The sequence below is a fragment of the Osmerus mordax genome, chromosome 2 (assembly GCF_038355195.1).
Source record: "Osmerus mordax isolate fOsmMor3 chromosome 2, fOsmMor3.pri, whole genome shotgun sequence".
In the NCBI taxonomy this organism is placed as follows: domain Eukaryota; kingdom Metazoa; phylum Chordata; class Actinopteri; order Osmeriformes; family Osmeridae; genus Osmerus; species Osmerus mordax.
Genome location: NC_090051.1, coordinates 12,900,243 through 12,961,190, shown reverse-complemented (window position 1 = coordinate 12,961,190; position 60,948 = coordinate 12,900,243). Strand labels below are relative to the sequence as shown.

General features: G+C 42.9%; 2 protein-coding genes across 4 annotated transcripts; one reads left to right on the top strand and one right to left on the bottom strand.

Moving 5' to 3' along the window:
* Positions 1–1,247: 1,247 nt before the first annotated feature.
* arhgap15 (Rho GTPase activating protein 15) lies at positions 1,248–40,725 on the bottom strand. Its single transcript, XM_067256198.1, has 13 exons — positions 40,632–40,725; positions 39,301–39,475; positions 37,061–37,126; positions 36,642–36,791; positions 34,769–34,858; positions 25,391–25,489; positions 24,948–25,101; positions 23,090–23,212; positions 21,000–21,098; positions 19,043–19,120; positions 16,891–17,025; positions 8,359–8,464; positions 1,248–1,909 (listed from the first exon to the last, which is right to left on the bottom strand). Exons 1-13 carry the CDS (start codon positions 40,643–40,645, stop codon positions 1,726–1,728), a joined length of 1,473 nt encoding a protein of 490 aa, XP_067112299.1. The 5' UTR covers positions 40,646–40,725; the 3' UTR covers positions 1,248–1,725.
* Positions 40,726–45,987: 5,262 nt separating this feature from the next.
* Positions 45,988–52,820, top strand: LOC136962386 (ADP-ribosylhydrolase ARH1-like). Of its 3 annotated transcripts, none has more exons than XM_067256160.1 (4): positions 49,752–50,006; positions 50,505–50,862; positions 51,462–51,822; positions 52,004–52,820. In XM_067256160.1, exons 1-4 carry the CDS (start codon positions 49,926–49,928, stop codon positions 52,410–52,412), a joined length of 1,209 nt encoding a protein of 402 aa, XP_067112261.1. In that variant the 5' UTR covers positions 49,752–49,925; the 3' UTR covers positions 52,413–52,820. The 3 variants fall into 3 exon arrangements, with proteins under 3 accessions (XP_067112277.1, XP_067112261.1, XP_067112268.1); XM_067256167.1 differs by having other exon boundaries at positions 49,753–50,006; positions 50,520–50,862; XM_067256176.1 differs by lacking the exons at positions 49,752–50,006; positions 50,505–50,862 and adding an exon at positions 45,988–46,125.
* Positions 52,821–60,948: the final 8,128 nt, after the last annotated feature.

Sequence of the window (60,948 nt, the reverse complement as noted above, 5' to 3'; positions counted from 1 at the left end):
CCAAACAGTATATGCCCGTGTCCAGGGAGAGGTAACCAGTCTGGTCCCTGGAGACAGAAATAGCTCAAAGAGCACGGAGCCCTAACTTCAGTAGGAAGAGGGGGAGCTCAGAGAACACACGGCTCTTTACTGTGGTCTGGGAGGACAGGGTGGGAGAGAAGCAGCTGTGCTGATACTACTGATGGACAACACCTGTGTGAACGAGTGTGTGTGTGTGTCTGAGCGTAAGAGTAGTTTTAGGTGGGTTTGCATACTTCCGTTCATGTGTTCCGTGTTTTTGTATCTGTCTACTCTACATGTTTATGTGTGCGTGTAAGACATTTCCCTAACCTCTGATTAACAGGAGCGGGTGATAATTAGGCTCCACCCATCTCTTCAGCAGTGTGACTAACCGTCCAATTACATTGATTATCAGCTTTAACTCAAGCAGTGTGGCGATTCGGCAGCTCTTGTCCAATGCCTGCACTCCTCCTCTGTGATCTGAGCAGACAAGACTGGTGAAACACATTTGGCGGAGCCTGTCAGGAGGCTTGACCCACACGTTGGGCTGAGGGCAGACATTTAGGAGAACGAGTCTCATCATGGTGACCCACGGCCAGGATTAAACAACTCAAAGTGCCGAAATGTGACTTAGTGATCATCAGAAATGATCTGAACTTGATCATTACTTTGGGCCAAAATGGACCTTTAGATGAAACAATGAATCCAAAACAAAACTGAAATGACTGAATTGAACAGTGGCACATTAAACCATTACACACATGTAGATGAGGGTTAATATGGTTTAATTGCAGGCAGGCTTTGAGAAGCAACTAATGAAAACTGACAGAGACATCACACAGCTCTCCTGATCACCATTAGATTACTGAGACCCATTCCTCTCTCTCTTCTTCTTCCCTCTCCTGCTCTCTCTCTTTTTCCCAATGTATTTTTTCACTCTGAGATTGACTGTTTTATTTCAGGAGTAGATCCATTAGTTATGTTTCAATAATGGCTCGTCTGTCCTAGAAAATAATTGAAAGTAATCTGCTTTGCAGATTCGGCTGTGTGTGTGTATGTGTGTGTGGGTGTGTGTGTTTGTGTTTGAGTGTGGCCTCCAGAAACACTGCAGACAATGTTATAAGATGTTATAGAGTACACAATGGCAGTAGTTCTATCACAAACTTCAGTCCATTCAGAAATTAGATTCAGACCTCTTGACATAACTGAACCATTGTGAAAACCAAGAAAAAATCTTCAAACATGAACATTTTAGAGACTTATTTTTTATTATCAAAACAAAAACAAAATCATGAAACTGAAGTTTGTACACAGTTTGGTGCTCTTCTTAACAGTTGAATAATGACAAATGCTAATGGAATCATACACTCTCACACACATCTGCACGCGCGCACACACAGGCAGGAAAGGAATCATATCACTCTCAGAAAAGCACATAGTACTATAGCCTTCACTCTCTCTGAAAGTCAGGAATCCCAACCTGAGCACTGGGATGAAAGTATACCATGGATAAAAATGAAATATGGCGTGAATACATGCATTAAACACAATGTGCCATAAAAGAAAAACATATCAGTCATGAATAAATGACATATCATCTCTGAACACTGATAAAATACAACTATTGGCTTTACAGCCTATAAACTAGCTGTAAACTTGTATCTCAATACCACCTCCAGTCTGTGGAGGAAATCATCGGTGTGCGATAAACAAAAGGAGTCCATTTCATTTCCTGTCCAGACTGAAGATCTCCACACTCTCCATGAGGATAAACTCCACGATCTGGTTCTGGTACACCATGTTGAACGCCATGTTGCCACAGTCCAGTTCAGGCCACATCAGCGTAGGTCCGAACACGATGCTAATACCCTGGGTCGACATAAGATTTTTCACCGAGTATTCCAGGATTCTACCAGAAACAGGAAGTGGATGGTTGCGTTTGAGTTTGTTTACAGTCACATGAACTGGTTACATGCAATGAAGAGAACAATTGAATTTTTAGTAGGAGTAGTTAGTAGTTTTGCGATGATACTAGATGGAAAATTACATAAATAGCAAGACTGAAAATAGGAAGATAATATCACAATATTGTACACTAATTTGAGAAGTGAATAAGAAAGAACAGAAAAAAAAGTTTGGAAAATTAACAGATCCAAATGTGTTTGATGCTGTCTGTAGGCTTTTCAGCTGTTATGGCCTAGAGGTAGAAACTGTTTTTGTGTCAACTGGTACTGGTGGTCCTAGGAGACAGGAAACCTTGGCGAGCAGGAATTGTAATTCGGGGTCATGGTATGAATCTGAACAAAGACAACGAAACTAATTTCATTTTTAACTTCTGTTGGGCATCAATACTGACACGTTCTATTTGTTTGTCTTCAGATAAACTTCTCAACTAAACAAAGTCTCTGGATGTGGGCAAATCCTTTCCATGAAGATGATAAAAAATGTCTGAGGTGCATTGGAATATTTGACCAGACTATCAGCGAGGCAGGTTTTACATCTAAAAGGTAGAAAGATAGAAAGTACATCTTGTTTCAGTATTGGCAACATTGGGTATGGTTATCTTGATCTCAGCTTTAGGTACTCAAGCATCCAGGTTCAGTCACATCTGAAGGAGCTCTCTCCAAACCACATATTCAGTAACAGCAGTTTTCGCTGCGGAACACCCATTTACTTGGACTTATTTGAGAAGAAGTTATGAAGAACGGGGGTTCAGTGTGGGTATCCTGGAGACGACTAGGAAACCATACAAGTTTGGAAGGAAAAATACACACGCAACTGCTCTTAAAGACAGCCGCCCCCCCCCCCCTCTCCTACTACTGACTGAATATCTTCCTTCACAATGACCCACTGGAAATGTAATCCATTAGAATGTGAGGCCAAGGCTAGGGGGTGAGGCCAGGACGAATCAGAGGACAATGTCTTAGACTGAGGCTAGGGCCGAGGCTATGGATGAGACTGGGGCTAAGGCTAGGGCTAAGGCCAAGCTGAGGAACGCTGTGTGTCCCATGTGCAGCGTAGATGGTGATGGTGGTGGTGGTGGTGGGGGGAAGCGGAGTTGGATGCAGCTTTCTGACTGAGATGAGATGAGGTTTGGCTGGGGGACAGAGAAATGTGTGTGTGTGTGTGTGTGTGGGGGGGGGGGTGATACATTTACGGAAAAGAAAGAGAGAAAAAAGGGGAAGAAAGAATAAGTGAGGTGGAAAGCAGAAAGAGGAGGAGGAGCTGAACAGCATGGGAGGGCGAGAGAATAAGGAGAGGAGGAGGAAGAGAAGGAGGGAGGAGCAGGGGAAGAGAGGAGGAGGAGAAGGAGGAGGCTGCCCACAGGCTCCTGGGCCCGTTGTGGAGTGAGGCCTGGAACGGGATGGAAGGACTGTGGCGTGGGGCGTCTCTCCAAGCTGTCAGCGGGCTCTTGACGGAGCATTCTGAGGTGGGACTCAGTCCCTCCTCTGCCCAGAACCCTGGGCCTCTCAGAGCACAACAGTATCCAAAAGGTATTGTCAGGATGCCAGGCTGTTATGCAGCTCTGTGGCATCCCTAGCTGGTATTTTGGAAAGCAGAGTTGATGTTATCTATGGCTTACATGCCATAAAACAAAAAGCACAAAATACAATGAGAAAAATTGCTTTATGTCCCACACAGCAGCAGAGGAGACTGGTGCTTGACCGTAGCCCTGCTGGGAACTATCCCATGCTCCTCCGATACTTCTCCCTCTACGCTTGGTCCCATATGCAGGTACTCTTGACCATGACTTTTAGTCAGAAATGAATATCAAAAATATCTGAAGAGATATTTGAAGTATTATGGTCCTTCAGTTTAGAGCTTGAAAAGCATTTACCAGGTGTTTTTTTCAGGTGACACGTTAGTATTTGGAGTTGGAAGATTCAACGGGTTTTCAGAAATGGCATGTTAATGATACGCAGGCGTGAAAAGTTCAGAAATCAAGCTGTGTCTATCCCCAATACGAGTTATCTGCAGCATCGTTAATCATGTGTGATTGTCAACATCTTCCCCTGCCATATGTCATTATAATATCTTCTAAGCGTTTTACGTGCTGTGCATATTCCTTCACCTCATTAAAGACGGAGGGCACTGATGATGATGATACTCTCTGACAATCATTATGAATAATCGTCCTCACTTTGAGCGAGTCTTGGGAATGTCCCTGAAGATTGTGCTGTGGTGCTTTGCTGTCAGAGTTGAAAAGGAGGCATATAAACTGTAGAGTCCAGGGTAATAGCATTATTCTGACCTAAGATTAGGAAACATTACATCGTTTAACTGGAGGGAGTTTCCAGTTTCTTTCAGTCATATGCTTGCTCAGTAATCCATGTTCAGGGCTCATGGTTAGGCTCTGCAGGGCTACCTGAGAGGTCAGAGGTTGCGGTTAGGCTCAGCAGATCAAGGTTTAGCTGTCGCTGGGTGTCCCTGCTCCACTGTGTTCCTATCATGGGCACTGTCTCATCATTGCCCTTGCTTGAGAAGAGAGGCTGTCACACGTCCAGCTCATTTATGGTACACTGTGGTATGCTAACTGCAGGGTTGGTAGAGCAAAGGGGCTGGAGAAGTGCTGTAATGGATTCCAGACAAGGACTGGGATCCCAGGTGGGAGGGTACAGTAACTACAGGATGGGGATTCACTGGCAGACATTCATCAGCGTTACCAAGAAACAATTAAGATGCTTTAACTGTCACCACAGAAGCCCTGCCCTACCATAATCTGGCTATGGGATAAATGAACAATATAGACAAGATAATTATATTGTTTATGATTAATGCATATCAAGTACTAAGGTAATGTTTTAATAGGTGTTGACGTATTTTATCTTGCATAAGCAAGGCTGAACCTTAGGTGCTGTGTGTGTGTGTGTGTCTTTGCACATGTACATCTATTCATGTTTGCATTAGCGCCCACGTGTGTGTTGCATGTCTGCGTGACTGAGTATCTCAGGGTGTGTCTTTGAGAGCACTATGAGTGAAACCTTATTACAACGTGTACACACTATAATTTTCCATTTATGTCTGCAATTAACCTCAGTCACGCCCCTGGCCCCTGTGCATCACAGTAGCATGGCCGGCCCACTGCCAGGCTGCTAACCTCGTTAGCGAAGCACCATGATCTAAAGGTCTGGATTGCCATGCCTAATGGCCCACTAACGATCTCCAATAAGGAGAGTCAATTATTAAAGTCCTTCTACTGCACGTTCACAGGATAAATACATCACCTCGATTCTCAGGCTGATTCGGTAGCACTGTGACAACTAGCTAAGGGAGAAGTGTTGATCCGCCTACTGCTAGACTCTAACCATTCTCCCACTACTACTCCTACAGCTCCTACTCAACCTCCACAACCCTAACCTCCTTCCTGTTCCTTTCTCCTCCACCTACCTTCCCCATCAGTAACAACAGTAACCCTGGGCCACTTTCTAAATACCTTATGCACAAACAACATTTTGACTGTAATTGACTCTCATCAACACTCAAAATCCTAAATCTCCCAGGATGCCGTGCGTGAGGATGAGAGGCCTGCCTTCCCCCAGAGGAGGCCTCAGGGGAGTGGCTGATGATGTGATCCGACCAACCATTGATATCTCCCTCAGAAGGGAATGTGGTAATTAATTAGCATCTCATTTCTTCAGGGCGGGGGTATGACAGGAAATGGGAGCTGGACCATGATGGCGATGGCGTCTCCCCTCGCCTGGAAGGCTTCTGCTAATTGGGTCAGCATCATTGACTCCTTCAGGATCATGGGACTGATAACAAATTGAGGTGGGGAAGGAAGAGAGGAGGAGGAGAGGGAGGGATGTGGAGCCGGAGGAGGGAGGGGTAAGGGGAGGGAGAAAGGGGGGGAGGAGGGGGCGAGAGAGGGAGGGATATGGAGCCAGAGGAGGAGATGGGTTGGGGGGTGAGGATAAGGAGGGAGGGAGGGGTCGGTGATTGCTCGGGGGTTGAGGCAGTAAGTGTCACTCTCACAAAGTGAACGGACAGCGCCCACATCTGATCTGAACTAAGAATACCCCCAGACTACAAAACATACATACTGTACAATGAAGGGCCCGAAGTTTCCGGAGTGACTCATATTCTTACAGTTGACTGTGACGTATGGCATTGGGGGAGGCATGGGAGCCTGTTCCTCCTTGATATCCAGTGTGATTTATTAGCTGTAGATCTCAGGCCTGTGTGACGGCATCACGTCTACAAGGAGACTCTTCTCTCTGCGTTTCCTCGGCAGGAAGAGAGAGAAGACAGAAAACAGACAGCGAGCGCTGGAGGTTTCAGGGTTTGTGTGGTGGATGGCGGCCATGAGCTACACTGACAGCAACACTCGCAGAACGAGAAGGAAAAACGTTGAACATTGCTGAGTGGAGGTGCACGGCAGAGATCCTGGTCTCCCGGACCACATCATCACAATGCCAGTACACAGCTCCATATTGAAGCCAGATCCTGTGGATTTGGGAGAGAGGAAAAATGGAATTCCAGTTCTGAACAGGCAGAGAGGAAAGCCACAACAAAGGAGGGAAAACCTTCATAGAAACTCCCAGAGAACAGGCCATGCCAAGCACTGCCAAGCCCAGAGAGCAGAAATAAAACTTCGGGGTTACAATTAACATGGCAAAAACACTTTCCTTTTCTGATGTTGTTGAAATATTGCTTCATGCACTGTTGTAGAAGGCACACAAACACACATACACACAGAGCTAGACCCATACTAAGACTCACAAAGGCTCTCCAAATTGCCATTCAGTACTTATGTGGACATCCTTGATGGCCTACAGATTTTCCAGATCTCCAAATGATTTTTCTAGTCTCCGTCTTTCCATTACTCGGATCTAGCAAAAAAAAAACATTCTACAAGTTTGTCGTCCAATGGTACTTAACCCCACCCTACTGGTAGAGAAATGCAGAATAATACGTAAATAAATAAAAAAATCACACATGATCCCAATTTAGTGTGGTCTGGTGTGCAATTTAGATTAGGCATTATGCTATGCACCCAGCCCCTGAGAAACAGGAGACAGAGAAAAGGAGAGAGAAAAAGAGAGAGAGAGAGAGAGAGAGGGAGGGAGGGAGAGGGAGAGGGAGAGAGAGAGAGGACTGTGGGAGGATGGTACGAGAGCAGTGAACAAGAGCTAAACCACATCAGTGGGTCTGGGTGTGTCAGCCTGGGTCCTGGGTCTGCTCCCCAAGGGCCCCTTCCCCCGCTCCCTCACATGAGCAGCTCTGGCCTGGTTCAGTGGGGGGGGGGGGGGGGGGGGCTTACCCTGCGGTACAGGACAGACTTTGAGGCACTGCCGGGGATTTAGTCTGTACCCACAATGCCTTTCTGGGAGCGTGCGAGCAGAACAATGCGACAATGACTTCAGTAGGTTATTGACAGATTTTTATGGTGATATTATTCAGCAGGGTCTGCTGTCCTGGCTGGTTATATGGAGCTGGACTGCAGTGCTGAGGAGACTTGGAAGAAGAGGAGGTGGAGGAAGAAGGCGGTGGAGGAGGAGAAGAGAGAAGAAGTGGAGGAGGAAGAAGCGAAGGATGGAGAAGCATTAGACGCAGGGGATCATTCTCAGATACATTAAGTATTGACATTGTGCTGATGTGCTTAACTGTATAGAAGGTGTGTTTGCATAAGATACTCCGCAGAAAGACAGGAGGAGAAGAAGAGAGGACACAACAGAGAAGAGAGGAGGGGAGGGATTATATCTCAAGACAATTCTGGGAGATAGAGGGGCTTGGACTAATTGAGAGACCTGGCATTGGTAACAACACACACACACACACAGAACAGCCAAAGGGGGTATGTTGTTCCAGTTAGGGAGGAGCCTCATAAATCCAAAATGAGTCATTTGGCGTCCGGCGCAGGGTGGTAAATATGGCGACGGGCTGGGTGTGGGAGAGAACACCTCTCCTGGGAGTAGGGTTTAGCCATATGGCCTCTTTAGCCTGGCCAGCCCTCTCATGGTGGACAGGGGACAGACAACTTGCACACGCAGCACAGAGGCCCCCTGGGATCACGTACAGTAGTGTGGCCGCGAGGAAGAAGAGGGCGACCTCTCTGTACCCTTAACTCTTAGTTTGACCCCTCCGTCAGTCTCCCTGGCTCAGTGGTGGTCACCGCAACACAGAGATGCTCCAGGAGATGTGCAGCACAAGCTGATTTAGTATTCCATGTTGTGCTCGTCAATGTGACAGACTCAGCTTACTGGTTGGCTATTTTCATATTCAGGAGTCTGGAGGGAAGGGTACTATCTCACTAACAGCCTTTTTCCCCAAAACTTCCTCTGAGGTTGTAGGTCAATTGCAGTTGTGTTGTTGAGTACACATCTCATCCTGGGTGTGGAGTCGGTGTCTTTGACGTACCTATGCAGGTGTCTGAAGAGCAGTCTCATGGTCTCCTGGTTGGGCTTGGGGAGCTGCAGGACCAACTTCTTCAGGGCCTGCACCTTGGGCTTAAGCTCCTTGGTCTCTGTTTGGAGAGAAAGGTCAACATTTCAGTCGCACAGACACAACTAAACTTTGTAATTGAGTCACCAGCTAGCTGGAGCCCTCAGCACCACACTTTGTGCCCATGCAACCAGGAAGTGGCGTGCGAGAGAGCCATCCCTTAGAGTGTCAACATTAGGGTTCAGAGATGGATCACGTCCAAATGCAAATGCTTTTACCGCTCTCCTCTTCCAAGTGGAATTAGTGCAACTTTCTCTATTAATGGACGTTTATTACAGGAAGCAATTAGATGCTGTTGGTTGGATCTGTAACATGAGCTGTGATGACTGATCGAATAGATGCCTTAAGGGAGAATCCCACCCCCGTCCACCCCGCCCTGCCCTGTCCCCCCGCTCCAACTCTGGAGGCGCCAAATGGGCTCTAATGCAGAGGGAAGCCTGAGATATCATCCAGCTCTCTCATTGGGAGTTGAGGACCCTGCTTGACCCATGGCCTCTGGCTAACAGGAAGCATCCATCATAGTGTGACTGGTAAACACCTCTAAGGAATGGATTTCTTGGTCAAGATTGTGGATCGGGGCAGTAGAATACTGTTGGATAACAGGTACTGTAGGTTTTCTCCTCCAGATGAACCCTTTCAATTTAAGCTTTGATGAGACTTTGATTGTGGTCAACAACAGAAACACATTGCTTAGATAAGTCTGATAATCCTGGGCAGAAAATCCTCGATTTAGCCCTGATAGGGCCAGGGATGTGGGGTCAAATTTCTGTCTCTATCTGTCTTTCTTTTCCTCTTACAGCCCAAACTTCCAAACAACTTTGTTAATCTGACCAGATGTTTCATCCCTGTGAATCAACACCATTTAGGAACAGTTAGGTCAACACGTATGTATGTGAGTGTATTTGACAGAGTTTGTGTGTGTGGGTGTGTATTAGACAAAGTTTGTGTGAATGTGTGTGTGTGTGTGTAAGATTCTAGTGTTTGTCTGTTTGTGTGTGACTTTACAGTCAGTGTGTGTTTATTCTTGAAATCTAGGATGAAAGTAATAGCCCTTGATGAAAAACCAAAAACACGACGCTCAACCCCTGACAAGCAGACAGAAACTGTGACGCTTCGTAAAACAATCCACAACACACCAACACACTCCGTAACACACTCCAAAACACACCAACACACTCCCACCACACTCCATGACATCAAAGAGCTATGCGAGAGCCACGCCATCTGTTCAGACCTGCGACCTGTTCTCTCATCCTACATCCCACTGAAAGGCGCTAAACTTTTACTCATCCACATCCTGTCCTCAGTTTCCTGTCCCCCCCCCCCCCCCCCTCCGCACGGCGAGGCGCAGGTTAGGCAGCGTCAGCGTGAAGACAGTGTTCTCCTGATGGCAGGTTGTTAGCAGACACAGCCAGGACAATGTCTGTTGTGCCACTGAGGCTCCCCTTGAGCACGGCTCGAGCAGATGTCTGCGTGTACACCGAGCTGGCATGGGCACAGGTGGCAGATGCCTGCGTCGGGTGCCAACCCCCGCCAGTTGGGCACAGATGGACAAACACGTTCTGGGAGAGAGAGTAGGGCCCCTGACCTTCTGCTCTAGGTGAGCCTCTCTGGAATGTGTGGGAGCGCTTTCCTGCGTGTTAGGTGGCCTGTCACTCTCAGTCTGCTCCTCTCCTATTATCTCTCCTCTGCTCTCCTCTCCTATTTTGCCCTCTCCTCTTCTCCCCAGATAAATGTCCAGTACAGTGCAAAGTTTGAAGATCGTATTGTAAAGCTCTTCTTTTGGAAAGTGAGTGGAAATATGTAAGCAAGTGCTTGCTGATGCAAAACCAATCGATAGCCGTCAAGCTTTAAAATATTAAATGTAGTCTCCATTCCTGGCACAAAGGACATGATTCATTAATTACTTTGCCGTTGGTGTCTGACATATTGGAGATGCCCTCAGCTCACCATTGTGGACAGATGGCGGGGGCAGTGTCATTAATTTAGAGCAGGCAGAAAGGCTGTTAGTATTGTGGAAGCCGAATCTGCTGATTCACTCTGCTGAGCCTAAAACCTGGTGCTGGGGAGGGTGCACAGGGGCCTGTCATGTGTGGTTCATGGTTCACAAGTTGAACACAAAAAATGTAAAGAAAGCATACCTTCATTGCTTTAATTTCCAACATATGAACATGATTATCCTCAGACGAAAGAGTCAAATATTTATTTTTATATTTCATTGTTTTTTTCCCTTACAAATGAGATAGAGCAGCCTACATGTTATATATGTATGCATACATTAATGGATCAAGGAAAACATGCATGTAGATTCATCCAAAACCTCTAACATTCTCATGGCTTCAACATTGTTGATGATGGAGTACCTTTTTAAAGTGTTGCTGGCAACCCACTGAGGAGAGGTGAAGCATGAGTCATGTCAGTGAGTCCCAGACTGCAGCATTAGGGCCAGCTTTGGGGCACCTACCGGGGATTGAGTGATTTATGGCCTGTTATGACAAGAGGCCATTATAGCTCCCCATCGAGGTCGTACACAACAACACAACACCCATGGAATGGAGATGGAATCATGTTTGGCCAGTGTTGGTAAGATGAGGAGTGGTAGCCTGATCCTGGACAAACACCCAGACATGATTGACTTGAATGTGTTAGATTGACATGGCCACAGTCATGCCACTACGAAACATTACACACATCCAACATTCAATCCAAACATGTTGGGCTGACTAGGCCAGTTATTCACCTACTGTGTGCCTAAGCACTGTTTAAAAAGTCACATTTTAACCATTGAGTCTTTAAAGAATGAACCAGACAATAACTTGAATCTCCAGAGAGAAACGTGAAAACGTGTGTTCCCTCTCATATTCTAGTCGAACGTCTCTCTCTAAACCTGGAACACAAAATCTGTAATAAAAGTAATTAAAAGCTTTTTATTTTTTGGCATTCCGTTAAGTGTTTCCATCGGTGACACAGTGACTACATACACATCCCTGCACCCGCTATGGTGTGATTCTAATCCCATTACAAACAGTGGAACCTATTTTGTTTCAGGAGAGCTTGCTGTACAGCCCATCTCCAGGCTTAGTGTACTGGCTTCCCAAAGCCCCGTCAAGACAAATATTAGCAGAAAGCAAATAATCCTGCAGGTTGTGATTAAGATTTTAAATGGATCCCAATTGTGTGCTTTTGGTTAATGAATAACAAAGTCTTAGAGGAAGGCGCCTGTAATTTATTAAACATGAAAAGCTGCTTGATGAAATATAGAAAGTAGATATATTTTTGCATTTCAAACGATTTGCATGGCCAGCTTACTTGCATGCAAATGAGGAGAGTTTCAAAGAGTTATAAAAAAAGAAATGAACTAATAAGAATGATTAAATCCCTTGGTTTCACAGGAAAAAGGTGTCATCTCCATCAGACATAACAGAACTATTAGGGATTCAGCAAAGAAAATTATGAGTTTAATACCAACTGAGAACAACCCAACTGTACTCAAGTCAAGAATTGATTTAGTTTTTCATTCATATTTATGTAAGAGGTTTGCCCCACACCACCCGCTGCCAAGACAAACATAATTAATACTCATTATGGGATGGATCGTAAGTTAATAATCAATCTGGGAAAATAATGAGAGCATTACACTTGATAAGTTGACTAACATCAACAGAACAGCCAAAACAAGGCACCAAATATACACCCACAAAACTTAAAATCACAAACTTCTCTCTGTGACATGAGTGGAGGTGAGGACAGAGATATGTCCTACATTTTCCTCTTAGTTCTTTTTCTACCGGAATGATGATTATTAGCTAAAGTAGACCAGATCATAAATATGTGCAATTATTCATATGTAAATGACGGTTCTTTGAAGCTGTAGAAGTGGAGTGCTACCCAACATGACCTGGAGCTAGAGCTGGACTTTACCGTTTTCCAAGAAAATCTCAATAAAATATGCATCGGATGAGCTGACCCAATTGTGGACGAGCCCCACAGTGTGCTGGATATTGTCTTAATAACCAATTAGAAAAACTGTTCTGAAACACAGACGCAACGCTTTGAGTATTTGGAATTCAAGGTGTGTCCCATGTTTTTATCCTTCCCAAAGCCCAGATATGGAAGCTTACATTTAAAACCCTCCAAGGTAAAGAGGACATGCAACACCAACACAAAAAAGATTCCTTTGATTGCCTTGAAAAATAGTTTCCTGCTTTGATTCGGATTCTTTGCATCGTTACAGTGAATAAATAGGGAAGTGAAAATGGGCTAGCTAATGATGGGAGGGCCCTGGTGTAGAGGAGGTTGTGTTGCAGCTTCAGTTTGTGTTCTCGCCTGGGTGGCCCAGTTACAAACTCACATGACTCAATTTCCATGGTTACTGAGGGCAAAGACAAGGACCAAACAACTTGGGAAAATATGCCATTTTTTTCCTAATTAGCATTTTTGAATTAGCAAAGTAAAATATATTTTGCTCGGATGCTCGCCAGTTTGAATTTCTGGAAGCAAGACTGCAAACCACAATAGTAAGAGAGGTCAAATCTGTGTGTGTGTAAACAAAGAAACACATGCACTCCCAACACACACACACATACACAAACACACAGCCAAGTAACATATCTATCCATGTAAACACTTAACACATTCCCAAATCCAGCACTGTCCCAGCCCTCTACACCCCCCACCCCAATACCGATTTACACATTTGTTGGCAACACTTTCAACACTGCCCCAGTCAATGACCAAGCATCCTGTCTGCTGCCCGTGTTCAAACGCCATCTATGTCAACGCTCAAAACAGATAAAACTCAATTCATCAGTGTTTGCATTGATTCGCTGGGAACAAAAAGGCGTGCTTGTCTGTGAGACAGGTGGCTTGAGATTCCAGATCCCCCCGCTCTGATACTGGGGCCACATGAATAATAGATTGTGCTCTGTCGCTGCCAGGATCACGGCCTGCAAACACAGCTGCTGCTCTCTGCCTTCCAAGAATGAACAGCTTACAGGGAAGAGAAACAGGGCATGGGCCCCACCTGAGGATCTCTACCGGACTACCCAGAAGAGCCGGAGGGAGAGATGAAGGAGGGCTGGGGGGTGAGGGGGGGGGGGGGGGGGGGGAGTTGAGAGAGAAAGAGGGAGATAGGGCCGAGTGAAAAAAACAGCGGGAGAGATAGAAAGAGTGACAGAGAGATGGGAGAGAGAGTGAGAGAGTGTGTGTGTGTGGGGGGGCATCTGTTCACACAAAGTATAGAGGAAAGACAAGAGGGACTGGAAGAGGATAAGGGAGACTACACTTTATTGACTATGAAATTGTCTTCTAATAAGAAGACAAAGCCTTCACGAACAACATACAAGTAGATCAAAAACATTGTCCCAAGGAAAATGTGGCAATATTGTGGTAATACTAACAGACTACCCTGAGGATTAACTACCCTGCATCCTTTTATTCCCCAGCTCCGCGGAAGTTCCACTGAACACACACATATTGTTTATTTCAACCAGTCCCACGCTTCACACACTGCTGCCCCTTCATAATGACACACACTGCCAGTGGTGCTGCACTCCCACAGTAGGGTTTCTGGACCAGGGATTTCAATTAGGAACCCAGCGATGTGGAGCTTGTCTCATCATCAGGCCTCCTCCTGTTCAGAAGAAACACGGGCCCTCAGGATCCCTCACTAATGCAAGTCCCATTACAGGGGTCAGCCAAGATGGCCGCCACCAGGATGCTAATGACTCCTCTCCTCGTTAGCTTCTGTACCACCACCCGGAGAGACGCTATCAGGGTCCCAAGTAGGGGGGGGTGTTAGACATGCATGGGGTGAGGTATCAGACTGGTCTGTTCACCAACCACAGACCAGTTGAAACACGGTCACAGCCGTGGGCACAGACACTATTTTTCTATCGTGTTTCATCGATCTAAGCTACTGAGCTCAGAGAGCTTATCTTTGTGAAATATTCAACTTTGTTTTCTCAGGTGGCATGGGCAGGTGTTTGACGCATATGTTTGTTTTACATTTTTACTAATGGTGTTATATTTCACAAGATTTGGACCAATCCGAAACGATCAGCGTTGCATCTTACCCGATTATTAAACTTATCGCCTAGTAGCTGTAAGGCTGGGCGTCACCCTGCCCCAACCTCTCATATGCTCAAATCTGGAGTTGCTCGGGTCTCTGCTTGATCGCTCTCACACCTCATTGTGTAACTTACTGTCGCATTGCTAGCCATGTGTTGATAAGTAAGGGTCAAGATGTGGTCTGATTGGTTGTACTTGTGTATGAAGGGAATTGTGAAGCATTGTTCTGTGGATTCTTGATCTCCTGAGGGCTTCTCCTCAGCTCTGGCTTCTCGTACTCCTTCTCCTTGCTCGCCTCTTACTCTTTCTCTCTCTGATTAACAATAATCAAGGTACAGTAGGTAAGAGTTAAAACCTTCCTTTTGTAACATGTTTGCCTTGTAATTGATTTCATTCATTTGCAATGTTATTAAATATGTATTTCATTTAACCTTACTTTGACCATTCTTGATCTGATTTAACCCATAGAGTCAAATAACTGGAAGGTTTCTTTCATTTTTTCTCCTCGAGTGAGTTTTCTGGGAGTTTTTCCTTGTCTTCCTTTAGGTTGGTTGAGGGGCAGTTTTATGGGCGTATGTGAAGCCCTCTGTGACATGCTTGCGTGTAAAAAGGGCTATACAAATACATTTTGATTTGAAATAACTGCAATTTCCTATTGTCATAATTAGGTTAATGTTAATACACTGTTCAGTTTCTGCTCTTCCTTTAAACCGTAGGGTAATAGTTTTGGTTGTTTGTCCAATATTTAACCCCCTTACCCAGGTTTGCCGGCACATTTGTAGCTTATTTTATGTTTTTTTTTTTTTTTTTTGGGGGGGGGGAGAGTAAACAAGCATACTCAACTGTAATGCCTGTTAACATCTCTTTACCTCTACTCTAATCTTTCCAACCACTTTGTTTAGTCAAAATCAGTCCAGTCTCCTCCCTGCCTCGTCTGATCTTGGTACCAGGGCAACGGTGTGGCAGGTTAGGCTAATTACGACTCCTACTGCGAGCGGCTTCCTCCACGACTAATTAGTCGTCTAAACGCTGTCTGTGAATCTGCAGCTCATCTGATTAACTGGATGTAACCACCTTGAGCGCCTCTGGGTATTCTGGCCTACATTCCGAACGTGTAAATATTTATTGCCAAATTATGCCATCACCTTGGGATTGTTTGCAATCGTTTTTTTCCGGGGGGGTTTCTGAGAGAATATTTGGGCATCAGGGTGGTGCTAAATTGATAATAGATGACACTTTTTGTGATGTGACACAAATACTTTATATAAAAGGAGATGTAGGTCTGCTGTAAAATCTCCATGTATTGTAGCACTTGGGCAATGTACTGTAACCGTGTTCTTTTGTGACCTATGACCTCACTACTGGGAGAACTTAGTCCACCGTGATACACCCAAACTCATATTATTACACGGGCCAAGGAGGCCCAATTCATTGTTGGCCTCTCTTTCTCAATCTTCAGCTGAGGAGGGGGACCCAGGTAGCGTTTCAGCACTGAATGGCATTGTTTACACAAGGTTAGCACTGTGGCGTCAGTTGGTCTGCAGATATGACGAATCTGATAGGTGGCGTGATGGTGACTAGTTGAGAGACGGCTCGGTGGACACATGACTCACAGACAGGTCTGGTGACAACTTCTGTCTGGGCCTGCCAGGCCCTGCTCTAGACCTCTGCTCCGGGGAATTTCCCTGCAAGGACCAGGGGATTTCAGAGGTGAGAGAGGTGAGCTACCCCTCGCTGCTCAACAGCGCCCCCTCTTGACTGCACACAGAGAGAAGTGCCATGATCTGACAGACTGTACCTTTAGAGGCCCCATAGTTAAAGAGGTAAATGTTTCTTCTCAAAGATAACTCAACAGAGAAGCTTCCTTAAACACAGTGTTTCAGTCCCTTTCTGTTCTTTTTATACCAAGGGTGGTTTTTGACCATATCGATCTCTGCTCTGTTGTTCTGCAGACGATGGGAGCACATCACCGCCAGCATGTCGTGACTGAATTCTTAGTGGTCTCTCTCAGACTGTCTGAATGAAAAACATTTTTAGTCTTTAACCAAGCTGCCTCCAGGAAGCAAACAGAAGCACACATAGTAAACAGGATTACTTCTTATACACCACGAGGCAAAATGGACGTGTTACTTTGAGAAAACGAAGAATCGCCTGAATATTCTAGTGCTAAATCAGTGTTATTCTGACACATGGTATTTACATGAGGTTGTCATTGGGTTTGGTGGAGTTACAAAGATGGGGGAAACAGCCGGGATGGGGCCAGAACTCTGGAACAATGAGGGTTACTGCAAGGTGACTGGAAGCTGCGCCAGCATGGAGAGAAAAGAGTGTGACAGGAATGAAGGTGGTGATGGAGGAGGGCAGCTGGTGTCTACTCACTGATGGCCTCCACGAACTGGTCGAAAAATCGGAAGGGGAACAGAGGCTCTGGCAGCTCCCGGAAAAACATCTTGAGCGCCCCGGTGACGACGTGGATGTCCTCCCATTGGCTGTCGTCCAAGTCAAGCTCTTCCTCTGGGTTGACAGCAGGGGACAGGAGGGGAAGCAGAGGGAAACGCACAGCTTTTAATAGGGAGAATTAGCGCCGGGCTAATTACTATGCTAATGTTTACCTGCTAACAGTGGCACTCGCTTATTCGCTAACGAGGCTCGCGGCTACTCAAGAGGTCTGCCGCCACATGTTCTCAGTCGCGGTTTGAGGCATAAACACCCTCTGCTGAGATGATTCCATTTTAATAGAGCTGAGGATAGGAAGCACCCCTGGTAGTGACTCAGGCCGTCAGGTAGAGCAACGCAGCAGAGGCGCTGGGCACAGTGGGCCGGGGGAGGGGAGGCATGTGATCCACAGCCAGGCTGACTGGAGGCCTGGAGGTCCGCAGAGCGAGATGAGAGCGGGAAGCTATGCCACTCACATTACGCTGTGTTATGCTGGAAGTCAGCCATATTTCACCTACTGAGACAATTAGCCTTTATGTGATAATAACCATACAGTACCTAGGGGATCCTTCAAATAACTCATATGGAGACAATTTACTCGGAGGCCTGTTCTGAGGATCGGTAATGAGGTCTTTGTACTGGATGAGTTAAGTGAATGCTTTTATATCCTGTGTCCATTTATAAACTACAGGCAGTACCTTAAACAGTCATGTTTATACTTGGAAATGACTAACCCTAACCCTAAAGTAGAAGTATAATTTATCTACATAACTTTTCAGGGGTTTTCTCCACACACAAAAGCCCAGAGCTTGTCTAAATGAAATCTCAGCTTGTCTCTTCAGTGTTTCCACTCCACCCCTCTGTAGCCTGTGGTCTGTGTGGAGCACTCACATGCAACCCCACTTGGGGGGAATGTAAGCCTTGTCTGTTGGGAATGCACAACAAGTTCAACCCCGAACCTGCAACCTAAATCAAACCTAAACCCAACCAAGCAGTGGAGTTCGTGTTCTGCATAGCACATGTAATAGGCTATGTTAATAGGGTTATGCCCAGTATTTGTGGAAATGTGTCACCATTTTACGTAGTTGACCCTGAACCCCTCCTATACATACTTGGTACAGTCCAGTGTCTCTGTGATCGGCCATGTTGGGGGCTGACGGAACGGTACACATTCAGGACAAATGGGTGGGACAGAATGTAGGCACATGGTGGCAGAATGTCAGAATGCACGGAATGCGTACTATGTCGCTGGTGTCATTCCCCTCCGAAGCGGGTAATCATAGACCAAGCTATGAGCACAAGAGGACCACAAGGTACAAAATGATAGCGCAAAATGGATCAAAGGGGGTTCTGTCCTCCTGACAGGAAAATCCATTTTACTGTGCTAAGACAGGGTAGAGGTTGGGATTGTTCGCCATTACTCCTCCCTTACCAAGAGGAGACAAACACTCTCTTGTTGGCTAAAGAACTGCTCTGGGCACACCAGGAGACATGGGTTAATTCATACAAAGCAGAGGGTAGCAGTGGTTCAATGGAAGCATAAATTGCCCTTGCTGTCTCAAAGGGGGATTCTTCGTCATGGTGACGAAGAATCTATTCTAAAGGTACGGGAGCTTTGGTACAATGTGCTTCCTCTTGTACAGAAAGTCCTCGTTTGATGAGAGGAATGTCTCCTAAATTACTTTCAAGTCCAGATATCTTAGTTGGAGTAGACTGCAGACTTATGAATAATGGTAAGGAGAATTATGTGTTAATTTTGTGAATTATGCATCATTTCAACAGAACACTCAGAACAGACCAGCTGTGTCTATTAAGTACTCAGCTCCATATAATCACAAACATTGATTGTCAATAACATTTAAAAAAATCAGAGCTAATTCTGCCTTAATTCAAGTCTGTCTAGTGCCGTACTCGATAACAACATAATTTATCACATGGGGTCAGAAATGGCCAAAAGGATGAATATCCTGTAGCCAAAACTCCAGATTGGTGGGTGGATGGGGACTTGTTTACAGGGCATTTGTGTGTGTGTTGCATTTACATGTATGTAATTGCAGGAGATAACAGTTTAATGAAACAGTTGGAGGGAACTTACCTTGGTCAACCAAGAACCGGAGCTTCTGGATAGTTGCCAGATTACCACTAACTCTGTAAATACCATCGGCTTCCAAGCCTAGCAGAAACACACAACAAATGAAATAGATTGAATCACCCTTTAAAGCAAACCTAATAACACAAACATTTCCCCGTACTGCCTGCTAAATACACATACAGTATACTTTCACAAGACAGCACATGTAGTCAACCTAGTCTTCTTGTTTATTTTAAACTAAATATGAACATGTTTTGCAGTAGAATGGAGAACTGATATCAAGCCTGGTTTGAGGGTTTGAGTTGCGTGCCATATGGCATCGTTTCACAGTGAGATTTTGAGGACTACTTTGATTATAGAGTCGGTCTGCCACTCGGTGTTCCATCCAAGGACATGAGACAAGCCTGCCAAAGCAACTCAATAGCAGTTGACAGATTGTCATGTGCTTCATTGTCCTCATTTTTTTAAAGTGTACATTGTTATTTGGATTTTTTAATGAGAAGGTTTTGTATAGAAACTTTTATATTGCCATGCAATTTCTTGTGAAGAATCTATATATTCTTCACATGAAACTGCATATACTATCTATAACATAGAAGTTGACAGTTCTTAGAAGGAGAGATTTTTTAAATTACATTTAAAGTGTAAGATACCGTAAGTCTTTCTCTCTTCTCCGAATTACAAAACAGAGCATTTTGTAGGTACAGTAAATTTACCTCACCCCCATATCAACAGATCATCAGCCTAAATCTAAAGTGGAGAAGAAACCAGTGCGTTCCTTGCACGGGTATCATGGTTTCCTCTGCCATCTTTTGTTGTGTGAGCCACCCTCACTAGGACTCTGGTGTCATTGCCGCCCTGGGCAGAGGTAAGGGAGATGGGGCGACACTCTCTCTGCCCTTTATATTGATTGTTCTAATGAATGTCCAGATTTGCCGGCAGTTGACAGTGTCTCGCAGTGTTCTGCTGTCACTGGTGGGGTGACTAGAGGACATGGCCAGCTTGAAAGAGTGAAGAAGACAGAGATGTTTGACTTAAAAGGGATTCTTGTAGCATCGTATTTCCGGGCTGAGTTCAGATGTCCAGATGGATTTGGGCCCACACTTTGGCCCTTTGTTTGCTTCTAAAGCAGTCAAAAGCTATTAATCTCTCCTCTCTGTGCATCAAAAGCACAACCGACGGCCCCCAAACATTTTTTGTTTGTTTGTGCTGAAAGCTTTATTTACTTGCACACTCAAGAACGTGATGTATCGAGAAACATAACAGATCTGTAAATAATCACAGCAGTTAAAAGAAGTTCTTAATCAGTATTATTTTCTCAGCCAGTTTATCGGTTCACCGCAATTTTACCCTGAGATAACTAATAGTCCAGAATAAATGTTCAGCCAAAACCACAAACGGAACCCATTACACAAACACATAATTCAGTCTCAATTTCGGTGCGTTGTAAACAGTCTGAAGTGGACTTGGATTTGGATAGGAACCAGGAGCGAGTGATTTGGGATGCCGGAGAGCTTTCTCCTGAGGGCTCTGCCCCTTCGACTCTGCAGCTATGCGAGGGAGCCTGGGAAACTGCTGAGCAGACACGCTGGGAGGCGACGCTAAAAGTCAATGACCGAGACGCAAGTATTATAAAACAGATACGTTTGACTACGGATCTCGTCAAATGAGCCCAAAAAACGTCAACAGCGGAGAAGGAGAGTATAAACACAGAGAGGATGCAGAAGGCCTGACCGGGACATCGGGAGACAGAGGCACAGCAGAGGTGGTGAGCCCTGGGACAGGATGCTGAAGGGAGGAGCCCTCAAACTCCCAACACTCCCCCCCCCCCCAAAAAGCGAGAGACAAGGAAATGTATACCTCAGCTCACCATGCACTCTTCAGCTCTCAGCCATTGCAGGACTAACACACAAAGAATCTCATTTTTGGTGATAGAAATGCAATACAGTGTAGTTCATACCTCTTTTCTCGACGGCCTCCACACACAGCTTGACGAACCTTGGCACCAGCGTTTCTTCCCTCTCACAAAGCGTCAACAAGTGGCACCCAAACACTCGATCTGGAGGAGAGGGACATGTTTTTTGTCATTTTAAAAACCTCCTTTCACAGGACCAGAATCACTGAAGTAGGCAGCCAGAGAGGCAACAGTGGGAGTAATCACAGCAAACATCATCATTACAGGTACTAAGTCCCATTAACAGTAGTTTTCAGTGATTCATTACATCTGACTCACACCCTTACTTAAGTCTCAAGGTGATTTCTCCAAACTGCGTACACGTCATCACAACACAGAATAAACAAACGAACAGTTAACCACACACTTTTTTATCGCAGCATTTTTTCCCATGAACCTTGAGTCCATGGAGCGTCTCTAGTGTAATCAGATGGTGGGCGGGATCACATTCTCTGCCCTTATATGGGCCTTCCCACCGCTCCATCACCCTGCTTTTGTTCATTTAACTCAAGTGTGAAATAACCTCAATCAGTCCCAACAGGCCATACATTCAGGTTCTATGCAGAGACTAACTTTAACCAGTCATACTGCAGTGGTTGCCCTCCATAATAATGTCTAAAAAAAATCTACTATTAGTAAAGCACACATTGAACTGAGACCCATTTCTCACTATGCACAGAGGCTGTCATTCTCTCTCTCTCTCTCTCTCTCTCTCTCTCTCTCTCTCTCTCTCTCTCTCTCTCTCTCTCTCTCTCTCTCTCTCACACACTCTTTCTGGATCAGTCTTTCTCTTTCTTTTTCCTCTCTCTCTCACCCCTACTCTCTCTCTTCCCCTCACTCTTTCTGTCTATCTCTCTCTGTCTCTCTCATCCACGTGCTTGTGTCCTGATATCGGGCCCCTCCGCCAGAGCCGTCTGCGTGAGCCTGTGCAACATCAAAGACCTCCCTCTCTTGTTTACCCACTAGAGGGGAGGGTGCACCAAATACATACATGACTGCGAGCAAGGCACCTTTGCATACAAAGTACGCCTCTCCTAGCGCTCCACAGATAAGCGGAGAGGGGGGGCAAGAGTGGGGAGGGGGGAGAAAGGGGGGGGGGGGGGGGGGGCAGAGAAATGGAGCAAAATTACTCCTCCTGAAGGAATTCAAATAACCCTCCTTTTGCATGGATTTAATTTGCATTCTGAAGAATGATAGGGGGTAGGGAGGAGAGGGATGGGGGGGCGGGGGGGCGGGGGGGGCATGCGGCTGATTTTAGGAAGCACACTCTCTGAAGTGACTTGCCCACCAGCTCTGCCAAAAGGACAGTCTGGGGGCCACCTGCCCCAGTCCTTAATCCAGAAGTATTTCATTTATTCCGTCAATAACGTCCTCTCCCTTTGATCTACCATTTGTCCCGTGGACACAACATTAAAGGCTCTCCTTGAAGCTGAGGGAAACTCCAAATACCGTTACCTTCTTCTAAGGATTGCAAATGTGCTTAAATATGCCCTTTAATGGTGTATTTTCCTTCAACCGTGAGCTCAATAAATTAGTTCCCCCCTTTGAGGAATGGATTCTGTGGTTGCTGCAATGGATTGGTGTGGTTTGTTAGAGAAAAATGCAGTGGTTTAATTTTATCAATCTCTGTTGTTCTTTGACTCCTAATATGTCAGGGGAAGAGAACAAACTATATTCATTATTACATGATTATAATCAATTACTAAGTAAATTATCTATCATAAAATTGAAGTACTACAGATGCAGATTGTTTTTTTAAATGAGCAACTTTAAAAATAACAGTGACAAATGACATGACAAAAAAACAGCCGATGGTAGATTAGTGTTCACAATAATGTGGTATTAATGTATAAAAACATTTATTTCTTTTTTTCCCCGAACCTTCAAATGGTGTCCAAACCTCCCTGCTTCTGTTTGTACTGACGACAACGCTCACAATTTCCATCTTTTAAGTGGAGCTCAGTGGTAGAGCATTTGCCTCCACAGCACTTGATCCCTGGTTCAAATTCCACCCCTTGTATGTTGCTTTGGATAAAAGCATCAGTTAAGTGAATGTTATATTGAGTTATAGCTGTAAATTGAATGTAGATGTAGACCTTTGATGATGCCTTTCTCTTGCAGGGTCTTCATAGAAGGCCGCCTGGTGATGAACTTCTTCAGTCTGTTCTTCACACCGTTTTTGTCGGCACTGTCTGAGGCGCTGTAGTTGAGCTTGGGGACTAAATGGTTAAAAACAAACACAGGCAAGGAAGGACAAAGTCACATACTTGATTCAGTTGATATTTTCTGGTTTATTTAATTTGATAATAAACGTAACCACTGTGCTAATAAAGGAATCTGCCTCAACAAAGGCAGTGAAGAGTTGGCTAGATTTGGTTCTAGACATGACTGAACTCTACAGATCAAACACAGGTCATTGCAACATATACATGTTAAGGCCAAATATGTTATTGTGGTATGAATACAGTATCTGGAGTTTAGAAGTGCTAATATATTCCTAGACATGGTGGTAGGTTGTGGTGGTTACTTGAATTTCTTTTCAAATGAGGTTTCATGAACCATAACTCACCACATAAAACAATGTTTGATAGATTATATTTATAATTTGGAGCAATACTTTTTAATGTAACGCTTCATATACCTTCTATAATCTCACATTCTCATATGACTTCAATACAGGACCAGTTGAAAGCAGTTCTCTACCTGATAATTCCCTGGCCCTTCCCTTCCCCAACTCCACAGTTACTTATTCATCAGCCCTCCTTCCAGGAGCCTCCCTCATGGCTGTATATTTCTATAATTCATTCCAATTGAACTTTTACGTGTCATGAGGAATTCCCTACAGTTTTTTTGAAAGACTGGGGCAGCTTGTCATTTTGATAGAAAACGAACATTGCGGCTCCCAAATGAATCAGAACGACCTATTTAGTCTCCGGCTCAGCTTTGCTACCCAGGAAACACACGTTTCTGAGCTACGTGAACAAGAACTGGTGTTCTGTGTCCCATGTGGGTGCGCAGCCAAGAATAGGATGTGTATTAGTTAGGTTGTGAGTATGCTTGCAAGGTCTGTGAGGCTTCACCAGATTCAGTACAGAGTATGTGCAGTACATAGTGTGTTGAAATACAGCAGGAGATTAGAACAATACTGTCGACCAGACTATCAGAATGCATACGTTAGGATTTATAGACTAATACCAAAGCCAAAAGCTGAAGGATGCTCAACAGCTTAGATAACTGACTGTCCCCTTCATGTCTTCATGTTAACGAGAATATAGCCAGAATCAAAGGCGGAATCAAGATAACAATAAGAGACTGGATCTTGGCCTCAATGTCCCTCGTCTCTAATTAGGATTTTAATATGATCACCCAACATCAATATATTCCTCTTGCAGCGCTTAAGGTGACGAGATTGATTTGAACCATTGACAGGGATTAACATAATTGCTACTTGACATATGCTGACATAATGCTAATTAGCATGTTCTTGTGTCATGGTTCTAGGCCTTGGTCATAATTGAAATTAACAGTCACCACCGATTTTGGGCATATTTATAAAAACACACAAAATGCCAAAGAAAATCTGAGAAATGTGTCAAGCTGAGTTACTTATGCTGGAAATGACCGCTCAAGTAAAGTGGAAATATGTTAGTTAACACGTAAGCAATCGGTCGACTTATAGTGCTAAATTTATACACTGAGTATATACCTAGTTCAGATCAGTGTTATACAAAAAACATTTTGAAAATACCAATTCAAAACAACTATGAATGCATTATGTTTGATCCCTATACCTTGGAGGGAAAATGTGTAGGCCTGCAGACTACATAAAAACAGTTTCTGAATGATGAAACTGTTGCTGCATTACTCCTTGTTTTGAGCAAACTGATTAGCAACAGGAACACTGCAGAGGGAGATAAGAAATTGGTGAACTAGGTAACATTGTGGAAAACTCACGGATAGAGTGTCTATTTCCAGGTTTGCGTTCCTTGGTGCTGGAGCGGGCAGGGCCATCTCTTGGCAGAGAGCGGCTGGTTCTTGGCAGGTACTCTGAGCTGTTTGACCTCCGCAGCCCCCCCCTGCCACCGGCAGGCCCCCCAGCTGCCCCGGACTAGGAAAGAAAACAGGTTATGACCTCTGGGGAGCGAAAGGCCAAAGACTGCATAACTTTGGTGTTTTATTCAAAATATTCTCTTTACAATTCTCTGTATGCTGAGGAAGAATTTTTATGTTTGACCTGTTAAATTGTGCATAAATTATGGATTTTTTACATTGGATTTTGAACATTTACTTTGAGCTATTATGCAGTGTATGACTTACAGTAAATTCTTGAATCCTAATATTTTAGAAAGATTGTATGCTCATTGGACACCAGGAAGAGTGCATAGACTGCTACTCACCAAGCTGTCAACTCTCTGTTTTACAGCATCGTGCCATTTACAGATTGTAGGGTAACTGTCAGCCTGGAGAAGAAACTCACTTCCCAAACTGGTTGTTATCTGCAATCAGGAGAGGAAAACCAACTAAACAAATGTGTAAGTATCTATGACAAGGTTTAATCGTAATAATCACATAATATTTAACAACATTTTGTGGTTAGTATATTTATATTTAAATATTTTACAAAACAGGTGCACACATTGCAACTTCTGGCTTTATGTTATTTAATTTCTGTACATGTTCAGGGTCTGGTAGAAGTCTTATGTCTGGTTTGCCTGTGTATGCTTGCTGTGTGACAACAAGCTCACGTTGTAAAGAGTGTATGCCAAAGAAAGAGACAAATGCAGACTGTCTCCTCAGAGGGGAAAACACAATTAGTGTGATACTTGTCATATTAATATTGGTCCTGCTCTGCAGCTCTCCAATGGTGCAGTAACAGAGTTTGGCGCCGTCAAATGAAATAACTGTGCTGTTGGTGAAAGTCTTTCAGAAACCATGGCATCAAGGTCAGCACTGTCAAGTGCGATTGAAATTACACAGACAAAATAACACGTTTGTAAGTAAAATGGCAAACATATCAGCAATGTAACAAAAATAGTGTTCGATATGGCAAACTCCAATATAGCAAACCTTAACCTCCTTCATAAGATCTTCCCCTGTTTTAGCTGTTGTATGTTGCCTGTTTTGTCAAGTCTCCACTGAAATAGAGTTTATATCTCAATGGATTACATATATTACAAAATGAAATAAAATCGGTGTGTTTGGTCCTTCAGTCTTTGTCAAAACAATATTTTCTGCATGACGTATGAAGGTTTGGGACCTTCAGTACAGTAACCTTTTCCATTTTTATTCCTACATCTTCTTAATCTGGCACGAAAAGCCTGACCACGGTAGTAATTATTTTTGTCACCCAAAACCTTTTAACAAATTCTGAGAAGGAAATTTCATATTTTATCAGCCACGGTGCTCTCAAAGTCATCCGTAGCCTCGGGGAATCACTACCCACATCTTCCTGTCTCGATATTCCACCCGAGAGACCGGGCGACCCTACGTGGACCTTCAAAGTTTCGGACTGTTTGGAGCTGACTTTTCCAGACTTCATTACAAACCGTCAGGAGCGGTTAGGCAGCATCCTTTTGTGATGCCAGATATAAAAAATGGGGAATGGTTACGGGCGCGATCCTTGTCAGAGTGTGTTTGCGGCCGCTCTCTTCTTGAGTTACAAGCATCTGAACAAGCATGTTTGCTCTGGAACATTGTTTTTCCTGGAGGCCGCCCCGGGATGTGCAAGTAATAGGGTTTGCTTTCGTGCTGCATTGCGGGGGACAGGTTATGAAGAGACTGGTGCACGCGCTCAGTACAAATACACAAACCCACGGCTGTGTGGATGTTCTCTCCCTCAAACACTTTGATATTTGTACCACACATGGGGTAATTATATCTGACATGAAGACAGATCATGAGGGGTACCTTGCATGTAGACCCTAGGCGTAATAACTGCAAGAAAAACCAAACAAGCATTCAGGTCCTTATCTGTTGTTGCTTGTTTCACTCATTCTCTCTGTGTCTAACAAGACCATAATGGACTTGGATAGGTTGTTTCGTAACGTCAGTTAGATGTCTTAGCATACATTTTGCATTAGCTCCAGTCTGTTCCTCTCATGAATGTTACATGGTGGACACAGTGAGCTCCTTCTCTCATCCCAATGGAGACGGCACTACCTTCAGATGGGATAAGCGTATGCATGTTTCATCCTTTCATTCCTGGCTCTCTGCCTTTCAGAATTATGGCATCTCTTTTCAGGGGCTGTGTATCATTCATAGGTAGAATAGTAAAACTTAAGAGTTTCTGCTTATCAAGAACATTTGAAGTGACCTGGTACAAAACGAAATCCCCAGTGAGTTGAAAATGTGCACAGAATACAGTAAATAGGAAATGTTCTGTTGCACCACACTTGGGTGTCAGGTCTAAAAGCCTAAACCAAAATAAATGACTTTTTAGTTTCCTGAAAGTTGTTATCTTCAAATCCGATGGCTCAAATCATAGTGGATACAGTGAAATCCTACTCCTATCGAATTGTATGAAAGTGGTATTTAACATGCATTCTGGGCAACAGCCATTTGGAAATACATCCTGAACATTTGATCTTTTTTCTCTTCCGCTGTCATCTTGAAAACAGAAGTCTTCCATTGAAATGTCTGGCTTATACCAAAGTCTATCTGACTTCCTGATAAGGACGAGAGCGTCTCTCTGAAGTTTAATCAAAAAAGGGAGGGCAAACTGCTTAAAAATATATCAAACATCTTTTTTAGGCACTGTGCGGTCAAAGATGCATTAAAGATTATCAAAAGACGACAGTGAAGACATGACAGCGCCCTCTCTGACTCTATTCATTCTGTTAATGAAAAAAGGAGATAAGCTTCTTCAAATAAATACAGCCATATCAAGCCCTATGTCTTCATGTGAGCTATCCTAATCTCAACCAGCACAAAGGTACAGTGTGTGTTCCTCCGCCCCTCACGTCAGGCTGGTGTAGTAGGTTGGGTGGCGAACCCGCTGTAATACGCCTTGATGTTAATCCTGACGTGTGGCAGGCCTCTCGAACCGAAGTTTGTGATTTTAATTAGCATGGTCATTTCATTCTCAGGCAAATGTTTGCTTGGGATGCTAATGTGAATGAAAGCAAATAGATCCCCTGCAGGCCTCTCGAGCCGCCAGACCAAATAGAGGAGAGCCGAGCTCAGGGAAGCTAATCAAACACTGACGTCAAGATATCTACAGTCAAACAAAACTGATACAGGGAAATGTACAGTCACTGATATTGAATTAGCTATGGCAAATATGATTGGAGATAGGTAGTATACATTTGGAATAACAGTGATCATCCTTACAAACAGATTGAGAGTCTAGAAAAACCTGAGGACTTGAAGAGGGTTATCAGATTAGAGAAAATTATGAAAGGCCAAGACACCAGTGGTCCAAACAGAGTGAGACTTTAAGACCATATATAGGCTGTATAGTTTATATTCATAAAATAACTTTCTACACTGCCATTATATAACAAAACTAGTTTCTGTGTATCTTTCAGAAGTGAAAGGAAGTTACAGTAACCAGTGCAAAGTACTGTTTTGCATTTAGAAATGAAAAAGAATACGTAATAAATCACTTTTTTTCATCACATTTCTTAATAAAGAGGACGTTGAATGTCTGGGTCTTATTTTGACTGGAGCCATTAATATTTAAATATGCACAGCGGTGCAGAGAGAAGAGTGCCATTTGTGCCTTTACATTTGCATTTGGCTCTTAAATTAAACATTAATTATGGTTCTTCATAAAGGAACAATGCAACTTTGAAGCATTCTACTTTGCCAAGTTAATTATTTCCAATTTGCAACAAAATATCTGTGAATGTGTCAAACAGCGATGAAACAGCTCACATAGATAAAAGTTCTTGGAATCAAAGTGGAAATAGTCAGAGTATAAACAGAATCTAAGCGCTTGTGTTTCGTCTCCTCTGACCTGAGTGGAATGCTAATGTTCAAGACTATAGTCTGAACATGTGATTGCGATATCCACATTTGACTTTGTTTATACAAATTGTGAAAAGCAGCTGACCACACACCGTTACCCACAACTCCCTTTCCTTGCAGTCTCCTTGCTTAACTGAATGGAAATTAATCTGAATTTGTTTTCCGATGCGTCACATACTTCGTTGAAGGTAACAGGCTGAATGCAGCTCCATGCATGTTTGGCCTGAGTTAAGTCCCTTGGTTTTACTGAAGAACTTCATTTCAAAGTTGTAATCTCCAAGGCAATCTGCTGCTGGAGGTTTAAACCCTATAAACAGAATCTAAGCGCTTGTGTTTCGTCTCCTCTGACCTGAGTGGAATGCTAATGTTCAAGACTATAGTCTGAACATGTGATTGCGATATCCACATTTGACTTTGTTTATACAAATTGTGAAAAGCAGCTGACCACACACCGTTACCCACAACTCCCTTTCCTTGCAGTCTCCTTGCTTAACTGAATGGAAATTAATCTGAATTTGTTTTCCGATGCGTCACATACTTCGTTGAAGGTAACAGGCTGAATGCAGCTCCATGCATGTTTGGCCTGAGTTAAGTCCCTTGGTTTTACTGAAGAACTTCATTTCAAAGTTGTAATCTCCAAGGCAATCTGCTGCTGGAGGTTTAAACCCTTTCTGCCGTTTTGGCGATTAACACACTGCGCTTTCACTGTCTTTCTGAAGAACCAAATTAATGCCCATCTCAATGTAAGCTGCTTTGAAGAGTAAGGGCCACACCACAAATACCTTTTCTCTGGTTTGTGGTTCAAGCAGGCAGTACACTTCCAGAGACTCTCTTTAGTTCCATGAATATTAGAAGGTACCTTTCACTGAAACACAAATGCCATCAACTGAATGTTGATCCAACACAAGAACAACAATGTGTAGTGTTTCCATACTCCCCTCCACTCTTAACACAATGTTGGAATGCTGTGTGATCAGATAAAGAGCTTTGTTTAACAGTGTGATTTCCGGCTGTGTGCTACAGTAATGCTGTTGATGTGATTGGAGGGGGGGCTCACATATCAGCTAGTGCATGACTAGGTGATGTTTTGTGTTCATCTAGGACGTCTGCCAGCAGACTCCCGACGTGTTGCCATAAAGTATCTGCGCTGAAAAGGGAAAAATACGAGTAGAGGAAACCATTTTTTAAGACTTTCATGGCTAGAGGGAGGAAAAAGTTGTTCCTCCAGCTTCTGAAAAATCCCAACATCCAACTGTCTCATGACAAGCACAACATCACACCAATGTTCTTCAGTTTTCTGTCCTGCCTTCCACCAACTCCAACCTTATCTGAAGCCCTTAGCTTCAGCAAGCCTGCAGGGTCAGTCAGACTGGCTCCTTGTCATCAAGTCACAGTGTAACATGTCAGCTTGAGCTAGTCCCCGTGAGGTGAGCACCGCACGCCCGTTAGGATCACGCTGTTAAGATCCTGAACTCCCCCAGTTTCGTCACCGTGGAGACGTGCATTGCTACAATATGGTAGACGTCTCTGTGGCGTGGTGTGTGGGCACCGTGCTGTCAGCCTCTGTCTCCCTCTCAGGAGGGGACAGGACAGACAGGAAGGAGAGCAGGGAGAGAGGCGAGGCAACAGATCAACCAAGTACAGCTGTCATACGTATCAATTATGTAGATATAACTTACAATAACTCATCATTGGTGTAAATCACAGCACAAATGAGTGTCGAGGCATTAACTGTACTAGTCTTTTTGACGTCTTTATCATAAATCAAAGTCAAACATTGTGTGTGTGTTTGTATGGGGGGGGGGGGGGGGGGGGGCACCTTTATCTGTGTGTGAAGTGGTCTCTATTTTGGGCCAGAGCCAGTCCTATTCACAACTGTAATCAGGGTTGGTCATCAGGAAGCAATCAAGAACCGTGAGCTTAAGACGGATAGCATTAAAGTACTCAGGTCAGCGGCTTTGGACGATTACATCCTGTCATCAGCGCGCCAGAGGGCAGTTCTCACAGGACACGGTAGCCACAGCACCGCACACTGCTAAACCTGCCCCAGGGTACCCACAGTGGTTTGCATACATTATATTCTAATTACGGATTAATGACTTCTAATATCTGTTGTTATTATCTGACTGAGTACTGTATCAGGGGAAGGAGATACCCCAGATATGGGGTCTTGACCAATTTCATGTTATTTAGAGACATTTGGTGCGTTTGTCTGTCAGATAAGTTAGGTTTATGGTAAATCTATTTCATTTTACTGAGCTGAAGAATATTTTAACAATGATGTTACCCTCAAGGCCTGGTCTTCGCCAAACCATCTTGCCAGCGTAATTCACCTTTAACTGTGACTGGAATGGGAGGTGGTGTTACGGGTCTTTGTAGGAGCTGAAACTTTCTTACGACCAGTCCAGACTTTCAGTACTGGTGGCAGGTTAATGTTTCCTCTCTGCAGTGGACTCATTATTTTCTAGCCCGGGGCGCAATTTCATCATCTTTGGCTGTTTTCTGTCGTTTAGTTTGTTGTTTTGGAGTCTGTTTTCCGTATTATAACAGCAAGAACGTCTGTTTGTCAGAACAGAGAGGGTACCGGGAGCTCACAGTGCGCGTCGCCTGAAACTCAAAAGAATCAATTAGTGATGAGAGAGGAATGCAAGTCTTTGTGGTAGAGGCCAGTTGATAAAACCAGACGCCTCTGACATCACATTAAAGTTGTCTCTCTTTCTTCTGGGGAGAGGCCGCTATTCTGACTTTTCTCCTCCTTTTGTTATTTGCTTTTAACTCTCTCAAGCCAGACACACACTTACATATTCAGAAATACATGAAAAATGCATGACCACTTATTCAAAGTTGGTCGCCTTTGATTCCTTGAGCAATGTCAAAAATATTTCTAGTTTTATTAGCCTCAAGGGAACCTTTTTGAGCCGTTGGTGATTCAAAAACTTTCAACATAATCAATGCTGATAACGTAGTTATAGAAAAACAAATAATGAATTGAAAGTATCATCAATAGATTCTACTCAGCCATAACATTAAATTTTACATTTACATTTAGTCATTTAGCAGACGCTCTTATCCAGAGCGACTTACAGTAAGTACAGGGACATTCTCCCCAAGGCAAGTAGGGTGAAGTGCCTTTCCCAAGGACACAACGTCATTTGGCACGGCCGGGAATCGAACTGGCAACCTTCAGATAACTAGCCCGATTCCCTCAGCCACCTGACTCCCTGACGATAAAATGTCTTCTGGTTCCATGTTATTTTACTTCCCATTCTTTCCCATTTGTAAAATCCTTTTGTTCGTATCTTTTCATAAATTCAGACTAGATAGCAGTGCGAGTGCCACAGAATGTTTGCATTGTGCTGTTTAAAAATAAACGTATGAGAACCAACTCTCACTGCGGTTGTGTTCACAGACAGTACTTCCTGTGGGTCCTCTTGTTGTGCTGAACTTGACACAGTCACAGCAGAGGCAGCAGTGGCTCTCTCACCACCACCTCCACTAACAACCTTCCACATTTCCATTTGATTTATTTAGTAAACGCTTGTATCCAAGGCGACAAATCGTGCATAGAAAGTTCAGCAGATAATCATGTACCAGAAGTGCACAGAACGGTTTTTCAACCTTGTAGCCTCACAGCTCTTGTTTCTAGCCCTGTCCATGGCTGCATTCTTTCTGTGAACATGGAACAAAATCTTAATGTCCCTGAGGTGTCTAAGGAATTGAAGTTCAAAAGAGCAGAGCACCCTCTCGGCGAGCCAGGAAGGTCTCTGGTTCTCTCTGTCAGCTGTTTGCTGTCACAGATAGGCAGGATAAAGCGCTCACAACACGAAACGTGTTCTGTTTTCAGAATCTCATATGAAGAGGACTGTGACAGTTGTTTCCTCAGTGGAGAGTGTGGAGTTACCTTGTGGGATAACAACAGGCTCTCCAAGGCTCTCCCTGTGAGGCTCACTGTGTAGAACAATAGGTAGGCGATACGCAGGGATTATGATATTGGTGAGTCAAAGGAACTGGCACATAGTGAAGTGTCAAGTGAAAAGGACTGTCACAGCTGAGTAAATACTGTCTGTGATGACAATGGCCTTAGCAGCACTCTACTTCCATCTCCATCCCCTTTCCCCTGCATGTGGAACTTGGAGGACCTGTGACACTTCCCCACAATGAGGAAAGGTGAACAAATAAACCGGGCTGATGAATAACACGACGACTACACCACCTACTTCATAGCTAGTTTCAACTATGGTTTTTTAAACACTTTTAGCTCGTCTCAGCTGCCCTCAGGCAGATCCTACAGTAAGTATGCTAATCCCTGCAGAGAGGACCTTCAGAAATTGATTGAAGCTCTCCCTCAGTTCACTGCATATTCACTAACTTTTAACTTTCAGATAAGGAAAGTGTATATATATATATACTTCTTTTTTTTCTTCCTTTCATAGGGATATTTCTTCAAGGGGTTGAGTTTCAGCTCCCCTCTATCCCTGTCAGCCATGACTTCCTGGAGGAAGAGCAGGCCTTCCTCTGAGGGGCACCAGCTCTGCCCATCTGTGAAGTGACTACTGGGGAAAACAGCTGGTCTTAGAAGAGCAAAGAGGTCTTAGAAAGTGGACACTGACTGATAGGCACAACACGGCTCAGGGTCGTGACCACCCCAGCTTTGGCCAGGCTGTGTGTTGACGACAGCACTGTCCAATAAGGACGCAGACTTACTGGAATGTGAAAAGGGAGATAGAGAGAGTGAGCAGGGCAGAAGTACTAGGGAGCGTTTTGAAACCAACTTTAAATTGCTCCACAAATTTGTCAAACGGTAAAATTAATAGTCTTCTCGTATCATCATTTGCAATCCTGCCAAACTTGTCAACTTTGTAAATCGGCCTTTGGCATGCGTGGTTCAAAAGAGCACTTATGTTGTCATGGCGCTCCACGCAGCTGAACAACACAAACCTCGGAAGTGAAAGCATGAGAAGTGGCAACATAAAAAAAAGGATGCAAATTAAAATTATTATTTTAATCACATCTATCCATCTGACGTATCTCTGCGAGGTATTGCTTATATGATAAATCACACTCTGGGATCGTGCCAAATTAACAGTAACTCTCGTTGCTAATTTTAACTATAATCCTAGTGTTGATTGACAATGTTGTCAGACCTCAGAATAGTTTTGCGTCGGCATTACAAGCACTTTTCTGTCCATGGCACTTGGATTATTTAAGATTATTCTGTAATTCCCATTTTAATCTTCCCTGCATTAAGATTTCAGAGCTGAAACGTTGTGCAGAAGAGTAGCGCACAGCAGCAATGAAGTGTCTTAAGCGTTTGATGAGATCTGAAAATCTGCTCTCATCCGCTCCCCTTTTCACCCGGTTATCTCAGAGTTCCTCCCATGAATACTTGCAATGCCAATGAATTGATCAGCAGTTTGCTTTCCTGTCTTAAGCCGTTATCAGAAAATAATCTTCAAAAGGCAATAAGAAATAGAAATTTGGACATTAAAAATCCTAAAGCTGCAAACTGAGGTCTTGGGATCTGAGGAGTGATGAGAAGATGGCCCAAAACCACCTTCAAATGTAATCAAATTCTTTGCATGAAATAAATACTTATCTGAAAACAAGTGGCTAACTCTCAAAAAGTCGGAATATTTTTTTTAAAATAATATCCTATATTCAGTGAACTTTATAATCTGAAGAAATCAACAGTGAACAAATGAATTCGACAGAACATCCTGAGCAGCGTTGTGGTAAACCAGATATGAATCTCAAAATGAATTATTTTTCCTGTTCATTCACATATAACCTAGATATTTGTATCCTACCTGAATCACATTCTTCCTGCTAGATTTCTCTGTGGTCCAATCTATGACAGCCCCACACAGGTCAACTCCTTCAGGCTTGTTTCCAGGTTTCTACAGGAAAGGAGTGAGAGGGGAGAGAGAGTTTACAGGCCTGCACTACACTCTCACCTCTGAGAGGGACAAATTCTGTCAAATTAGATATTTTTTTAATTAAATAAATAATAAGTATATTTTTGGCCGGTTTCTAAATTCATGGTATTATTTCTGAATAATCAAAAAACAAACAAATCAAATAAACGGGTTAATGTTAAAGACAAAATAATAGAAATATCAACAATCAGACCAGACCAATGAACTTCCTCTTTGGTCTAATTGCTACTGGCAAAGTTTTTAGTATCTGCGCAATAAAATGACAATGAGTTTGCATTAGTTATATTTTCAATATTCCATTCCTGCCCTTGTGCAATTAAAGTTTCTGTGTGTAACCATAGTAAAACCAGAATGCCTTTGTTTTCAGGCATAGAAAATTGTGATTTGGAGAAATGCAGCTTTTCAAGCAAGAACTAATCAAGGTAAAAGGCATGCTAACCCATTTAGATATTATTGCTTTCACTGTGGTATCAACAAATTCAAACAATGAGAAAAACGTTAAGATGCAGAAGAAAATTAAGATTATGTTACCATTTTGTTGAAGGATCTACTAAAAGAAGAAATGAAATTGCCTTATGAAACATAAATGTTTGCATGACCCCAATTGTATGTGCCAGACTCCATCCTGGAGGGAACCTACTGTTGCTACCTTGATGACCAGTTTGTGCCACAATGATGAAAGAATATTCTGGATGATGTAACATGCTGCATTGTCTCCTCTCTAATAAAAGTATTTGGAGTCATCTCACTGTCTCAGTGTCTCTGACACTGTAAAATCTGAAGTACCATTGTCAGCACTCAACAGACACATCAAAACACAGGAAGCCGTTTATCACAAGCTGAAATTAACATAAATTAAATGATTAGGCAGTTCATCTACAGCCCTCAGGGTACTGTGAGTAGCCGCTATCTGAGGGTCACCGGTCCCACACTGCACACTTCCAGAGTTTATGTTTATGCAGGAATGGCTGGATATTTGTGTCTGTAACCCAGACCTCCAACTGGCTCTTTCCAATAATGAACTATTGGAGGGGGGGGCACCGACAGACCTTGCTCTGGTGGGCCTCAGTAAGGGAGAGGGCTTTGATTAAGTCCTCGGAGCTTCATTAAAAAGCATGGCAAGCTCATTTTAGAGACACCCCTCTCCTCCGTGTCGGCAGACTGTGTCTCTCCCTCTCTCTTTCCATCTCTCTCACCCTCTCTTTCTCTTCCTCTCTCTTTCTCTTTAGCTCTCTCTCTCTCTGCATGTCAGAGGCACATCAGGGTAGGGTGGATTAAAGTCATATAGCACACACACTCATACACACACACATACACAAAAATTCATATGCATACAAACATGCATGTATACGCTCACACATGCACACACAAACACACTCACACACAAGCACACACACACCAGGGTCCGCGCCACGAGAGGGTAAACAGTTCTTCCTTGCCTTTTGATGGGGTGAGCTACAGTCCTTGGGATCAAAGCCAAAGTTAATTTGCCAGTTTGAAAAATGTGAAAATGAAAAGAAAATGGTTCATTTCTGACATCAAATTAAAATGCACATAGTGTGTGTTCACTCAACATTTGCACTCTTAATACTAATAGGCAAGTCTTCTGAAGGTTGATTTGAAGCCATAATTGAACACTGGCCCTCTCTTATACAGCCGGTTATTGTGGTCAACCCTATTCATTGATGTCACTTTTGACACTTGTATTTGATTCTTGTGTGTATGGGTGTGTGTATATAATTACCAAATTGGTTAAAGCCTCTTGCTTGCTCTCTTTGTAGAGCAGCAGTTGCTCTGAGTCCAACACCACCCAGACAGTGGTCCAGTTCTTCCTCAGTTTCTTCCCCCCTTCAGATATTTTAGCTTTGTTCAGATATTCACCCTTCAAAAGCCCCTAAAATACACACCAAACAGAAGCAGGTTACGCATAACAGATAGAAACAGAAAGCAGAGACACACAAATATTCCATAAGTATAACAGTGTACACCGTAGACCAACAAATATTTAAATAGTAAAGAAAACTAAAAAAACGTATTTTTTAAGAATAATTCAAATAAAACAACTTTATAATGATAGTTCCAGAGCTTAGCTTAGCCCCAGGGTTGTCCTCTGAGAAATAGATCTGTTTCATATCGCTCTTAGTGGGCCATAGGCGGACTTACAGGGTTGTCCAGGGCTTCACTGATGCCCAGGCCGTGCTGCGACTGGTTCCTGCGATGACGAGAAATCTACAGACCAGAAAAGAGGATCTTCTATAGAGGATGTCTATCTTTCGATCTCTCTGTATATCTATCAAGATAATCTATCTACTGTATCTATATCTATATAAATGTTTTTTTTACTAAATTAAATGAAAAAGGCAGTGCACAGTCATTAAGGATACAGATTAATATTGAGATAGAATTTATGTTGCCCACCTGGTGTAAACTGTAAACATTCTACAATTGATTCATATATTTATGTCTGATTATATGTGTATGTAGCACTGTGTATTTGGTGAATGGGACTAAGTAGCATACATAGTTAATGAATGTGATGTGCTTATAATACACTACAGATTTATCAACACATGCCCGTACTATACGTAAGACCGTTTTGTTAAAGCACTGTAGTTAATGATACGCGACTGCTCTGTGAGAGGCACCTCAACAACGCTATGCTAATCACCAACAGATAACTGACATCCATACCACAACAAAGCAAACACACAGTCTACAAAACTAATACTGCAACAACAAAATAATAATTGCTCGATGTAATCGTGTCATCCTTGACTTCTTCCTCACCCAAAACTAGGCTGTTTAAAATATACTGAGCTTGTGATGACTCTTGCTGTTGTGGTAGCACATTATAATACTATAGACATACAGAATGGAGGTTATAGTTACAATGGGATTTAATATTAATCGATTTCCTTACAAAATAAACTATGAAACTGAGGCTGACTGCTTGGTATAAACACTTGGTGTGAAGTCTGTTTGGCACAGTGCTGACCTGCCCTCTACTGTTCAAATGTGTTTCTACGGTTAAAGCATCCAAACGGTATCTTAAATTACCTCCAAATCCTCCAACATGTTTTAGGGTTATTCCTGCTGTAATTGGCTCCTATTGTAGACTGCTATTGATGCCAATAATTGGATGTCGAAGGTCACTGTCCAAGCGGGATATACTTTTCTTTTCTATGATTTTGATTTTTTTTTTTATAGATGGGATTGTGTAACTAGAAGTCCCATCTTGTGTTCAGCACAGTGCACAGTACACAAGAGGCATACTAAATGTCCTTCATAAATTAACCTTTGATTTATTTTACTGCAACAAAATGACAACTATGACCATAACCATAAACAACAGACTACACTGGGATGAAAGACTGATGCAATGTTACAGCAACCCCACACTATGCTCTGGGCTGTCTTAATGACCATGTTTATAGTCTGCAACAACCGGTTAATTATACCGAGTAGCCTTTCGCCTCTCTGCCCCCTGGAAAAACGGTATTATTGTAGTACAGTGTCTCACAAACAAGTGTCATCTGCATAATTAGCAAACAAGAGAGCTACAAAACATTGAGTCTGCACTTCTGGCTATGATAATCTCACAAATTCAGTTTGCTGTCGTTCATTCCATACTGGTGTAGGTAGATGTGACGGTGGAGCCACTGGTTAGAAAAAGGTGCTCAAACTTCTGGTCACCTACAGTGATTGCTTTGTCAATAAAATGTACTATATTTGGATGCCCCTACTGCTGTTTCACCCGTGACCTCAGTCCTTATTAAAAGATTAATGCAGGGGTCATGTCCTGTTCATTGTAAACTGATCCGTAGCTACATCATTCCAAATATGCTGCGACAGATTGCTCATTTTAGTAATAGCATCAGATGTTTGATCTCCTCACCCCTAGTTTTCCCACAGGGTCCTGTCCAGCGTAAAAAATAGATAATCAGAGTCAAGATGAGAACGATTACCTAGCACTCTACAACGCTACACCAAAAATACAGTCATGATAACTGGACTTTGAGTAAACACAGCGAATCACAGAATGGCCACCAGTTCATACCAGTTTGAGATACTAGTTCATACCAGTTTGAAATTAGGCTTTCAGCATTGTCAGTCTGAGGCTCATTCAGCACTGATAGTCTATTATAGCTACTTTGATATGGGTTAGGGTTAACCCTAACCTCCAGGACTTTCTAAATAAAACATATTGGAGCTCCACAAAACATTGTCTACCCAGGCTTCTGTCGTTTGAAGAGTCAAAAGTAAAAGTTAAACAAAGCTGGCAGTGGTACAGGTTAAAAATAACATACATGATATCAGTCATTAAGCATGTTGATTCTGTGGGGCAAATGTTCAACAAGACAAACTTGGGTTGATGAATCAGACTTGGGGCTTCTTGTACTCACAGGCTTCAGTGGGGATTCAGGCTCAGTCAGGACCATGGACTTGGTCTGGCTGAGGCGCTCCCCTGGGGTCTGGGAGGCCTTGATGCGCATCTGCACTGTACCCTGGGCCGCGCCGGTCAGCTGGCTGGGGTGGATCAAAGGAGGCTGCGTCCCGGGGCCTGTTATGCTGGTGATTCTGTGGACATACGAATCAAGAGGAGTTGCACGTGTGTTCTGAGAAGAGATGTTTATATTAGCTTCATTTTTAGGGGGGGGGGGGGGGGGGGGGGGGTTGACAGATGACAGACATGGGAGAAATGACCTACTTAATAAACCCAGTCTTAACTCTGACTGTGGGTTAGAGCCACGGTGACCGTGAAATGTAACTGTGAAATGTTAGATGTCAAATTCGAACTTGTCCTCTTAAGAGGGATTTACTATATCTCTTCTATGAAGACCTACTCAGTACTTCTTTGTTTTTCAGTCCCTTACAGGGAAAAGGGCACAGGCTATGAAAAATCAGTTTCTAAACTGGTGACTTCCTGGGCCTGGTTGCTTCATAAAAACATTGCAACATTTCTCTCTTCCTGCTGTGAGTGTGTGCCAACTAAAAGAGAAAGAAATGGGGGTCTGATGTTAAAGCCCTGTTATCTTCTGTACTTCTGTTGAACACCAACAGCGACTGACCAGATACACACACTAAAAACCTCAGTTTGGGTATCATCCTACTACAGACAGACACATAGCAACAATGTACTTAATACAAGTAGCCATTTCAAAACTATCAACAACGTTGTCTATGAATGATTACCTAATAAAAAGCAAAGTACTGCATACGTTTGTCTTTGTGCTGTGCTAGCCAAAACGAACAAGATTTGTGTTACAGGAAGTAAATCTAGACACTCCATCTCACAAGTATCTGGAACTGATGCCATGGGCCCCCAAATTCTCCAGGTTTGTGATCACATAAATATAACACAACCCTCTTTGTAACACAAAACATCACATCTCCCCTATGACTTTAAAATCATGTATATCATGTCACAGACTAACAGGAGGGAGGATCTGCAAACTTTCATTAAAACACTGTCTCCATCCTAGACTGATTTTCCTGTCATTTCACATGACATTTGGTAGGACTGAAAAACTGGTAGGATGGTGGTAGTGAACCTTAACCAAAACCAGAACAGATTATAAACATCCCTACAATGTGGCAGCTGTGCTTCCCAGACACATCCAGGATGTAGGGGCCTAAGTCACTGACACCAATCCTCGGGACTGAGATTCTACCCAACCTCACAAATATTCTGTTTAAATAAACACCAAATAAAAGGATTTCAGCGGCTTCTTACCTCGTCCCCGCCATTCCTCAACGTGCCACCGATCACAATGAGAGAGATGAAGAGTGCAAGTCTTTAATTTAGAGGAAGTGAGTCTCGTCACGTGGCACCGTGAAACTAACAAGCTTCTGCAGCCTAACCGTTGATGCCGGTGTCTATTATTGAGTTGTACGCTGCCACTTCCTGATACCACAGACATCATGGGAGAGAAACAACTGCAGCACCTTTTGAAAAAAAAAGTATAAACACCTTTAACATCTTTACAATAACACAGAAGGTGAGAGAAGCCACTTTCACAATCAATGAACATGTTAAATGTAGGTTCATAAATCAGTCAACTTGCTATATGCATGTAAATCCTGTCTGCAGAGACTGAGTCTGCAATACTCTTGTGGTTTTCCGCTTTTCTCATCAGAGCATTTTTAGAAACAGCTTGTGTCAGAACACCCGTGCCGTTTCTAGTAGTGTGACACACGGAACAGCACTGTGTGCTAGGAGATGGGTGACTTAATTTTAGGGGAACACTATTTTTGTTTAGGGATTTCACACCCTCAAAGCAATGTCTGGAGCATTTATTTTGTGGCAATTCTTGTTTGTGATTGGACCACAGCTGTACCTTGAAGTACTGGTTAGCAAATTAAATCAAAGCTAATTATTTAATAAGCACAAGGCCTAGTACACAGATAAAGTGTACTTAAAATTCAGGGATGTGGCCTGTATTCAAAACATACTGAAGGAGGAAACATCATGGGTTTGGCTGTACCATTGAGGGGTTTCCTGTGAAACGCTGGTTCTCATTGGCAGTAGATAATCTACCAATATTCTACTGAACAAGAGCCTGTAATTAAAGGTGGTGTAGGCATTGTTGTTGAGAAGCACTTATTGTCATATTTGCAAACTTGATAGCAACCAATACATCTATAGGTTTGACGGTAATGTGAAATCAATCTGTGGGCGTTGCAGGACTGTATATAAACACCACAAATCATTAAGACCGTTCCGAGTCTAATGATTGGACAGACTACCTGTCTGTCTTCCTACCTACCTTGCACTCAATTCTCCTTATTGTCATTTTTCAACCAGGCTAACATGCTAGCTTGAAAGTAGTGAGTACTAACGTTAGCCATGTCCATTATGATAATGTTGTGTGTGTTCTTACATGTGAATGCGACATGGGGTAATTTGTCAAAGAAAACGATGCTGCTCTCTCAAAAGCTCTCTCACTCTCTCGTGGATTAAAGGCAGGGTAGGAGAGTTGCACGAAGCTAGCTATTTTAGCTTCTTTTTGACACCATTCAAAAGCAAATATCCCACCTCCTCCCTTCAAAGCCACTCCCACAAAACTACAGTAACGAGCATTGAGTGGAGGGACAGAGTGCGCGCAGGTAGGTAGACAGACCGGTAGCCTGTCCAATCAATAGTAAGGGTACCCCTTAATAATTGGTCGTGTTTATTACAGTATTGCAATGCCCACAGATGTTGGAATGATTCATATTAACATCAAACCTTAGATTTGTTGTCGTCAGTTACACTATCAGGGCTTGGAAATACTGTAACTTGCTAAAGTAGGCAAATGGCTAGTAGAACATTTCATAATCATTTCAGTCAATCAAACAGCTGCAAGACCCAGTGAAATGTTATATACAGCTATGGAGTTAGATTAGTTTCATAATTCACAAACAAACGTAACACGATTCACAAATGTATTTCATGATTCACAAATAAATGTAACGCGATTCACAAATGTATTTCGTGATTCACAAATGTATTTTGTGTATTTGTAACTCGTGTTCTCCGATTTGTAACTCATGTTTGTCAGGTTGCAAACAAATGTAATGGGGTCATTTATTTGTGAATCGCGTTACATTTGTGAATCACGAAATACATTTGTGAATCGTGTTACATTTATTTGTGAATCATGAAATACATTTGTGAGTCGTGTTACGTTTGTTTGAATTATGAAACTAATTATCTAACTCCATATACAGCTAGCAAACTAACATTAGCTAGCATCGCTAACGACTTCGGCTAACTCAACTTCGGTAGGCTATCCTCAGTATTTGCAAGCTGGCCAGTGCAAGTAACATGGCATTTTATTTGGTTTGTGTTTTAACTTGTCCAGTGGGGCAAGTCAGTTTCTCTTCCACTTGCCCTACAAAAAATCCACTTGTCCCAGACAAGATAAGTAGCTAGTACTACTGCTAGCCCTAGAATTAAAAACATAATGCTAGCTATCCTATGGGCTAACTTGCCAGTCCCACATGTAAAATCCCCCCAAGATCATATCCCTGAATAAATATTTCTCCCGACGTTGTAAACACAATAACGATTACATCTTGAAGATACTAGCATATGGCCCATATTAAACATTCTCTGGTACTAGCCTAGTGTTTATTTCTAATCGATTTCAAGGCGCTCAAAGCGGGCTTTGGTCTGTCGTCTCCCCAACGTGACATCACATGTGGAGGAAAGAAGAATCATTGCAAACGGTACCTACTTTTTTGTATTGTATTCCGTTTTGTGACACCCAACAACATCAAATACAATGGATAACAATTTAAATGTTTATTACCAACAAGCAAATTGCGCAAATTCGTCTGAAAAATAAACCTGCAATATGGCCTTTAAACAGTTGTTGGTAGACAGGGTTAGCTAGTATGTTAATCAATAATTTTGATTGATTGACTAGTCTACGTCAATCAAAATTGACGTAGACGTCCTCCGCGGAAGCAACCGGGTTCACGCCTCCGCATCGTCTATTATCAGGTGATATTGGACACCTCGTCGGGCATTATCCCTTACATAATGGACACCCCTGCAGCCAATCAGAATCGAGTATTCACCCAGACCATGGTATAAACAGTTGTGGCGTATTCTTCGACCTGTAAGCGACTGTGGCTTCCTTCTACCTTTTAACCTTTAACCTAAGTAGTTAATAGTCACAAACAGTTGTCAATCGAAGATTAACAGTAGTAAAGTCTATCTTGTTCCAATTCTGCATGAATTATATGATTGGGGTTGAAGGAAGTCGGCGATACGGAAGCCTATTGAAGTTTTCGAAAAGCAAAACTGATGTTAGGCAAATTTCTCTGGATATCGTTAACCTCCTCCATTATACTTGATAGTGTACACATTCCAACCGCAGGTAAGTAAAACTAAACACACATGATTACCAAAATTCTAGAAAGCGAAACTGATGTTTGGCAAATTATTGCTTTTCAAATGTGTTTTAAATGTTTTCATTGCTCACAAGCCAAAGCTATGTCAAACAAGATCTCTCTGGAAGAAAGGTATGAGACCTGCATGGTTCTTAGTGGAGTAGGGGATGCTTTGGCTTACAACCATGGGAACTGGGAGTTCGAGCAGAATGGCAAGGTCATCCATACCGAGGTGAAGAAAGGAGGTATTGCAAAACTGGAGGCCAAGCACTTCCCTGTCACAGGGCTCTCAAGTGGGAGTCAGGTGGCTGAGCGGTTAGGGAATCGGGCTAGTAATCAGAAGGTCGCTGATTCGATTACCGGCTGTGCCAAATGACGTTGTGTCCTTGGGCAAGGCATTTCACCCTACTTGCCTCGGGGGAATGTCACTGTACTTACTGTAAGTCGCTCGGGATAAGAGCGTCTGCTAAATGACTAAATGTAAGTGTCACTCATTTCGGTCCCGCAGTCCCGCCACACATTGTATTTCTCACGCGGAAAAACTATTTATAATATATTTAATATGCTGCAGCGCCCAACCGAAATTTCTCTGGCCGCGCCTCACTCACTATGGAACCGGCAGGAATCAAGCTCGTCTCCACCGGAGTTCTTAGTCGAGCCTGCCACTTATCACCCAATCAAAAAAAAGAAAAGGTCTACACAATAGCTAATCAGAAAATAGCACTATTGTATCTGGGTAAGATTTAACGCAACAACCAATGGAAAAAATATCCTGGAATTGTTCACATGATTCTGCTACAACGTCTACCGTAAGTTTCGTTCACCTACAGAGGATACCACTGGAGCTCGAGCATCACTTTGAGCAATGAGTAAGTCATGATCTCCTGTTTTAATGTTACAACTAATTCACAACTTGTTTGACACAAACAATGGCAACTTAGAAAATGTTAGAAAATGTTTCCCAGATAATTAGCATCAGTTTTGTCTGTAAGTGAGTGTCTGTAACTTAACCAACAGTTTTACAGCCTGTTCACTGACAACACCTGCTCAGAACAAGTAGTCTCTAGGCAGTGGCAATTTTAGACCCTTTTTAGGGGTGCTCAAGCACCCCTTGTGGTGTTGTTCAATGTTACTCATAATAGTTGATTGACATGTAGGTTTAACCAATAGGGAGCCCTATATTGGTAGACTGGGGACCCATAGGATGAGGGAGTGAATGTGGGGTGCGGGGGTCAGTTACGGGGTGAGCAACTAAATAAAAATGCCAAGCTTAGTACACAGTCTGTCTCACGTGCATTATTAAGCGAACTTGACACCCTAAATTTAATCTCAGCACCCCTAAAAATAATAATAATTACAAAGTTCATGAAGAAAGGGACATCCTTAGTTTTTTCATTCATTCAATATTTTGCATAATACATATATTCAAGTATGAATTGTTATCCCGTGAAATTAGGGATTTATTTACAGGCATGCAAACTCCTCACCTTTTTGAAGCCAAAATGGGTAACCTACGTGATTCGTGGCCATGGCCAACGCAGCATTTTACCCGTGCTTCCCAACTTTACAACTGGCTCTGGAACCAATGCTATACAACATGACATTGTTTACAAGAGCACAGATTCTACATAGATCTAGCCTCTTAATTTTGCTCTCACAGTGCACCAGATTCATGCGTTTAACTTTAAAATGTTATAATTTTTCTTTCGAGGAGCAGACCCCCCTAGAGGGTCGGAGGATCGCCGCATCCTTCTCATCTTTTTCACCCTTGACCTGTTTGAATGCCTGTTATTAGCAAGGGGGTTATGCACTTTTGCAAGGCACTGTATTCATGTCACATTGTCATTGGGGGCTGAGCACCTCTAAAGGTCTGATCCTAGAATCGCCCCTGAGTCTAGGCCTAGTCATATTTTAGTTATCACACGATGACTGACATATTGTCACATTATAAACATATTTTTCCAAATAGGCTTAATAATTTTATTAGCACTAAATACATTTAAGTGTTTTGCATAGTCGATGTTATAGGTCACTTTAAAATCATGTCATACTTTATCATTATATCCTGGCCATGGATGCATTAATCATTGCTGCCTTTCAAAGATGTCAGGTAAAAAGCAATTAATTAATTAATTTTGAGGGGGGGGGGGGGCTGGGGGAGGAGAAATGTCACTCTTGCCTGTCTTCAAAACTTGAGAGCCCTGCTGTCAGTGACAACACTGTGATGCACCTGGCCACGGCCGAGGCTCTGGTGGAGGCAGGGGAAAGAGCCACTCACCCTCAGGTGTACCTCACCTTGGTGAGAGAGTACATCAAGAGCATGAAGGATATGCACGGGAGAGCCCCTGGTAGGTTGAGCCCTCTCGCATCTCTGACTGACTTTCCAACTCACTCATGTATGAGAAACATGAGTGAGTTGGAAAGTCACTCACACTCACTCTCTATCATACAGGGTTGAAGCCCCGTAGGGCCCTGACACAAATCATGCGCTACTATAAATCAGAAATGGTTTGACCAGTCATTTCAAAATTTGCAGGATATGTTTCATACCCATGTTGAACCACGTGTAAAACTATTTAGAAATGATTTGGATATATTTTTTTATTATGAATGTGCAAAAGACAATACAGTGAAACACAGTATATTAACGCCCTTTCCTGGATTGGTCAAAGTGTTCTCTCCTACAGAGGTGGGGCAGGTTCTTTTTGAGCCAGACTGGCAGGAGTGGCAAAGCAGCTTTACGAGCTCAGGGGAAAACCCCTGCTTATGAAGTAAATGGAAATGTTATTTATGTATAAAGCTACATTATGGCGTAAATAATCAAATGCTCTGAACGTTTTAAAAACGGGTCAAAGCGGTTTGCTAGTCTGCCCTTACCAGTCTGAGCAGTCGGCTAGTAATGCTCTAATCTACTACTTATATCAGTTTGTAAACCAAGATTACTTCTAGTTGGCCCGTTCAACATTTCTGAATTGATGAAAATAATCAAATAAATATATGAACACGCATGTAGAAGAAATTTAACATGACTACATTATACCTAGTACTGTTTGTACTGTTAGTATAGCTAGACTTGTACACCACTATTCAAGATTTATGACCAATGTTGAATGTATGCACCTTCCTGCCAAAGTAAATTCCTTGTCTGCAAACTTTCATGGCGATTAAAACCCCTTTCTGATTCTGAACAGGATGCATCCATGCAAAATGATACGGGTGTGACTATTCTTATAGCCAGCAGGTGATGCTGAAAGCACACAAATCAAATGACCAAAGTCTTTTTGCATTTGACTTCCTGCAAGAGGTCTACATTCCATCATGAGGGTTCTGTCTCGCACCACTAATCAGAAACACCTACTTGATCTTAACTATAGACATATATACATGTCTATGATCTTAAGTGATTCTTATCAGACTTCCTGTGAAACACGACTAACACACTTACACATCACCAGGGCTCTCAAGTGTCACACATTGAGCGTGACAGTCACTCATTTCGGTCTTTTGTTACGCCCTCCCGCCACACATTGTATTTCTCACGCAGAAAACGGCGCTGCATGAATTGAACGCTAACGTCTTCCGAAAGTTTCGTTCACCTACAGAGCAAACCACTGGAGCTCGAGCACAGAGTAGGCTCATGATCTCCTGTTTTAATGTTACAACAAATTCACAACTTGTTTGACACAAACAATGACAACTTGACTGCTGTTAGAAAATGTTTCCCAGATAATTAGCATCAGTTTTTCATGAGTGTCTGTAACTTAACCAACAGTTTTACAGCCTGTTCACTGACAACACCTGCTCAGAACAAGTAGCTCATAGATGTAGCGTAGCTGGTGTGTATCGGTGAAACTCACTCCTCAGGTATGTAACTTGGGATGTCAGAGGTGGCAGGTTCGTACCCAGTGCGGGACGAACATAGGCCCGATAACTCTGACGGAGCTTGCAATACCACGTCTGTTACATAAAATTGGCCTAGTCATATTTTCGTTATCACACGATGACTGACAACTTGTCACATTATAAACATCTCTTTCCAAATAGGCGTAATAATTTTATTAGCACTAAATACATTTAAGTGTTTTGCATAGTCTATGTTATAGGTCACTTTTAAAATAATGTCATATTTTGTAATTATATCCTGGCCATGGATGCATTAATCATTGCTGCCTTTCAAAGATGTCAGCTAAAAAGCAATTAATTAATTAATTTTGATCCCCTGACGGGGGGGGGGGGGGGGGGGGTGTTGAAATTCGACTATTTTACACTCTTCATATAAAAACCTACAACCAGAAGCCAAACCTAAATAGAAGATTTTTCATTAACAACTCAAATACTTTCTATGTGGTGTGTTATGAGTTTGTGAAAAGTGAAAGTCTCAAAAGACAGGAAATGCACATATGCTCCACAACCTTAACTCTTACCATTGCACAACAAAACAACATAGTGATGCATATTGTTTGAAGTACAGTAGACCTACATAGCTGCAGTGCTGTCACAGGTGTATTAGCTGTGTGCTGGAATAAACCTTATTCGTGCATCGGTAGAGTTAGGGTTCTCTCTGTACGGTGTTAGCACTGGTAGCAGTCAAGCCAGGCCGTATACTATCCGCATATATGGAATGCGCATGTAGTGCACTGGTTTTTTTCGCCTCTGGAGGGCAGCAATGCGCCTATTGCCATTTGACCGTCGTGTGGTAGATTTCAAATAAGAAGGAAATATTACTCAGTCCAGATGCACATCCACGAGAAAATTAACGAATCACTCGTGGCTCCCGGATCACACTAAAGATTCGTTCAAAAGGAACGTTTCGTTCACCAACGGCAACGACACAAATCTAACTTAAAAACAATAATTGCAGCTGTGTCAGAGTAAACAAGCTATGTGGCTATCTTTGAAATGTTGCCGAGTGTTAGTTTCTGACCACACATGACACTTTTTGTGACTGGATAGCAAACTAGAGGTTACCAGTTAGCTAGTCTGTGTTTAAACAGTTGTTGGTAGACAGCGTTAGCTATCAATGATTTTGGTTGACGTCTACACAGCTAGGCGTGGCGTATTGGGCTCACTCAGTTTTCGACCTGAAAGCGAGTGTGGCTTCCTTTTACTAGGGATGGGCAAACGATGCCTTGTGAAGCTTTGGTGGTTTCTTCCGGATTGTGCCGAACCAAAGAGCCGAACTATTGGCGCATTGAAATTGGAGAGCACAGTGACATCTAGTGGTCAGATAAAATTATAGCAGCCGTTTAAACTAACTGAATGAGATGTACCAGTAGTTTCTGACGGTACTTCGCCTGTTAATTATTCAATGTCGTTCATTTTTGTAAGGCTACGTGATGGTCTAATATTCGTGTTCATTCATTAAAACCATACATGTGTATTTGAGAACTGTGTAATTTTCATACAATAAATGTTTTACTGTGATGTTCAACTAGTCTACATTTATTCATTTAGCATTTAGCAGACGCTTTGGATAAAAGCGTCTGCTAAATAAATAAATGTCTACACCACACTTTGTAATGTTCAGCAAACAGTATAAGGGCGGTAGAATGCTTAAGTGTATGGAAGTATTAAATGACCGCTGATACAGAGTAGTAGCCTACACGACCACTCTGCTTATATAGCTGTCTCTTTCCTTACATTTTGTGATATGTATTGTGAATCAGGGGAATACTTGGGACAGTGGGGATGTGCTTGTGCAATATGAAAAGGCAGTGTACCATAACGGGGTTCGGGGGAATGTGTTTGTGCAACAGTCTTATTTGATAACATTTATAAGTTCTTATTCAGGAACAGGATTTGTTACTTGTTTGTTGTTGTTTAGAAGTGCGCCACAACTTTGAACCAGTTCGTGAGGTCTGAAGCATTGAACGTCATCAATCACGTGACATCGTAATTTGACACAAGCTCCAAACCACTTTTTCGAAACTGTGCGTATTGGTTTTGCGACACAAGCATCGATGCATCAGTGCCAGACGTCCCATCCCTACCTTTTACCCTTTAACCCCTAGCTCTAAGTAATAGTCATAAACAGTTGTCAATCGAAGATTTACAGTAGTACTCCTCCAATTCTGCATGAATTCTATGATTGGGATTGACGGAAATCGGTAATACAGGAACCTTTGAAAGTTTTCGAAAAACGAAAGTGATGTTACTCACATTTCTCTGGATATCGTTAACCTCCTCCATTGTAGTCTATTACTTGATAGTGTACATATTCCAATCGCAGGTAAGTCAAACTAAACACACATGATTACCAAGATTCTAGAAAGCGAAACTGATGTTTGGCAAATGTCCCAGGATTTTGCAAATCTCCATTATAGGCAACTAGCTACTTGACAGAGTAGACATCACAACCCCTGATTAATAAACTCACTCGCATGATTACCAAATAATCTAGAATGCGAAACTGATGTTCGGGAAATGTCTGCATATCGCTAACCTCGATCATGGACTACTACTTGACAGAGTAGACATCTCAACCTAAGGATTCTAGAGCTACAAAATTTACCACAGCAAGGACTCATCTAATCAGACATGATAAACAATTGTACAAAAATTGCAACAGAGCAAGTTGGGATGTATTTGGCAACTATTTCTGCACATTTAGGCTTTATGTTTGAAATAAACAAGTCCCTACTGACATGGTCAATACAGTAAACAAACTTGCTTTATTGTTTTTCAAATGTGTTTTAAAAGTTGTATATGTGACATTGCTCACATATAGTCTGCACGTTTCCAGCCAAATCAACCACAAGTCAAAGCTATGTCAAACAAGATCTCTCTGGAAGAAAGGTATGAGGCCTGCATGGTTCTTAGTGGAGTAGGGGATGCTTTGGCTTACAACCACGGGGACTGGGAGTTCGAGCAGAATGGCAAGGTCATCCATGCCGAGGTGAAGAAGAAAGGAGGTATTGCCAAACTGGACGCCAAGCACTTCCCTGTCAGTGACGACACTGTGATGCACCTGGCCACGGCCGAGGCTCTGGTGGAGGCAGGGGAAGGAGCCACTCTCCCTCAGGTGTACCTCACCTTGGTGAGAGAGTACATCAAGAGCATGACGGATATGCACGGGAGAGCCCCTGGTAGGTTGAGCCCTCTCGCATCTCTGACTGACTTTCCAACTCACTCATGTATGAGAAACATGAGTGAGTTGGAAAGTCACTCACACTCACTCTCTATCATACAGGGTTGAAGCCCCGTAGGGCCCTGACACAAATCATACTCTAAATCAGAAATAATTTGACTAGTCATTTCAAAATTTGCAGGATATGTTTCATACCAATGTTGAACCACTTGTGTAAAACTATTTAGAAATTATTCATATATATTTTTTATTATAAATGTGCAAAAGACAATACAGTGCAACATATATTAACGCCCTTTCCTGGATTAGTCAGTGTTCTCTCCTACAGAGGTGGGGCAGGGTCATTTTTAGGATAATTCTTTAAACTGGGTTAGTTTAAACTAGTTATGGAAATGGAGTTGGTAATATACAGTACCAGTCAAAAGTTGAATTTAATGGGAAAATGTGTCCAAACCTTTGACTGGTACTGTATATAATTTTTGAGTGATATAATAGGTGATGGTTTGACACGACTACATCAGAACGCCACTGATAGGTTAATCTCATAGCCTTGCTGCAGTCCAACTGATGGTTGTTCTTCTGTGTTGGCTCGAGAAGGTCTTACCTGCATGTCAATGATGGACACACACAACAAAAGGAACGACCAGGACTGGAAGGTACCATTTAACCGGAAGGGGGGTGGGTGTGGGGCGGCCATGCGAGCCATGTGTATCGGCATGCGCTTCCCCAACCCAGAGCAGGAGGACCTGTTGATCAACCTGAGCGTGGAGAGCGGTCGTCTGACTCATCATCACCCCACCGGCTACCTGGGCTCCCTGGCCGCAGCCCTGTTCACGGCCTACGCGGTGAGGGGCAGCCCTGTGGAAGCCTGGGGTCATGGGCTCATGGAGGTCCTGGAGAAGGCTAAGCAGTATGTGAAGGATGCAGGCCACTGTGTAGAGGAGAACCTCCTGCACTGGTGAGTGCTTCAGCTGGACTCATTACATCCACCTGCAAACACTAACAGTTTGTTATAATAGTCTCTTTGTTTACAGTAAGTTAAAAAGATCGAACAAGAGGTTTGATGATGTCACAGAGTGCACCCGTGTATAACACAGATTACCCCCTCCCCCGCCTCAGCCTCTTCTTCTCTCTTTTAGGAACTACTTTGAGGAGTCCTGGAGGAAGTACCTGGAGAAGCGCAACATTCTGGATGGTAAGAGTCAGCCCCTCTTTCCCGAGGTGTACGGCATCCAGGAGAGAGAGGAGTTCTACAAGTCGTTGAGCTTCCAGGGTACTGGGGGTGCCAGCGGGCATGATGCCCCCATGATCGCCTACGATGCCCTGCTGCGGGCCGGGGAGTCCTGGGTGGAACTGGCCAACCACGGCTTCTTCCATGGCGGCGACAGTGATTCGACGGGTGTCATCGCGGCTGCGTGGTGGGGGGCTCTGTATGCATACACGGGGGTGCCCAAGGTGAACTACAAGGGGCTGGAGTACCGAGCCAGACTGGCAGGAGTGGCAAACCAGCTTTACGAGCTCAGGGGAAAACCCCTGCTTATGAAGTAAATGGAAATGTTATTTACGTATAAAGCTGCATTATGGCGTAAATAATCAAATGCTCTGAACGTTTTAAAAACAGGTCAAAACGGTTTGCAAGTCTACCCTTACCAGTCTGAGCAGTCGGCTAGTAATGCTCTAATCTATTACTTATATCAGTTTGTAAACCAAGATTACTTCTAGTTGGCCCGTTCAACATTTCTGAATTGATGAAAATAATCAAATGTGATAAATATATGAACACGCATGTAGAAGAAATTTGCCATTACTACATTTACTACTGTTAGTATAGTTAGAGTTGTACACCACTATAAAAGATTTATGATCCCTATATGTTGAATGTATGCACCTTCCTGCCAAAGTAAATTCCTTGTCTGCAAACTTTCATGGCGATTAAAACCCCTTTCTGATTCTGAACAGGATGCATCCATGCAAAATGATGCGGGTGTGACTTTTGTTATAGCCAGCAGGTGGTGCTGAAAGCACACAAATCAAATGCACAAAGTCTTTCTGCATTTGACTTCCTGCAAGAGGTCTATTCAATCCTGAGGGTTCTGTCTCGCACCACTAATCAGAAACACATATTTGATCTTAAGTGATTCTTACCAGACTTCCTGTGAAACACGACTAACACACTTACACATCATCAAGTGTCGGTTGAGATCCGACCATCCTACACTCTTCATATAGAAACCTACAAACAGAAGCCAAACCTAAATAGAAGAATTTTCATTAAAAACTCAAATATTTTCTATGTGGTGTGTTATGAGTTTGTGAAAAGTGAAAGTAAAAAAAAAAAGTCAATGCAAATATGCACCACAACCTTAACTCTACCATTGCACAACAAAACAACAAGGTGTTCGGTGATGCATAATGTTTGAAGTACATTTTAGTCATTTAGCAGACGCTCTTATCCAGAGCGACTTACAGTAAGTACAGGGACATTCTCCCAAGGCAAGTAGGGTGAAGTGCCTTGCCCAAGGACACAACATCAGTTGGCATGACCGGGAATCGTACTGGCAACCTTCGGATTAATAGCCCGATTCCCTCACCGCCCAGCCACCTGACTCCCTACAGCAGACCTACATAGCTGCAGTGCTGTCACAGGTGTATTAGCTGTGTGCTGGAATAAACCTTCGCCTCGGTAGAGTTAGGGTTACAGCCAAGTCCATAATGTACTGTAATGTCCTGGGTGGAACCAAAAGTTCGATGGGTGAAGCTCAGTAGCATTTGACTGGACTATCCCGGGCTGTTACACCACCCGGGGTTTGTTGTTTCTGACTGAGAAGGCAAAATGAACACTAATAACCACCCTCATGATAGAAAAACAAACGACTCAGAGTACAAAGTACATACACACCCAAGCATGCACTAACACACTCATGTACTAACACACCTACAAACCTTTGACTGACCTGACAGGCTGTGTTTAACTCAACATGTCTGGAGATGTCGGTGTACATTCCTGCGTCTGTGTATGTCTGTGTTAGTGTTTGACTCCTGCTGCCACTGTAATTGGAACCTGTTCGGCCAGCGGGCCTGTTTAATGACCCGCATTTCTCCCCTCCTTTCCCCAGCCCAGGGGATGCTGCCTTGTCTGGAAAGAAGATGTCCAGATGGGGATTTGATATCATATAATCCACCTACACTACATCCATGTTGTGTAGGTGTGAGTGACACAATAGTGTGTCAGTATTTACAGCCCAGTATGGTTCTAGGTAAAGAGAAAGTGACACCATGAACCGTAGTTATCCATGTTCAGGAGTAAGCATTACACAGAAGCATTACAGAAGATGAACCACACTGAGGGACTAGTGGTTTTAATTTTGAAGCCCCTCAAGAACCTCTTTGACACTCATCCTTCTAAATCAAAGATTACACCGTTTCCCAGGAGTGATGAGACAAGGGTCTTCAGAGAAGAAGATGAGATAGAAGAGCAGAACAATCCCCTCAGCAGGCATTTCTCCTGATCCTCTTATTCAGACAGGTGTCACCTGTGGACAGTACCGGTCCTAGCACATTTGGCGCCCTAGGCAAGATTTATCACGAGCGCCTCCCCCCCAACACAACACGGACACATGACGTGGCGCAGTTGGCGCCCTTTGCTGGTAGTGCGGAAGGGTTAATTAATAGATGCACTTCGGAAAATGCCGCCCCCCTCTTCATGCCGCCGTAGGCGGCTGCCTATGTCGCCTATACGAAGGACCGGCCCTGCCTGTGGAAAATATCAGAGGTCCCTCTCTCTCCAGCTCAGGACTGGAAACTCGGAACCCTTAGCCGGGCTTTCAACAGGGACACTGCTGGGTACTATGCTAAATGCCCTTGTCTTCCCCCAGCCTGCTAGCAACCGCTACAGTAGTGCCGTATTGTGCTACCTTTCATCATACAGATACTTTATACAACACTGAGTTGTGTGACATAAACTGACGTCTCAAGTAAACTCTAACTCAGAAAAGGATCCCACCTCTAGCGTTGACATCTAGGGACAACTAGAGCAGAAAATGGACATTTAAGGGAGCGGCCCTGTTCCCTGCATGACTATGGTTGGGAGTTCAAGTTGGACAGTTGGACTTCTGTCAGTATAGTTGCAGGGCTTCAAAGATAAAATGTAAATTAATGCCAAGTTGGCATAGAGAGATGATCTTGCCTATTTGCTTTATACTGAATTTCTGTTCATGGTTACAAAGAAAAAAATGTTTTGTCCTAGATCAGGACCAATCTCATGATGCACAGAGTAGCCTGATTCATGTTGATTTAATAGAAAGAGGGAGATCATAGGAGCGACTGGTGTGAAAGCTATGAACGTGAGAAAGGAAGTTTATAAAGAAGTTTATTTTCGAGAAAGTTACACAGTCATCCAATGTGCCTATCCCCTCGGATATTCCATAAACACATACACACACTGCAAGGCCGAATATTACATGACCTGCCTGTGAGTAGAATTCAAGTCTTAGACAAGAGTGAGATGATGAAGAGGAAAGAGGGAGGAAAAGGAGAGTTGAGGATAATTGGAGAAGACCTTGTCCTGCACATAGCTAGGATAGGATGCCCATGTCCTGTATCCTGACAGTGTGTTGTCTTTCATTTTTTATTAAAACCAGTTTGCCAAAAGTTTACACTTGTCAAAAAACAAATCACTTGATTGAGATAAGTTTCAATGTGCAATATAGTTAAAAGATACCACAGCAGAATACACTGTACACTCCTTATACTGTGGCAAAACCTTTGAGCCAGTGATTTATGTGGCTAACATGACCTCTCCTCTCACCTCTTACTTCCAGATGGAGCGCCTGGGGCCTTCTCCATTCCAGTCCAGACGCATACACACACACACACAACTTCACCAACTATGCCATACAGAAACAACTACATTACATGTAAAAAAAAAAATAACTCCACAGGGGCAGCCATGATCTGTTTTTCATTCAATAGTGAGGTTTGGTGACTTGTCCTTAACCCCCTCCCACACCCGGTCGGCCTCCCCTCAAAAGACCATAGGCAGAAGGGAGTGGCAGGTCAGGGAAGTGGAACTAAGGCTAGCCACCTCCTCTGGAGAAGTTCAAAGCAAAACAATATTTTGGGGTTGGCTTCCTGGAGTCAACAAATCATTGCCTGAACTCTCAAATGAACAGAAAAGCAAAAAGAAAAGGTTGGAAAGTCCAATGGAGGTTTTGATGGGTGAAATGACTCACACCTGGTTCAGTTAAGGAATGAGGAAGTCAAGCATGATTAGTGTACAGGTCCCTACACCTGGGAGCCCAGTATGACTCTCCCTGGAGTTCCAATCAACATTCTTCTTCTTTGTCACTCGCTGTTTTCTGTGGTAGACCCATTACAACCGTTCTGATCTTATTCTACTTTTGTGGTCCCATCTTGTGATACTTCTGCTCATGTCTTCCAGCTGGCTCATCGCCCAGGGACGTGTGGACAGCGTTCCACAGTATCACAGTGTTGGTTACCATCTTAATTATTCACTGATGTCGCTGATGTACCCATATCAGAAAGCACTGCCTACTATTCCCATGCGTTGCACCTTATAGGACCTGCGACTGGGTGAGCTTGTCTGAGTTCAGCACAGATAGGGATTTTGAGGACCATCGAATTAACAGGTTAGTGGAAACAGAAGGTGATCCTTGACCAGTGTTTTGTATCACACTGCCGTCCCCACTATGCTGTCGGTTGGCTCCCTAGAGCACTGCCAGTCCATTGGCTGTGTGTGGAACGTAGTTCGTCTCGCCAGACTGCTTTATATGTCAAAATCTGAGATGCATACTCCAGTGTAATTTTGGTCTCAAAAACAAGATTCAAAAGTATTTGCATACAGAAACACAGGTAAGAAAGACACAGTAAATGAGAGAGAACTAGCTTAAACACAGCTGGTCTCCCCTTAACCCTTGACCAACAGAGAACACATCCAGGACACTGTCTCAAAAATAGCATCCATGACCCAGACAACACTGACAGCTGCCACCGGATAGGATGTCGGTTTAAGCATGAACGGATAGAGAAATTATATAGTGACATTCTTCATATCCTTCATAAGGTGTTTAACTCTAAGATCAGCATGTATTAAAGATGGATTGGGAAATAAATAATCTGTACTACAGTAAGTACAGCGGGCATCATCTTCTGTATGAAAATCTACAGAGCAGTCAGATCTTTTTACTGTAACAGTTGAAATACAGGTAGGCCTACTTAAATTACTGTAGTGCCACAGTTAGCATAGAGCTAAGGAGAACAGAATATTCTTCTATTATTATTTTCTGTCAAACACCCATACATACCAGTTAGAGAAAACCCAAAACGTAAAACTTTTTGGAACTGAACTTGTTTTCTGGGTACCCAGAACATTCCCAGAACGTTCCCGTTGGTGTAAAGGACGTCGCCTTGTAACGTTCCAAGAACAGGGCATAGGGCAACATCTGGTTACAGGACACAGTTGTACCACTTGTGGAGGGTCCACCGTGCCCACCGAGACTCTCAAAATGTTTTCTCTACACTGTTTACAATATTTATTGTCTGAAACAAATAACTTTGAGACTGTCCTCCGTGAGCCTTGGAGAAGAAATCAAAATCTTCATGAGTAATGCTTCAGGGAAAAACTGACACTAAACTTGTGCTAATTCAAACAGATTTTCTTTAGCTGGGTATTGTCACTCTTCAAACTTGATATCTGGGTACACCAGTGCTTGTTCAACAAAGATGTCAACATACAGTGCGAGTGTATTCAGACATTCGCGTCTTTTATCCAGCTTTGTATGTTGTGTATGATGAAAACCAAGAATCTCAGTTGCTTCCCTCCCCATCTCGCTTACATGCTTAATCACGCTTTGAAGCGTGGGTGGTGCCGTGGTGGCAAGCCCGTCAGAAGCAACGGGGCATACCAATTATAATCTACCCCGCTGAGGTGTTGCCGACTTCAAGACGCCGCCGTACACAATACCCTCCGACCGGCCCCGACCAGCGCCAGTATCCCGGTTCTTCTACACCTCCCTCCTTCAACTTCCTGAGTGCCGCGAACAGGAGAGGCTCCTGTCGTGAGTGATCTGTAGAAGGCTGCCCTCTCAATTTGAGATAGGAGATAAGAGAAAAGGGTGAGACTTTCTGGTAGCATGGGACCCAGGGCTCACGCCATCTCTCACGCAACATTTTGTATTTCAACCATCACGCTGAGAAATAAGGGAAATGTTGTCACGCTATATAGGCCTACAATTAATGGATGAGGCGCAGGCATACTGAGATGATAGTTATACAGAGTTAAAAGTCAATCAGAAAACATGACCAGCACCCCCCCGCCCCCCCCCCCCCCCTCCTCCTGTCGGCCGGAATTTGTATCCAAACTTTGACAGGTCTGGGAATCTCATGCTAAAATGTTAAAGGGGTGATTGATTGCAAAACCAATTTTACCTTGTCATAGTTGAAAAATTACATCTTGGTGTGTAAAATAGACATACAGTGAACCTCAAAGTCCATAGAAACCTCTTTCCTATCAAAATTTCACTTCTCACTACTATTTTGAAATTGCAACTTGCAAACGCTAGCTTTTGAAACAGTGCAACTTGTGACATCACAAGTTGCAGCATCAACTTTGTCACGCCCCAAAATTTACATTTACCCGCCCTCTGGTTTTATGGTCCAGGAACATAAACCGAGGTCGCGTAGATCTCCGACACTTTTTTAGCTGTACTTCCACAGGAATTACAAATAAGATAAGTTTTTTTGTTAATTGGGTGTGCTCACGCCTTCGGCGAGCACAACCATTGTTCTCTCACATATATATTATTATATATATTTTTTTTAAATGATTTCCCACCCCTATCCCTCAATATTTGCGCTTCATAGACAACGCTAGCGTCAAAAGGTTTGTGTTGTTTGCAATTGCGTTGCTTGTATTTTTATTTACGTTCCGTTGCACGGTGGCAAAAAGTGACTTTTGTCGCACAAGGGAACTCAGTGCTAGCCTACGTCACAACGTCAGCACACGTGAGCAACGATGCATAGATACGACGTGCTAGTGTAATAGCAGCATCATATATTTAGGTTTGTGTTTGCGAATGTGTTGCTTGTATTTTTATTTACGTTCTGTTGCACGGTTTAGGCTTAAATTACGTTTTTGTGGCAGTGTCTTTTGTCGCACAAGGGAACTCAGTGCTAGCCTACGTCACAACGTCAGCACACGTGAGCAACGATGCGTAGCCTATATACGACGTGCTAGTGTAATAGCAACATCATATATTTAGTCAATTCAAGACTTGCATGTACAGTAAGTAATGTCAAATTAAATAATGTATTTAAACTCAAGCTTGTGTGGTGCGTCGCTCTCTTCAATGACACAGCCTACACTTTATGTCAAAAGAAAAAAGAATGTCACATTCAAACAATCCCCTTCAGTAAAGTTTGGCTAGTATGGAAGCAAATCAGTGACATAATATTTTGAATTTTAAAAGGCATTTAATACTTAATATTGAAATTTAAACAAGACCGAATTCTAATATTAATATATTTCAATGTAAAATCAAATTAAGGTTGCTCAAATTCAAGCCTAAAAAATCAGATCTTAAAAAATTCAAGCCAAAAAGAATTGACCCTAAAAAATTTGAACTTATCAAATTCAAGACGAAAATTTTCAACCTTAAGAAATTCAGATTGTAACATCCGGGATACCAAGGATAGGTTGAGCAATGGAGCAATAGAGAAGAGAAAACGCATGATGACTACTATGGAGGATTATAGGGGCCAAAACTAAATAAATAAATACATAAATAATTAAATGGTTAAATACTAAATAAATAATTATATAACACAAAGATTAAATAAATGAGTAATTATATAATTTAATGTCTAATTGACATACAATATATATATATTACAAATTAAATGACAGTAAATATATAAATGTTACATGTATTTGTGTGTGTATATATATTTATGTTTTCATGTGTTCACATTTATACTTACATTTATTTATTTATACTTACATTTATCCACGATGTAACTTGCTGCAGCAAAATAAATCTGTCGTCCCACGTCACCAAGTCAGGGGGCGGGTTAAGTCCACAACTTATTGCATTTATACCAAGGAACTTTTTTCTTTACATACCCTGGAGGAGGTCTGCCAGCTAATCTGGACCGTGATGGACAACTGAACCCAGCTGTGGTGGAGAAAACATCTTCACATTGACATCCTGAGGTTTGAGTTTTATGACATTTCTGCTTTGAGGATGTGAGGGAGTTCCAGCAGTCCTATGATCGCCTGGTCTCCTTCGTCAAATAAGCCAGGAAACAGACAGGCCATAATGTAGGAAATTGACCAATTAGGAATAGGTGTAGCCAGACATCAGATCAGATAGTCATTCCATAGCAATTAATGAGGCTCTGATGTAAGAATATTCTTTCCTTGCCATCTGGTGTTACATTGTTCTTTAAAATATGTACTTGTTTGATTTCAGATCACCAAGATCAATTTTCTTGATTTGTTTTTTGAAATGGTCCAGCTGGGCCTTCTGGAGGGAAATACTGATGCTGTCCCGGTAAGGGACACAAACCTAATAGGGTAACCTTATTGGCTAGTCCAGGCCTGGCCAACACGCGGCTCTTTGCCTGGTTTCATGCGGTGTTTAGGTTCATATCGAAGTTTGTCTTTGTTTTTATCTGCGTTTTCGCTTCGCTTGAGTACAATACGGTATTTTCGTCAAAAGCGCATGTACGTGAGATGAAAATACCGCAAAGTTTTCCAGTAGGGGCAAGCAGAGTCGGCTTCAGAACGAATTCAATGGGTGGGCATTTTTTTTTCACAAGGGGGGCACGCATTTACAAAGCATGTATGAGAATGAAAACTAGAGAGGGTACAATTTCTGGGGAAAGTGTGGGGTGTGCCTGCTTGCGTCGGTTGCACAGGGGTCCGTTTTTTAATGACATTTTTACAACTGATATTTCTGTATTTTATATAAAAATGCATACTTATTATTTATAAAGATTACATAGATTTAAAAGCATTTTTTTTTGCTGCTCATTTACAACTGAAAATACGAGTGAAGTGTAGAAT

Bases quoted from the DNA above. Each gene is read 5' to 3' on its own strand.
- arhgap15 (XM_067256198.1), bottom strand. The intron at 34,859-36,641 runs GTAATTATATAC...CCTTTCCTGTAG, and splicing joins AAGAGGCTTTAACCAATTTG to AAACCTGGAAACAAGCCTGA. The intron at 1,910-8,358 runs GTACGTCAAAGA...TGTTTCTGGTAG, and splicing joins CTCTTCAGACACCTGCATAG to AATCCTGGAATACTCGGTGA.
- LOC136962386 (XM_067256160.1), top strand. From the start codon at position 49,926: ATGTTACTCACATTTCTCTGGATATCGTTAACCTCCTCCATTGTAGTC. The intron at 50,863-51,461 runs GTAGGTTGAGCC...TGGCTCGAGAAG, and splicing joins TATGCACGGGAGAGCCCCTG to GTCTTACCTGCATGTCAATG. The intron at 51,823-52,003 runs GTGAGTGCTTCA...TCTCTCTTTTAG, and splicing joins GAGGAGAACCTCCTGCACTG to GAACTACTTTGAGGAGTCCT.